At 34.6% G+C, this 60948-nt stretch overlaps 2 protein-coding genes across 2 annotated transcripts; both read right to left on the bottom strand.

Moving 5' to 3' along the window:
* Window positions 1–1009: 1009 nt before the first annotated feature.
* On the bottom strand, window positions 1010–20975 carry LOC128558974 (isocitrate dehydrogenase [NAD] subunit alpha, mitochondrial-like). Its single transcript, XM_053549528.1, has 2 exons — window positions 20694–20975; window positions 1010–3892 (listed from the first exon to the last, which is right to left on the bottom strand). The coding sequence occupies exons 1-2, from the start codon at window positions 20958–20960 to the stop codon at window positions 3809–3811; spliced, it is 351 nt and encodes a 116-aa protein (XP_053405503.1). The 5' UTR covers window positions 20961–20975; the 3' UTR covers window positions 1010–3808.
* A 13309-nt stretch (window positions 20976–34284) lies between these two features.
* LOC128558973 (uncharacterized) lies at window positions 34285–45348 on the bottom strand. The gene is made up of 2 exons (XM_053549527.1): window positions 45215–45348; window positions 34285–34896 (listed from the first exon to the last, which is right to left on the bottom strand). Exon 2 carries the CDS (start codon window positions 34875–34877, stop codon window positions 34308–34310), a length of 570 nt encoding a protein of 189 aa, XP_053405502.1. The 5' UTR covers window positions 34878–34896; window positions 45215–45348; the 3' UTR covers window positions 34285–34307.
* Between the last annotated feature and the right edge of the window lie 15600 nt (window positions 45349–60948).

The raw sequence follows: 60948 nt of genomic DNA, 5'->3' as shown, positions 1-60948 counted from the left end.
GCTGGGATCACAGACACAAAATATGATAGTAAATCTAAAATTTACTTTATTCCTTGAAGTTTTAAAGTTATAAATAAATGTTTACAGTCACGACCTATTCATTCAAAATCTACAATATGCCTTTTTAATAACTCTGGTGGTTTTATCAAGGTGCCTGTCCATAATGAAAAAGGGTCTTCCTCCACCATCAAACCTGGAAAGTCACCACATGACCTATATTTGTGTTGGTGCAACGCAACCCAACAAACAACATAATATAATTTAAAGGGATAGTGTGGTATTTCCAATGGCATTTTCCTCTCTTCAAAGAACATTATTTTAAATGTTTTGAAACACAATTGTCATACTGTTTGACAGAAACAGCCAAATATTTTTGTCACATAATTAAGAAAATACAACTTACTGACATTTTCTTTCGTTATTTGATTCTTATAAAACAAAAATTCTGACAGGAAATGTCGACTTTTGTTTACAGTCCTTTATACCAGTAAAATGTTTGCAGTAAAAATAGACAGACACAAGAACTGACACCGGAACTTGTCATCTGTTATGGTTTATGTTGCGTATGCAAATCACACGAGCTGTAATGTATGCTATTACCTTTACTCCAGTCCTTGAAAATTGTATTACAGTTTGTTATTCTAATACTTGGAAAATTCTTCAATAAAAATACACTGTAGTTGAATAAATCAACATCAGATAGGATAATCAGAAATTTAAAATACTTCCCGATGGTATGTAACATATCTCAAGTGTTTAAGGAAAGCTAGCGATTGTAAATGTTTACAAATCTTTACATGTCCAAAATCTAACTGACCACCTACATAGCTTCCTTAGATGCTTCAACAAGCAAGTCTTAAAACTACCATACGGGATAGGCAAATTTTCTGATGACAGAGACCTCAACTACTGTGCCCCTTTCAAACACGGGTACGCCCGATGCTCTTAAATGTTTCTTAAGATATATAGTACAAGTGCCTTAACATCTATAAAGAAGAAGAAAATATGATTATTTTTTCATCTTTTTATTTCTTAACAGTTTCATATCCTGTGATAAATGATATAATACTCACATTTCTGATAAAAAATCAACTTATACTGTAACATAAAATAAAACACAGTAACGAGAACAGGTGGCTGTATAAACTGCAACACTCAAAAAGAGATGTCACTAGTATACAAAGAATTTACTGCCCCAATCCCTTCCCCTAAAGTAAGAGAAAATAAGTGTTACATATCGGTAAAAAGCAAGAGGAATGTTGATTTCTCTATTATTTCAAGTGTTTTGATGGTCTACTCATTTCTGCACAAAATTTTTGGTCATTTATCAAGATGTCAGTAAGTGTGAATCACTGGTCACTTTCAAGGCACCCACATTTAATCGACCTATGAAAAAATTTTTTTTTGCCAAAATTGTGTGAAGTAGTCACTAACAAAATTATATATATGGAATTCCTTTGATGGTTTAAAAGTTGAAGTGGCTTGAAGTGTTCTAGACAAACAAACTAACGATCAGTGAAATTACTATTGCGATTTAATTTCGCAGGCACGAAACATTGTAGTTACAGACAAAACAGCTATTTCTTGAGGATATAAATGTGTGAATTTAGTCGTAAGAGTATAAAATGAATGGAAATTTTACTTGTTTGTTGCAGCTTCATTTTGTGGACTGCCTTGACCTTGAACTCAACAAGAATTAAGCCCCCACACATAATAACAATGTCACAGTATATGCCTACATTTGAGGGGATTAAAAATACACAATTAAAATCAATATTTTTACAATAAGACAACTGCTTACAACATACAAGAACACTGAAAATTGAACAGATTTGATTGCACAAAGAAAAAAAAAGAACATAGGGACTTTAATACGAAGACAGAATAGCCTAATACTTGTTAGACAAGGCTACTTCTATGTCATGATGGTGCTATGCCACACAAAGTGGCTAATCTCGACTTTCATATTATTTTTAGTTTGGCACCAATCACTTGAAATATGTAGCAACTTGTATATGCTGTATTCATTCCAAAACATTTGATCAGTATGGCTCTATTTCATTTGTTGCTAAACCTTTTCTATAAAACTATTTTTAGCCTTTTGTATGATACATTACGCTTGGGTAAGGGGTCAGCTGAGCAAGATGAAAAAAATCCCTCAATTTTCTGCTAGTGTCAAAAAAAAAGGAATATTTATGAAGGCATAAACTGATGGCTGTCAACAAATCATTTCATCTGGTTTCACTATTCAAAATAATAGTTTAGAGACCTGTCTCAAAATACTAGAATACCATTGGTCCATTGCAACTATGTAGTCTGAAACTGCCATTCAAGGTCTGAGATTATAAAGCAAAGTATGGTGGACCAGTCTCCAAACTTTAGCATCTGATTGGTCAATTATGAGCTCAGTCTAGAAATTGACCAATCACAAGGCAGTATTTCTAAGACTGGTGTTCAAACTCAAGCTTTATAACCTTGAAACCAGATACCTGAATAATGCAACTTGTTTCAAGACTAAAGAGTTATCACATTATATCCTTGCCACGTTCTTTTCCAAATGACAACTGAAACATGGATAACACATTTATCCAGTGCTAAAATAATTAATTTTGTAAGATATGAAATGTCAAAGTAGAAAATGCTTTATTATATACTGTAATTTCATGCTTCGTATAGTAATAAACAACTTTCCTTAAATGAAATATTTAAACTTAAACCAGATTTGTGTCCACCGGACACTGGAGCCCCCATAAACTGTCATTGTGCAGCCATATGTTTAGACTAGCCACTAGACTGATAATAAATATATTTCTACATTTTCCCCCCTTTTTTTGTCGAATTCAATTTCATAGAGACAAAAGCTAGTCTATTTTAGAGATTTTCACAGAGGAATGATGTTAAAATTATCAAGAAATTGGACATAGGATACAGACTGGCTCAGTTCACTATATTCAATCATAAAAATGTAAAAAAAGATATATCATAGTCTAGGAGCTAGTCTACCATATGTTGTGACAATGCAAGACTTAATAAACTTTATTACCTTTGGGTGGGGCTGCCGGTGGGGAAAGGGTGCCGGTGGGGAAAGGGTGCTGGTGGTGTGTGGTGTATTGGAGGGAAGCCCTATATCTTACATAAATCCCCAGGTGAAAAAATTAAAATGCTGAACAACAGTCTTAGATAGTTTCACGACTCTAGCTCAAATGCTTTTTTAAATATGTGTGACACAAACTTTTAGGCCCTTAAAGCATATTTATATTTTTGACTAAGTCAAGGGCCATAACTCTGGTTTTATCGAGTGAAATCCCAAACAAAACCGTAGGTCCTCAACTTCACACCCCAAATATCAATCCTATGGTGTTTGATAAATACAAAATGTAGGTTGAATAGTTTCTGAGATATATGCAACATAAAAGTGAACGGACGGACATCTGGACATACAGACAAAGGCAAATCAAAGTGCATCCTTAAGATTTAGAGCACAACAACAATGAAGTTGTAAGCTACCATACAGAATGGCTGAATGAAAGTGAAGACCTATCATTCTGATGCAAAGTACAAATGAAGCTACACAAGCATATTTACCCACTCTTCATTATGACTGTTGTTATTTCTTTCATTCTGAGATTCTATTACAGCTGTGTACAAAATATCTAACTTCTTAGAAAACAAAGCATTGTACAGCAAATGTCTTTCACTAACACTGTTTCTGAACATTTTAAAATGAATCTTATTCATTAATATCACTGGGGTTTAATCTAAAAATTCTGAACGTTTTAAAATAGATCTAATCAAAATCACTGGGGGTCTAATTTAGAGCTTGCACTCTCCTGCAAATCTCCTCTGTGAATTGTGAACATGTAGACTTTCCTCCAAGATCTCCCGTCAACACCTGCAATAGAAATAATAAGTTACAAGCAATGCATGAAACACCCATGCCCTCTCAAGGATTTCTCAAGGTATCCAGCCATTTTTCTAATATTTTAACCTTTACCAAATGGACTGATCTATCATTCAATTTGGCAGTACCATAAATTATTCCAGGCGGTTCACTGAAAATTTACTGGCTAAATAGCAAACAGATATGCATGCTGATCTTGAGCAGGCTAAAGGTTAAAGATCACTCTAAACCCCCAATAACTTGAGCATTTTGCTACAGCCCTTATTAATATGAGCTATCAGTGTTTTGTTATACATATATCTAAAGTCAAAAGCTGTGAAATAATCAAATAAAAACTTTTCACTGGATGTTAAGGTGGGGAAAGAAATACCCGAGAGTTAGATACTTCACCTCTAAAATACTTCCCATAATACAGCATTACCGTTATGTTCTTAAAGAGCGTATAAAACGAATCAAGGAAAAGGTATGTTTATTTATTAAACTGAAATTACCTCATAATATTTCAAAGGTGCAATAAACATCAGAGAGTTCCAGTTCAGTTTAAGCATAGTAGAGTAATTTTCTGTCATATAATTGCTATTTTCAATTGAGAACTATACTGTAAGGAAGAAAGCAGAGCTATCAAAGGATTTGCTTTTTATCCTGTTTTACATATAAAAAAAAACAATAAGAGCACTGCCTGCGGGTGCCAAGGCTTGTCTGTAAGTGCTTGACATCAGGCAACAAGTTACAGTTCTTGATGTTCTTACTCACTTATTGATGACAAAAAGATGTATAAAGTTTCAAAGCTGTAGTATTAAAGAAATGTAAATCAAAATTAAAACAAGACAAGAGGGCCATGAAGGCCCTGTATCGCTCACCTGACCTATTGACCTAAAGATCATCAAGATTAACATTCTGACCAACTTTAATTAAGATATGGTCATAAATGTGGCCTCTAAAGTGTTAACTAGCTATTCCTTTGATTTGACCCCGTGACCTAGTTTTTGATCCGGCATGATCTAGATTCAAATTTGTCCTAAAGATCATCAACTTTAACATTCTGACTAAGTTTCATGAAGATACAGTCATAAATGTGGCCTCTAGACTGTTAACAGGCTTTTCCTTTGATTTGACCTAGTGACCAAGTTTTTGACCCCACCTGACCCAGATTTGAACTTGACCTATAGATCATCAAGATTAATATTTTGACCAAGTTTCATTAAAGTGGAATTATACGCATTTTTCAAGTAAAAATACAGCACAAATAGATATGTGTGTAAAAAGGGTGGAGGAAATTATAGTTTTTAACCCAGTATACCAAACTCTTCCTGTTACCATTACGAAATAATAACTTTTTAAATATGACTTTTCTTATTTTGACTGGGCAGTCTTTTTAGACAAGTCAAACTGATTGCAGGAGTTGCTTCCCTTCAACCTCAGAAATCTCTACTTATAGGTAAGGGAGATCATTGCGTACAAGACTGAAGAAATGAACTATTTTTTATAAGTCCGATTTCTTCATTTCTAAAACATCACTTTCAAATACTTATGCGGCATTATTGTTAATTAAACACATTTAAATGCACAGCAACCGAAAACTTGCTTTTATAAAACATTCACCAAAAACACACTACGTGCTGTGAGATGCGCATAATGCCACTTTAAGATATGGTCATAAATGTGGCCTCTACAGTGTAAAGTAGCTTTTCCTTTGATTTAACCATGTGACCTAGTTTTTGACTCTACATGACCCAGATTCAAAATGGACCTTAAGATCATCAATATTAACATTCTGACCAAGTTTCATGAAGATACAGTCATAAATGTGGCCTCTACAGTGTTAACAAGCTTTTCCTTTGATTTGACCTGGTGACCTAGTTTTTGACCCCAGATGACCCAATATCAAACTCGTCCAAGATTTTATTGAGGGTAACATTCTGACCAAGTTTCATTAAGATTGGGCCAAAATTGTGACCTCTAGAGTGTTAACAAGCTTTTCCTTTGATTTGACCTGGTGACCTAGTTCTTGACCCCAGATGACCCAATATCGAACTCATCCAAGATTTTATTGAGAGTAACATTCTGACCAAGTTCTATTAAGATTGGCCCAAAAATGTGACCTCTAGAGTGTTAACAGTCAAATTGTTGACGACAGACGGATGGACGACGGACACAGGGTGATCACAAAAGCTCAACTTTGAACAGGTGAGCTAAAAACATTGGTAAAACCAGTGGATGCTCCATATATATAATTATACATATTTCATTATGCATTATAGGGCCTCGCCATCATTAAAGGTGGATAATCAGATTTTGGCCATGTAACGGATTTGTTCGAAACTTTAGCATCTGATCATTTACACTCATTTATGTTCACTTAACACTTAATACAAATTAGATTTTCACTGGAGGTATTTTTAAAATTTCATTTTCCTATCCTGGTTGCCCAACCAAGATAGAGTTATTTTATCATAAGTATAAATTTGATAAACATACTTTGCCTAAGGAAATGTATAAATATTAGACATATTGTAATATATTTGTCAAATATTTGCATTAAAAATTATGTATTTAGATGGAATTCATTGGAAACACAAGTTTGAATCAAAGCACTAAAAGTGCTGAATGCGGCGGGCTTAAATAGAAGACATGAAATATAATGGAAGATTATATTTTAAAATTTCTCTTTCTCAAAACAGTGAGATTTTGAATTTTAATTATAAATTTGCATCTAGAATATACACATATCATTGAATACATATTTTTCTCAGCGAATCACATTTGTACACGTGACTGTCCATATATTACTGTATTGGATCAATTATATATTCCGTATTTGACTAGACAATTTTTTTTCTAATCTGCATGTTAGCAAAACGATAAAAGCCATAAACCGATGAAAGTATCCGCATGAATATCAACTTAATGCAATGTTACATACGTCTAAAAGATGAGTTCATGTCTGTTTGATTGTTTTTTCCTTTTTACCGAGAATAAAAGGCATAGAATAACAAGAAAATAATGGTAACCCAATGGATGCTCACCAAAATAAGATTATTGCATATTAAAAGAAACAAGAGGACCATGATGGCCCTATATCACTCACCACAGTTGATCTGGCCTTCTGACCTAGTTTTTAACCCTCACATGACCCAGATTCATACTTGACCTATAAATCTCAAGACAAACACTTTGACAAAGTTTCATGATGATTGGGTTACAACTGTGGCCTCTAGATGTTTTAAAAAGCTTTTCCTTTGATTTGACCGGGTGACCTAGTTTTTAAACCCACATGACCCAGTTTTCGAACTTGACCAAGACAAACATGCTGACCAATTCTTATGAGTTTCAAACTTAAACTATGGAGGTTAACAGATTTTCCTTTGATCTGGCCTGCTAAACTGTTTTTGATCCTAACTGACACAGTTTCAAACTTTACCTAGAGATCATCTATACAAACATTCTAACCAAGATTCATAAAGGTTGGGTTACAACTGTGGCCTCTAGAGTGTTTAACAAGCTTTTCCTTTGATTTGACCGGATGACCTAGTTTTTGATCCCACCTGACCCAGATTTGAACTTGACCTAGAGGACATCAAGACAAACTTTTAAACAATTCTCATGAATTTCCAACTTAAACTGTGGACTCTTGAGTGTTTACAAGATTTTCCTTTGATCTGGCCTACTGACTTAGTTTTTGACCATACATGACCCAGTTTCGAACCTGACCAAGAGATCTTCAAGACAAACTTTCTGACAAAGTTTCATAAGACTGGGTGACAGATGTGGCCTCTAGAGTGTTAACAAGGTAAATGTTGACGGATGATGAATGTCGCATGACGAACGCAGCCGGACAATGACTGGCCACAACAGCTTACCTTGAGCACTTCGTGCTCTGGTGAGCTAAAAAGTGGAATCCGCTGACTGGGCAGATATAGCTTTAAAAAATACTCATGTTGAATTAATAAAATATTAGAACCTCACTGGAATATTATCCCACCATAAGATGAAGATACATGACGGCCATGAAGGCCCTGTATCGCTCACCTGACCTATTGACCTAAAGATCATCAAGATTAACATTCTGACCAAGTTTTCATTAAGATATGGTCATAAATGTGGTCTCTAAAGTGTTAACTGGTTTTTCCTCTGATTTGACCCGGTGACCTGGTTTTTGAAGTGACATGACACAGATTCGAACTAGACCTAAAGATCATCAAGTTTAAACAATATGACTAATTTTTCATGAAGATACAGTCATAAATGTGGCATCTAGAGTGTTAACAAGCTTTTCCTTTGATATGACCTAGTTTTGACCCCACCTGACCAGATTTGAACTTGACCAATAGATCATCAAGAACAACATTCTGACCAAGTTTCATTAAGATATGGTCATACATGTGGCCTCTACAGTGTTAACAAGCTTTTCCTTTGATTTGACCTGGTGACCTGGTTTTTGACCCCAGATGACCCAATATTGAACTCGTCCAAAATTTATTGAGGGTATCATTTTGACCAAGTTTCATTAAAATTGGAACAAAATTGTGACCTCTGGAGTGTTAACAAGCTTTTCCTTTGATTTGACCTGGTGACCTAGTTTTTGACCCCAGATGACCCAATATCGAACTCGTCCAAGATTATTTTGAGGGTAACATTCTGACTAAGTTTCATTAAGATTGGGCCAAAATTGTGACCTCTAGAGTGTTAAAAAGCTTTTCCTTTGATCTGACCTAGTGACCTAGTTTTGACCCAAGATGACCCAATATTGAAATCTTCCAAGATTTTATTGAGAGTAACATTCTGACTAAATTTCACTAAGATTGGACCAAATTGTGACCTCTAGAGTGTTAACAAGCTTTATCTTAGATTTGACTGATGACCTAGTTTTTGACCCATATGACCAATATCAAACTCATCCAAGATTTTATTGAGGTAACATTCTGACCAAATTTCATTAAGATTGGGCCAAAATTGTGACCTCTAGTGTTAACAGTCAAATTGTTGACAACGAACGACTGACAGACAGACGGACGACGACGGACACAGAGCGATCACAAAAGCTCACATTTGAGCACTTTGTGCTCAGATGAGCTAAAAATGTGCTCCACCTTTTGTTGCCAAGAATATCCTGACTAGAATGGCGCTATAGTTCATTAAAGTTGAAAAATTTCAAAGGGCAGTAACTCAGTGAAAATCATTCGACCAAAACATGAAGATAATATGCAACTTCCGATGAAGTTTCTATGGATTCCAGTCCAGGACAAAAAATGGTACTTAGTGTAACTAAAGTTGAATTTCAAAGGGCAGTAACTCAGTGAATCATCTGACTCGAACGCGCATTTCCTCTTGGCAGTGAAGCTTCCTATAAAGCTACTATAAATTCCAGCCAGTGGTTGCTGAGGAATACTCTGGACAAGAAATGGTACTATAGTAAACTAAGTTGAATTACCAAAGGGCAATAAGTCAGTGAAAAATCATCTGGCTGGAAGTTGGAACATCAAGAAATATGCACATTTCCTCTTCGGAGTAAATCTTCGATAAAAGATTGATGAATTCCAGGAAATGGAACTTTTGTATACTATGTTATGTAATCAAAGGACAATAACTTTGAAAAATCATCCGACCAGAATATGAAGATAATAATTATGTGCATCTGATATAGCAGTAATACCAAACAAGAGATTTAAAGAAACGAAACATTTTAGTTGATGAAAAATGTCTGAAATAAAACACTTGAGACACCAGGTCTGTATGAACAAGTGACCGAGTATAGCCGTGGCAATACATAAGTCCCATACCGGTGAAAATTTTTTTTACTTGACTTTCAATAATGACTTTGACCTATGGCCGACAACAATGGGTCATGTGCACGACATATAGCATAATCATGGGGAACATTTCTGTGTAGTACTAAAAATGTCCTTTGATGCAATTAATGTAGCAGAAACAAATTTTAACTTGATCTTGAACAGTGACCTTGACCTTTAACTGACAAGCATAGATCAAGCATTGACACACTGTCTCATCATGGGGAACATTTTTGTGTAGCACTAGATAATCCATCAGCAGAAACAAATTTTTCTTGACCTTCAATGTGACACTGACCTTTGACCTATAAGCATAAGTCAAGTACATGCATATCTACTTATTGCGCTCTAATAGGCATCATTCCTATAATCCACTCCGGTGTTTTCCCTGTAGGGGACTATAAAAACCTACTGTTCTATTTATCGTCTGATTTAATATAAAATTTCCCAACAACCAGAGTAACTAGCAGCTGGTATCCAGGTATGTGTTACTCTATAAGTAAGCTTAATATAACATGCTTAATATTACCTTTAAACTTCTTTTTTATGATATTTAAGTTTTTGTTTTCATCACGTTATGTCTTATGGATCATAGTACATGTTCATTTAGCAAAACGGAAATGCACAACTTCACACAATAAATACATTAAAGGGCTAGAGGTCCGGGCTAAGGGTGTAATTAACGACATATCGAAATTCACTGTATCACGATACATTATATATATTATATAGTCTGGCGTATCGTATCATAGGTCTGTTTTACGATACAGTGGAAAGTAGAGATCGACATTGAATGAAAACTTCCATACAATCACTGTTGAAGATAGCAACTAAACAAATGTATCATTTATTACAATTTCTTTAACTTTAAAGCAAAATTTCAAGTACTTTCCAAGAGAGGGAACATTATTTTTTTTTTAATTTTGTCACATGATATGTATTGTATTGTGAGACTAAGCATATCGCTACACCCCTAGTTTCCCGGGCATCAATATTACAACATATACATGTACTATTAATTTTTTATGTACTGTATTACTGTGTATAAGGTAATTGCTGGTAAAGTTCTGATTTCTTGTCATAAAGCAGAACGTTTTGGGACAGCGTGATAACATAAATCTGACTGTCGCTGTCCCGTCACGTCCAAACTTAAGAAATCCCCAGTGAAATCCGTTGTGAATGTTTTCTGTTACATGTACAATGTATTTGTATAGATTACATCTCTGATAATGAATTTATGTCGACATTAAAGCATAAAATTGCATCACTGACATTTTTTTAATGTATATGTGTTTTCTTTCTGCAAGTTAGTGTTGTTCGCGTCCGCTGTGTATTGAAACAGGTGTCGGGGTAAATATCTCCTCACACCTGTTTACATTTTATTATATAGATTTATGTCTATATTGATTTATGGGCTGTTATTTAAAATTATTAGTTAATTCAACATGAATATATTAATGTTTAATGTACTGTAGCAGTAAGTCTGACCAGTATATATGACATTTTTTTTATTTTTTAATGTCTTCGTTTTCCTAACATTAAAATGCTGATATGGGTAAGGCTTAGAGGGATAAAAAAATATCATATCATAAATAAGTCATCCCAATAAACCCAAAAGAGTATATTAAGCTAGCCTAAAGTTGCCTTCATTTAATTTTTTTTTTATCTTATAATCATAATTACATGTATGTTGCTCTCACTCGAAGGTCTGAGGCATATTGAACAGAAAATTTTAACAGCAATTAACGACTGTCACCATTATTTAAACCAATTCAACAATTCATGAGCACAATCCATGTCTTTAAATACTAAAGAAAACATTGTTTATTATTTTATTTTTAAGTCATCTGTCCAGAGATAAATGGAACTTGTCTAGATGTCTGGTACTGGAGTCTTGACCCCCAATCATTGCCTAAAAACAAAGCGCTATAGCCTATAAGAATAAAAAAGACCTGCAACTTGAAAGGCACATAGAGCAAATCTCGCAAACATCACGTGTTTACCAATGTATGAAATTTTTTACCATACAACTGAAGGATAAAAATTTGTCATGAAAAACTTTCTATTAGATTGTCATGACTGTTTGTTTATAATGATAATGGTGTTTTTTAATGTTGACTATCAGGGCTTCGGAAATTTGCCGGTTTGTCGGTTTTGGACCGATTTTTTACTTTTCAGATCGATTCATAAAGTGAAAAAACAAAAAAAAATCGGTCCCGTAAAAATGGAGAAAAGTATAAAATTTTTGTCTGATATCTCAATACACCATCTACAGCCAAGCAGGAATTGTTGGTCGCACCCTCAGATAATCAATAAACGTGTCAAACAGTCTGACTGTCACTTTGATAATCGGTCCGTAATTAGCACGTGACGCAATCAGTACTAGCGCGGCACATCCTTTAATGTTTGCAGACAGCCGACTGCAATGTATTAAACATTTTGACTGGTTTCCAAATATGTCTGACTGGATCAAATCATTTCGACTGGGATCCACTTCTTTTATTTAAAATCCCATGGATGGTTTATTTCAAAAGGCTATGTTTCATCATGGTAAAAAACAAATGGTCACTGCATTTAATCAAAGAGCTATAATTGTACATTATAGGTCTTTGATTTAATGAGACATCACACGGAAAACCAATTCAAATATTTTTTATAATTACTTGATTGAAAAAATTACAAGATTCATTTGTTGGGGGCTCCAGTTGAAACAAAGGCAGAAAATCGTCTTTGCAACCGACGGTGCAAAAAAAGAAAAAGAAAAAAAAAAATGGACTGGCAAACACGAATGATAAAGAAATCGGAGTGGTGCTGTTAATCAAATCGGTCTTTTAAAAAACGTTTCAAAATGAAATTTTGTTTACATCAGAAGAGAACATATAACTTTTAAAATGTAGCTGCTTATTGAAGTACAACATAAGTGAAATGAAATATCCGTGGCCAACACGCGTGACCTTTTGGTACTTTACATGCGGGAAATTAGAATCTCAGCGTTCATATAACATACACATTCGGTCCGCGGCAGAGTATTCTTAAAATACTGAGACTGTTTAGCAGAGAATATGTGTCATGTAATTGTATTTTATGGAATTCCGCCAAAGAATGAGGAAACATCACAAAGTATCTGCCGTGTATACGGTACCGGTCACGTGCGTTGGCTTTTAGACTAGTTACGCACACGGTGTCAATGCCTCGGTTTAAATTTTATCCTTACAAGTATTTTCTCGGAAAAAAATCGAAATTTAAACAAAGTAACAATCACAAAATAACAGAATAACTGTCTTCATTGTATGGAAACACGCGGTGACCGGTAACTCAGTTTTAATGCATGACATGATTATATCTTTACTCTATCACGTTTTACAAAATATGTAATATTGGGAATGCAGTGGGTGGGGTAGCGCTGATGTCAGGATTTCGTTTCGGACCGATTGAGTTATCAAAATTTCCGGAGCCCTGTTGTCTATATATATATTATATTGTTGTTAGTATTTTTTACACAGGGAAGGAAGGAATAAATTATGATTGGAAGTCTGGAAATTCCGAAGTGGTCTTTTGAAATTGGACCCGATTCGGTCAGCCGTTACCAGTGTATGAAACAGAAAGCAGAAGGATAAAAAATTTGTATCGTGAAAAACTTTCTATTTAAGATCGTTTGTTTATAAATGTTAATGGTGTTTTTTTTAATGCTGTTAGTATTTTCTACAAGATCACTGGGAAGAAATGAGTTTATGATTGGAAGTCTGAGAGAATCAACAGTGCTCATTGAAAATTGGACCCGATTCGGTTTATTAGGTGACGGCCGTACATGTATCACCAGTTTTAAATTAATAAGCGTCTATCGATTTGATCAGGAGTGATCAAGTCAGCATTAACCCTTCAAGATGATAACAACAGTTATCGCGGGGATACGTGCCTGTGTGGAGATGATCTCCAGTTGCGATTCTGTATATTTATAGTTATACTTCTTGCTAAAAATCAATACACCCTACAAATTATTAACCTTCATAAAATAGCTCTGACAAAAAATCCCAATATCATGAAATAAAAGCAGAAAAATCAATGGCTAACAACCTTCTGTCAATCTGTGTCCTGCTGAACATGAATGACGTAGAAATCTTCTTTTAATTTGATGCCAAACTTGTGAAGTATCCGAAGTTCTGCTAGTTGCAATTTGGAATACCCATTCTTACCAAGCAAACGTAAGGCCCGATTTAAATCTATACACAAGCCATAACGCTGCTTGATAGAAAAATAGATAACCTTTATCCTCAATAACATTCCATTCCAAATGCAATATTCCTTGATTTGAGACTTTTTTAAACTGTTAGTGCAGAAATCTATAATGCTATCGATGAGTCATTTTCCGCTTCTTCGAACGTTTCCGTTGTAAAAACTATTTTGTGGTAATTGCAAATACGGCAGGCATACGCTATATATTAGTGACACCTTGACACGGTCTCACGTTCCTATTAAAAGCTCATTTCATAAAAAAAATCACCGCATAAACAGAGTATGTCCTTTAGAAGTTGTTGTTGTTGTTTCATTCACAAAAACAAGATGGCGTCATAAACAACAATAATTAAAGAAGTCCGGTAATACCTATTAAAACAAAAAATATCATTCGCCTAGATTTTCTTCTTTATTCTTATTAAAATGCACGAAAGTAGGATAATACACAAACTTCATCAAATGCATTTTTACGGTGTAATAACAATGAAAATTTGGACTATTTTGTCTCAGTGTGTTGTTTGGTTTTGTCCAATGACATTCCGCGAAGTCAAATAGTTCTATTATTGAACTAGTTTGACGGGTTTATTACTGTATAAAATAGGTTTACCATACAAGACATAAATAATTTATAAATCATCACGCAGTAACCACTAACCCTTCTTCTCATTAAACTATCCGTTTTACAAGAATTATTACGCTTCAATTTGATGTGTTATTCGGATTGTCTCCAATTTTCGATCTTCCGCGCGATGACACACTTTGAAACTGTGAGTGTTAACTAAGCGGCAGAGGCCGCAAGCGGCCCGCCGCAAAAATTACTATTACCTCCCTTTGCCTATCTTGGTTGCGCAACCAAGATAGATTGGAATAAATGAATTCAGAAGCTACACACAGCTTTAAAACTTGCATTTTGGTTCAGATTGTTCAATAGTTGATATGTCTATCAAATGCAAATGTAAAACTTGACATTGTATCGAAATAAAAAGAAATACCCAGCTTTTTATATACTTTCATATTAAAGGGGAGTAATTACAAAATTTTATAAAAATAATAAAATACACATTGCAAATAGGAATCTAACTCTATGTAATCGGTCTTTTTGTTCCTTAAATAATTCTCTACCAGAACATACAAAAAGTAAAAAATGTCATTAAATGTTGATTAAATGTGATTGACCACCTTTAAGCATGCATAAATGCATGTAAACAGCCTGATTGTAATCTCTTTGTAAATATATGTTTACTCTCCTTATAAATGACAAGAACTGCGGTTTTATGCTACTAAAGAAGTATAACAATGTGTTATAAACCCATGAAATGCACTCTATTTCCTATAACTTCAATGAAAAAAAACAAAGACTTGACATATCCCTTTCAGCATATTTTCTATCAAATTCTGAGATATTACAGGTACTTAAAACATTATATGAGCCGTGCCATGAGAAAACCAACATAGTGGCTTTGCGACCAGCATGGATCCAGACCAGCCTGCGCATCTGCGCAGTCTGGTCAGGATCCATGCTGTTTGCTAATAGTTTCTCCAATTCCAATAGGCTTTAAAAGCAAACAGCATGGATCCTGACCAGACTGCGCGGATGCGCAGGCTGGTCTGGATCCATGCTGGTCGCAAACCCACTATGTTGGTTTTCTCATGGCACAGCTCATATTGTCTTCAACTATTTTTTTATGAAAGTTTTTAAAATAACATCAGTGCATCAAAACATCAATTAACATTCAGAAAAATACCTTTTTATTGCAAAAATAAGTGACGCAGATGTAAAATATCATTTGATTCATGCTTCTCATTAGAAATTAAATATTAAAATACATTTCTTTTATGTCTTATTAAATTTGATAAGGGAGGAATACCAATGCACTTGTATTTTTTTTTGAAAACATATTTAAAATGTAAAACAGATTGCTTCTCCTGTGATGTCATGCCCATGACTAATGTTTACTATCATTATAAATTTTTATTATGAGTGTGTGCTTATGCAGACAAATTTTGCGAAGAAAAAGATTTTAGCTGCAGGTTATGATATTATCTTTATATAACTTTAAAGGTTCTTATTTATCTAACTGACAAGACTTCCACTTTCATTGTAAAGAAGTATCAAACTTTCTTCTTAAAGGGGCATAATATTTGCATCAAATTTTTCCCAGGGCAAAAAAAAAAAAAAAAATCATTTTATAGGGGCACCAAACTCATTGAATAGAGGTTACCAATTTGCGTCAAATTTTCATTTAAAAGGGCATTAAACATTTATTTTAACCCTTAGCCTGCTGGCGGCAAGTGTTTCTGCCACTGCGACCAGTACAGACCAAGATCAGCCTGCACATCCGTGCAGTCTGATCATGGTCTGCACTGTTCGCTGTTCAGTCAGTAAATTTTCAGTGAACATCCCTTCGAATAATAAATGGTTTTGCCCAAATTGAATGAAGGACCAGTCCATTTTAGAAATTTAGCATGGTAAGGGTTAAAGTGGCATCAAACTTTCTTTGTATTATATTTGACACCACTCACATGCCATAAAATGAAGCTTCCCTATTACATCTACCAGTTCAAATAAAAGAATTTCAGTAAAATAAAGTACACAAGAACATGTTTTAATATAGCTATACCCTCCGATTTGGTTATATGCCATGTGCAATAATTCTTTATAATTTTCCTCAGGCATATAACCTCTTCATATTGTTTTGATTTATATTAAAACGCTTCTGCTACTTATCCCTTCTGAAACAAGAGGGCCATGATAGCTCTGTATCACTCACCTGGGTAAATAATGTTGGCAGAGGGTCACACAAGGAAAATAAACATGATGTTATTTTGAAACTGGGCTTGTGTTTTCTGACAAGAAGACTTATCAAAGTATCCGTTATGCATATATGAAATACTGCATACATATATGAACAAGAGCGCTTGAATATTCAAAGAATTGATTGAAGAATGGGGTCAAAATATTACCACAGATTTTCAGACAAAAGAAAAAAATAAATTAGGCAAACCATTTTAATAAGTCTTGCATTAAATGGCAATGTGTGACCATGATGATAATGAAGTGTTCAAAGTTTCAAAGTCAAACAGTTTAAACAAAATATGAAACATTTAACTGATTTCCAAGTCCAAAAAGGGCCATAATTCAGCCAAAATAGTTGTCAGAATTATGTACTCTTGCCTACAGATGGAAATCATGGTGATAAACAAGTGTTCAAAGTTTAAAAGCCATATGTCAAATATTTTGACAAAATGTGGACTTGTACAAAAACAGAACCAATTTCCAAGTCCAAAAAGGGCCATAATTCAGTCAAAATAGATGAAAGAGTTATGTACTCTTGCCTACAGATAGAGACTATAATACTGAACAAGTGATAAAAGTTTCAAAGCCATATGTCAAACACTTTACACAAAATATGAACTGGTACAAAAAACTTAACCAAGATTTCTAAGTCAGAAGGGGCCATAATTCAGCCAAAATCCTTGATGGAGTTATGTACTCATGCCTATAACTGGACATGGTGATGGAAAACAAGAGATGAAAGTTTCAAAGCTTTATCTCAAAAGACTTTGTCAAAATGTGGACTGGTACGAAAAACTTAACCAAGATTTCTAAGTCAAAAGGGGCCATAATTCAGTCAAAATACTTGATGGAGTTATGTACTCTTGCCTATAACTGGAGATGGTGATGGTAAACAAGTGTTGAAAGTATCAAAGCTTTATCTCAAAAGACTTTGTCAAAATGTGCACCAGTACGAAAAACTTAACCAAGGTGTGACTCCAACGCAGACACCGGGGTGAGTAGGACAGCTCTACTTAATCTTCGAATAGTAGAGCTAAAAAGTGACAGTCTCAGAGCCTCTGGTGGCCATGTTTTCTACAAACTGGAATAATTTGAACAAATTTGGCATACCATGTTTTTTTACTTATCAGACCTATTTTAGATTTTAGAGGTCATATTTCCAGAATATTTGAAGCATCTCCATGAACTGATTTGAACAACATTCTTCTCACTCAGAATGTGCTTGTACAACAGTTAGAAAACACTTACAACTGATTGGTTGCTTTTTAGCAAAGATTTAATATAAACCAATGAAAAGTCTGTTAATATTTTTAAAAATCAAAAATGGGAAAATAAATTGCATAATTGTTTTTAATTAAATTTAAAGAAATTCTCATAAAATTTTTCAAAACATCAAGGAATTTTTGTTGTTTTGCAAAAACCACTGCCAATAAAACAACAATTATTACAACATGAAAGATTACATAACATGTGCCATAAAAATATATGATACTGCCATCCATTATCGAAATACCTTAAATCACGCATTTAATTCTTTGATACGAATGACAAGTAACATATGAAATAACTTAATGACAGATTGTGTGGTTCGAACATTCAATATTTAAATTTATACGTAATTTTATTTTTGTATAGGCCATTAATCTTTTTTATTTTATGCTTTTCAGTGAAATACTGGAATACGTCAGTGAAATACTGGAATACGTCAGTGAAATGTACGTCAGTGAAATACTGGAATACGTCAGTGAAATACTAGAATATGTCAGTGAATTAAAAATGTTATGTTCACTTACAATGTTATCTATCATAATTATGTAAGAACTGAAAATGGTCCTTAAATCCGACATTTTGTTTGCTTTTTTAAATTAATGCTTTCATGTTTCAAGTTTTCTATACAAGAGCCCAAATGATAACCTGTGAGCCCCAAAAATAACTTGTGTGTCCAAATAATAATACATTGTATGCGAGTCCAAATGGTCACCTGTTAGCTCAAATAATTACATGTGGGCCCTAATTTTAAGAAATGTGACATTTTTGCAAGTTTTAAAGTAATACTTTGATAGTTTAGGAGAAAAGCTGACCTAAACACAAAACTTAACAAACAAATCTGATTTCCAAACTCCAAAGGGGCTATAATTCTTTTAAAATGAAATGTAGAATTATGGTACTTGCTTTGAAGAGTCAACTCTTTATGGTGAATGACTGCTCCAAGTTTTAAAGCAATAGCTTTGACCAAGGGATAAAAGTTGACCTAAACGCAAAACTTAACCAAGATATCTGATATTTTCCAACTCCAAAAGAGGCCATAATTCTTGCAAAAAGCAGGAAGGAGTTATGTTTCTTGCTGTACAGAGTCAGCCATTGATGGTGAACAAGATTGCAAGATTTAAAGCAATAGCAGGCAATGCTGACGCTGACGCCGATCAAGAGATGACAATAACTCTTTCAATCTTTTTTTTACCCCACAACATCAGATGAGCTAAAAATGTTATAAAGGGCCTAAATTCTGATAAAATGCAAGTGAATGTAATTGCTCTTGGCCTACTTACCCAAGTAATGATGATAAACATTTCAAAGTTTTAAAGGCTTCCAAGAAAACATGGATGTAAACAAAAAACCTTAACCTACATCAAGGCCCACAATCAAGGGATGACAATACATGCACATTTCTTTTTTCCTTTTTTAAAAAAGATGCATGAAAAATACCGCTCGTGCCATTGTGTATAATCTAAAGACTTTTGACAATAACAACTAGCCTGTACATTCAAATACCATAACATGACCTCAACTTAGCAATTCTGGATGCATCTGGACCATAATTATATACAAAACGAAAGCTTTAACTTGCAAAAGGATCATTTTGTCTTGACAAATTTCAAGTTTTGCATATCAAAATACATGTACAAAACGTCAGATGGATAGCTTAATTCATGTCTAATGATTCCCCTACTCAAGTTCAACAAAGATATTTCTGTTAAGATATTCAAATTTGAATATTTAAAAATAACACTTTTAAATTTTGATTTTTCAAGTATTTCAAACACAATTTTTATAGGTAAGTAATGAAGATCAAAGGTGAACACTGAGTGAAAATTATTAGAATTTTATGCTAATAACATATACGCTGATGTATTTACTTCCTTTTAAGTAAAACAACTGCATGATTTTTTCATTTAATTCTCTTTAAATGTCAATCTATAAAAAACCAGGAAGAATACATTAAAATCATTTCTAAATATGTGAGGGGGAGATCTGCCCAAAACATTTGATAGTCTCAAGCCGTAAAAAAAAATGTTTTAGCAAATGTCTAGTATCTTACATTGCACTTAAAGATCAGTAAAAGTCTCATAATGCCCTAGTGCATAATGTGGTCATCACACTTTTATTTTGGTATGTACATAAAACATATTGATTTCTTGGTTAATCCCATTTTTGATAATTGATTTCTCCAAATTTTGTCAGATCTTAAATATTGATTTTTACTTTTTACTATTTCCCTATATGGCCCTTACTTTACAAGATCATAATAATATTATGCTGTTATGAAAGCAGAGTTTTTTATCAAACATGTATTTGGACAGCTGTTTCATCTGTTTTGAGCATACAATTTAAGGCTTATGGAACTTAATGACAACAATGTTACATCTGAGGAGTCCCTCTAAGGACTACTTATCGCAAGGGGAGATAACTAGGTAAGAATCACTTAGAATATCAGAGTGCTGAGAAAATGCAAACCCATAGACATCTTGAGTAAGTGATTCAAAATCAGTTGTCTTCACCTTTTTCCGAAAAAGTATAGATGCTATCATCTGGTGTATGAACAGACTCAATGCTGCAAGAACAATTTTGCCTAATTGTAGCAGTTACACATAAAAGATTTTTGGGCCTTACAGATGGATAAGTTGAAATTCATGTGCCCCTTTCCCACATTTTATAACAGGGAACCAAACTTCAAATGAGAAATATCAGTTACCTGTCCATCTCTGATCACACCCAGTGCAGCCGTTTCAATACGTCTTGCATAGTCACCAAGATTCATGTAGCGCAACATCATCACCGCACTCAGTAACAGGGCTGTCGGATTAGCTAGATCCTTACCAGCAATATCAGGGGCTGTACCATGTACCTGTAAATAACACCAAAATGATAAACATCTTGCATAGCCAAAAGAAAACAAAATCACTGCACTCAGGTTTTTTGTTTGTTTGTTATCTGGATAAGTTAATAGGAGAGTAAACATGTGTTAATACAGAGATTCTTATACTCACACATTGTTTACACACCTTTTTACATAATGCCTGTTTCATGGCAAAACATAAACATATTAAGGCCCTATAATGGATAATTCAAAATGAAATGACCAGGATTATCAAATGCACATTTTGATGAGATTGCACATTCCTGTTAGTAATAACATAAAAGTTTCGCACTTTTTCCTTTCAAACTATACATTTAAGTATAAAGACTTTTTGCTTTAAGTGCATAGAATTTCAGCCGAAAAGAATCTTTTATGGAGTAGAACTGAATTCCAAATAATACAAAAATTGTAACAATTTTAGTTCATAAATTTATTAAAATTTTCTTTTTAAGAAGGTTACAACCTTAAATGTTTACATGTATTTGTATTCTGTTGAAAGGTCTTTATATATTTCAAGATGAATATGTAATGTTACAAAACAATTTGGACTTTGTAACCCTGCTAAATTTCTAAAATGGATTGGTCCATCATTTAGTTTTGGCAATACCTTTTATTATTCGAAGGTGCATTAACTGAAAAGTTACTGGCTGAATAGCTAACAGTGCAGACCATGATCAGCCTGTACACTGGTCGCAAAGGCGGAATCACTAGCCGCCAGCAGGCTAAAGGTTAATTACAAGAATTTAATTTACATGATAATAAATCACTTGTAAAGGTTAAAAGTTAAAGGTAAATTTTATTTACAACCGTTTTGAGAAAAAAATGAATATAAGCTCTGTAAAGTTATTTTGAGGGATCCTTTTTCTAGTAAGAACTTTTAAAACGAATTATACCTTACCCACAGCAATTGACTGGTACCTTAATGTACCCCAGAGTTGATTGAGGCTATCCCAATACTTGCACAAGGACATTCTGAGGTGGAAATGCCCTAGATTCAAGCCTAGAGCATTTCAACTCCATACGAAAGTGACTTAACCCTATCAATCAATGTTTTTTTTAGAAGTCGCTAATTACTTGATCAAGTTTATTTCAAAACAATTGTGAGCTTATAAATTTACGCTCAAGTTCACTTAATCAGACCTCAACTTCTCTTCCGGTGACACTTTCACATTCTTATCATGCTTTTAAAAATGATTTAATCAAATATTATGGAGCACTGTGTTTGGATCATAGTGATATATGCCCTATTACTATCAATTACAATTGGATCTATGTGCGAAAAAAGACATAATTAAAATATTTTGACTAATTTGATGTATTGCACTAAGCAATTATGCAATATATGTAATTCATCAATCTATTTGTTATGTGCAAAATTGTGAACGATATTGTCAGATATTTTGATAAAGCGACTATGCATGCATCCTGTATGCCTCAAAGAAATGTATCATACCACGATTTTTTTATATGCTTCAAATTAATTTAATGATATTAAACATGCGGGTTCATACTCAGGTCTCGGGGCAATATGTATATTCTCTGCTCCATTACAGCGCCATAGTGAAAATTAACATATGTTTATTAACAATTTTATTACATCAAAACATGATTACTTTAAAATGTTTACTATCGAAAGTAATAAGGTTTTGCTGGAAAAACAGATATTTCAGAGGAGCTATAGAGATTGCACAGTGTGAGACTGTAATATAATAGGGTTATTATAAGAGTAGCCTGATCTGAATTGCTGTATTCGGCTTGAGAGGATTTTGCCAGATTGGTTCTCACTTGGTGCTTGCGCACCTCGTGATCCGACCTTGCACGAGAGCCGAATACAGATCTATCTACTGTTATAATGACTCTTTTATTATATACCTCCACCTTTTTGCTTGCTGTTTTGTTATCGAACGAAATCTTCAATGTTTATCGATGTTAAAACAGAACTCAGTGAAGTTTTTATGTGCGCTATTTATAGAACTGTATCAGATCATGCATATTAAATGAAAGTAGTCCGGCAACATACAATACAAAAGGTACAATAAGGAATTTTTTTCTGCCTGTTCATATTTACCTGACTCTGAAATACACGCCAATTTTTTGACAGAATTTATAAAATAAATGACAGTACTGGACCAGATATTACAAGAAAAAAATCCCATTACAGTCCTGTCAAATAAATTAATACATATTAATTATGCATGCTGATACAGTTTTGCACTGGTTGGAATGACCAAAAGAGGGCACACTTATACTAATCTCATAATAATTTTAGTTATACTAGCTGTCAATATAGTACTTTTGCAGCTGCTTCTTAACAGATGTGTTTTTTGAAATAAAATAATATTGTCAGCAATGACAAAAAACGTGTTGGGGTGAGATGAGAGCACTATTAAAAAATCTCAGGGGAAAATGAGAATCTTTTTAAAAAATCATAGTTTTTTATGGCATTTGAAAACTGGTCATTACACTGCAAAAATGCCTGAATTGTCCCAGAACATGCAAAACTTCTTGAATGGTACCACTAGTGAAATCTGTACTCGAGACTGCTCGAGGTTTATACTATCATTTATCACAGTCATGCCTTGATAAATTTATACAACAAAGAAATATACAATGTAATTAAAACAACAGAATTGTAAACATGTCACTTTTAGGTACATGTCCATTTGAAGGCTAAATTAACAATACAATGAAACAAGTACTTCAACATTTTTTTAAGTGTTGAAACGATAGCTTTTAAACTCCACAAGTGCCAAGAAATTAATATGTGACTTAATAACTTAACTTCAAAATGCTCCCATAAAAAAAAAATAATGTGAGTCACAATAATTGTTTGTGAAAAAATTGAAACAATTAAGCCCTTTTTTGTGGTGGGCCACTTAGACAAAAGTCTACAATGAAAAATGAAGTGCTATTCTCACAAATTTAAAGAGAAATAAATTACAAGCATGACAAAAGTGTACAATACAGCATAAAATATTTTAAACAAAGAAATACACTTCTTATTTTTTCTTTGTTTGGCTTTTATGTCATACTTCCTCACAATCTTAAGTCTGTCGCAATAACACAATCTTTTAAGTCATATACCTGTGATTTTTCCGCTTTCAAGATGGAGCAAGACCCAAAACACACCTCCTAGTATTATTTTAGGCACCCTCCATATAACATTGCAGGCACCTTGGTAGAACCAACAATTTCTTGTAAGCAAGCTGGACAGCTTCCTCACATGAAGATTTATATGCCCTAAGCTGAATATTTTTACCACCTATTACTTTGCAAGATAAAATATGAAGGGAAATCAGATTTCTTTTTAAAACTAATATGAGCCACGCCATGAGAAAACCAACATAGTGGCTTTGTGACCAGCATGGATCCAGACCAGCCTGCGCATCCGCACAGTCTGGTCAGGATCCATGCTGTTCACTAACGGTTTCTCTAATTGCAGTAGGCTTTAAAAGCGAACAGAATGGATCCTGACCAGACTGCGCGGATGCGCAGGCTGGTCTGGATCCATGCTGGTCGCAAACCCACTATGTTGGTTTTCCCATGGCACGGCTCATATGCTTTTATAGAAACTATTACAAGTGCAAGCATGACTTTTTCATGACCTTTAAGGGGTTTCAATATCCGTGTACATTGAAAATTTCTAAACAATTTGTTCTGTTATGGCTTAATTAAAAGTGTTCTAACCACCCTCCAGGTACCAGGAAGGTATTGAGGTCCTACATAAATATGTGTTATTCTCTCAATAAAGCTGCCAAGCAGATTCTGCAAGAATAAAAAACTTTCTAAACTTATTATTTCAAACCTCAAAGGCTGATAAACAAGAAACAGTGGCTTAGGAATGGGCAAGAACGACCAGTTATCACACAAAGTTGCAAACCGTTCTTTACACAATTTCCATCAATTTCAAAGGCCCTGTAGTGCAAATACCCAGTGCACATTAGTTGCAAAAGTTTAACAAGGACATTAAAAGGTTCTAAAATCAGTTAGAAAACATTATGTGAAACGTCGCCATAAACCAGTTTAATTATGGGGCACCAACATTATTCATGGCAATATATCTGCATACAAGAGAAATATGCTTAAATTCAAGTTTTCATATATTTTATAGGAACAGTCTCAAAATATTCAGAGTTCCCCTTGAATAATGTAGAAATGCACAAACATTAAAGACCTGTCATATCATCTTCACATTTCCTACAAACAAACTCTCATGTTTCCACCCTAAATATCTCATTAAAGGTGACCCATCTTCCCCTTTATCGATTAATTATGCATACTGCATATTCATAATACTGCAAGTTGTCAATGAATCGAAAACCTGAGGCTCAGTTACGAGACTGTATAATTATGTAAATAAGGTGTACCAAAGTGCACTATATATAAAATTTTTACAGTGTCATATACTTAACTTATGTAAATAGTAATGAACCAAAAGATATATATTTCCCTTATAGCAATCTAAAGTGCATTATGCTAATTAGGCGTGTCGAAGTGCACCATTTATCGTCATGTCTAATGTTCAATGATGATATTTTTCTGTCATGACTTGTTTATTGTACGCACTGTTCCAGGAAGCTGTAGATAGCCTGATGTATCACGATGAAGCTACAAATACATTATTTCATCAGTAACGTATTTGTTATACGTTACCAAGTAGGACTTGAGTTACTGTAAAGAGTTGTCCCACCCCCTCCAGCTCCCATCAACAGATTTTCATTCATTTTTAAATTTATATGCCAAAATTTAATATAATTATTACCATTAGCTTATGAAGTATAATTAAATGTGTACTTTAAGATCAAAAGAAAGGGCTGTCACAGATAGAAAGATATTGATATTTCATTGAACCTGATAAGCTGACTGCTTATTGAATCTGCAATACCCTATATATTTTGAGAGATAAAAATTTTGTGGAATTTTAAAACAATTTAAAAACCCTGGGTTATTCTTCATGAACTGTAAACTATCTATGCAAATTAATCAAATTCAATGTTTTCATGTATATTCATTTTCATGAAATATCAAAACGTTTAAAATTAGCATAATTTATTTATCCGTAGGTATCCCTAGTTCTGCAGATTTGTATGTTTCAAACTATAAAATTAACCTAACAATGTCAAGCAGGTACAACACGATTTTTAATTTTACTGTAGGTCACATAAAGGAACAAGTGACACAACACTAGAAATATCTCTACAGGACACAGATGTACCCAAAACAACATGAGTCACTTAATGCCAATCTGACAATAGAGCATTGTACTTCATTTCATTTTGATAGTTAATTGTATGCCAAATTTAACTAAATTTCAAAATACATTAAATTACATCTAAACCTACTTTAGCAACCATCTGTATTAAACAGCTGTTTGACTTAAGCAACCATTCATAAAAACTTCTCAAATTACCTGTATGTTCTAATTTCAATTTGTCTTAAGCAGTCACCTGCCTTATGCAACTGGTGCTCTCTATGGCTGGCTGCTTAATACAGGTATGACTGTAAACCAAAAGTTATCCTACCTCTTTATTTCAGTACATTTGAGTGCTCGGAAGCCATGAATTGGTTACTGAGAAAGGGCATCATATGAAATTACATGCAAAACTTTCATCCCCTACTGCAAACAGTCAAGCTAAAAAATCTATCAGAATATTAATACAGGACTGGTATGACTGTAAACCAAAAGTTATCTAACTTGCTTATTTCAATAGATATGATGGCTTGGAAGCCATACAATGGTTACTAAGAAATGACACAAATGTCGTAATTATGACATTACATGCAAAACTTTCATCTCCTCCAGGACCTGCAAACAGTTGAGCTAAAAAAAAGTATCAACTTATGAATATTAATTTAAGTAATGGATTGCAGCTCTTTCAAAAGTGTTTTCTATAGCTTTTACTCTTTAGATTAATTAATCATTAAGCAGACTATTTTCACACTGATTTATTAACTAGTCCCACTGTGACAGGAACCAAGGCCAGGTGTAGACAATGTTTACATCTGTAATTAAATACTGTACATCTGAGTAATATTCACAACATTTTAGACATTTTATTTGTTACTAATATTACAGAAAAATGTCACTCACAAATTCAAAATATTTTATGTCATGCCCTAAAACACCTGACAATTCATGAATTCTTAAAACAGTGAACAAGCCTCCTAACCTAGAAATTGTTAAATAAAGTCCTCACAAAAATCACCTTCTCTACAGTGACATTGTTTAAATATCACTAAGTTCAAGTGAATGTCTAGCAAGAGTTTATTCATGATTTTTTGTTTTTTTGTTAATGTATGGTTTTTAAGTAAGCGGGTTATAATTTGAAATTTTTTTAGCTTTACAGTGGATTTGCTTTTGTTTTGATTGGGTATAGAGCCACACTGACACAATTTAATGTAATGGCAACTCTTCAAGCTTTTAATGATGGAGGAAGAAACCCCAGGTGCCCCTCTAGACATTATTTCATCACTGGCCAGCACTTGGGTAGAACCACCGACCTTATGTAAGCCTGCAGGACGACTTCCTCACATGAAGAATTCTACACGCCAAGCAAGGTTTCAAACACACATCGGTAAGGGGTAATTGATTCTAAGTCAGCAATCCTTGCCAACTTGCCCACAAAGGCCCCTAGCTTTACAATGGAAGAACAATATATGAGCCGTGCCATGGGAAAACCAACATAGTGGTTTTGCAACTAGCATGGATCCAGACCAGCCTGCGCATCTGCGCAGTCTGGTCAGGATCCATGCTGTTCGCTAACAGTTTCTCCAATTCCAATAGGCTTTAAAAGCAAACAGCATGGATCCTGACCAGACTGCGCGGATGCGCAGGCTGGTCTGGATCCATGCTGGTCGCAAACCCACTATATTGGTTTTCTCATATACAGTGAAATTATCATTTATATTCATGAGGAGGTGAATTTTTTTATTGAAAAAATATTATAAATTATTTCCTTAAAATAATTTCATTTATTCCTCGAGACTTAAAATGTTTGTTAGTTGCTAAGGATTCGGGATTAATCGGCCTTTATTATTCAGTTGAACTGGTTCTCGTTTTATTAATACAGTACTGATGTGCATGTTCAGCGAGCCGAGAACACAGCCAGTTGTTCGATATAAAAGCAAAAAGCCCGTGCAGATTTCTCACATTGCGTCTGAAAGGGCGAATAGACCGTTATTATACACTGACAGAATCTACAGTTCTTCTACATGTCGTTCAGTAAAGATAAACTTAAAGTAATCTTAAATTGAGATGCCGCATGAACGTGTTAGACCTAAACGACAAGGCCGGGAAAGGAAGGACGAAGGTCACAGGCAAAATGTAAGAGCAAAATCGTCAACAACAGGAATATCACCATAGGACGAGAGGAGAGAAACAAAAGGCCGGCCAGGAACGAGGTGCGAATCAGATACCTCCACATGACCTTGGAACACGAGGGACCGGTAATTGTGCAAACGATATCGAGAAGGAAGAAACAGACAGTTACAAGATAATGCTGGTGGGTGTATTAATAATATTATTGATTTTTAAGTATTTTATATGGTTCGGGTATTTCACAAGACTATGTCATGGTTAGAGGTAAAATTTCAAGGAGGGTGTGGCGGTGGTAAGTGTATAGGTCATCTATACTAGGCTCGTCTGTATGGTCAGCATGTCTAATATTGAACAAAAAGTTACAGTCTGTAGGAAGATGCGCAAATTAAATCATACCTTCTGTTAGTCTTACCAGTGTCTTATTGGCGGCACATCTGCTTTCCTCCCTTGAACAGATTTTCAGAGACGAATATATCAATTTGGCATTATTGCCGGTCAAAGGGGGCATTTAGTTATCAAAACGTTTTTTGTAAGAAAGACATTTTAGACTGTCTACCGACGGTCAGGCTGAAAACACTCGGGCAGAATTATTCTATATGCAGTGGTCGTAAGCGTTCATTATTTATGCGGCGACATATCTAACCAATCAGTGATAAAGTTCAGAAAATGCTTTGTTACATGTACAAGTTTTAGCATGGCGTGTGCTCAGTGGGCAGTTTCAGTTGCGTCGGGTGATATCGCCCGCATCCTGGTCTTAAAACATAACAGACTTGTGGTGGCGATGTGTGCAGGTTAATGACGCAGCGGAAAAGGTTCGGGCGAGTACACGTCACTGCATGTGCAATTACTTCATTAATATTCAAATTTTCCATAAAAAAGCACATACTTCGCTCCACATTCGGGAGTGTCCTGCAGTCAGTATAACTTTTCAGTGAAGTATCAAAACCCACATCCCGGGATAATTTGCAAGTAGAACATTTCAGAGACATTTTAGGGGTCAAGATTGGGGTCGCGCCCGGAGATGAAGTTCAAATGAAATTTCGTCTCAGAGCTCAAAAAAAAAAAAAAGAAATATCGATATAGTTAACTTAGCAAATTCACCGGTCAAAGTAGACTATATCGACCCAAAATAACAGCTGTTAAATTTCTAAAATAGGTCAAGATCTAGGTCAAGGGACTTGTCATCAAAAAACGCAAAACGCATACCGTCTAGTACGTTTAATAGTCTTCTCTGCTAACACAAACACTGGACTGACACAGAAAGTTTTTATTTTGATACAACACTTCCTTTTGAGGAATGGATAACATTGCAAAATTTGCTAGGATTTAAAGATACGCCACAAAATACCTGTATTCTTTTGTATTTCCACGACGGTAGTTTTACATGATTTGCATGAAAAGATTGAAATATACAAGTATTGAGTAACAAGTTGACGGTGACATAGATTAGGCCAAAACAAGGCGTTTAATGACTTAATACTATATTTAATCAATGTAACAATATGTACAGAAATTAGTGTATTAAGTTAAATTTCGAACACATTTGGTTTCTTCAATGTAAAGTAGTCATTCTATGCTATGCTCTTAAAACTATGATGATAAGAGATTGATTGAATAAGTTTTTGCATACGAAGCTGTAAAACTCATTTATTTAAGGAAGGGCCTTGATTATCCATCATGGCTGTATATTACTTGTAATTTAAGAATGATTTTCATGAAGTTTCCGTGGTTAAAAAGAAAAGGTTACTAGGTCGTGGTGGGCATTTAAGAATTTTGTGTTGAAATCAAACATGAAATCAGGCAAACAGCAGAACTATCTAGACGATTTTACTGGAGGTGGTTTTGCGGCTTTAAATGTATTTAAGGATTTGATAGCAGTTGGCAAACGAAAAAACAAAGCAATAATGATTGAAATTTTGGGGTTCAGAGCCTGATTTGTAGACCTACAGATGGTGATCCGAATTCTGACCACTACACTTCAGAAAGTAAATTAAAAAAAAAAAAACAAACAAAAAAACGATTGTTTCACAGAATAATTTTTATTCAGGACTGCAGATGTATGTGGATTGTTTCGTCTCTGCTTCATCCGGCTCATTCTGTTGATTTAGCAAGCCTATCACCACATAAGGGCTGAGATTTATTTAGATTTAACAATACTAGGATTCTTGCGATATTACAGTCGGTATACCCGTTTTTTTTTTTTAGGACTATTTTTGGATTACCAATCAGGGTAAACAGTTGTTTTTTCTGCAAATGCTTGGGGTGAAGGTTTGGATTAAAGGTCATTGGTGTCACGCAAACTGTTGCCTGACACGTGGCATAAATGTGGCATAACTTCCGATAGAATTGTTCTAGAACTATTATATTATTCCCCATTTATCTGGGGTACCGACTTGTCGAATAAAGAAATCAAATTCAGTGGCGATTATGTTTGGGTGCCTTCATATAAATATTTTATTCAAAACCAATCACGTGCCTGGTCGTTTTAATGGCATTTGAAATGGCCTGCTTCGCCTTCAAATTGAAAAGTTCAAGACATTCTTTATTTAGAACAAAGAAGTATAAAATACACATTTTATTTCATTGGTCGGAAATCTCTACCGATTCTCTGATAATGTGTAGCACTGCTTTTAAAAGCATTTGAAATATTTCGACAATTATAACCGGTAAAAGTATAGCCTATACTTAGTGAATACGTCATCATGTTTATTCATGACGTATGGTTTAGTGTAAGGGTTCTCATCAAAGTTTATCATACCTTACGAGCATTATTTTCATTAGTTTTTATATGAGAGTGTTTTAAAGTAATCTATTACAGGGTTGTCATACGGAATCAAATTCATTTTTGCGGCGGTAGACATAAACCTGTTTTATTGCAGATTTATTATAACTACGAATAAAGGATGTTTACAGTTGTTTTCATATTAGCCTATTTTGGCAGGCCACCTATTCAGATTAATTAAGTGTACTGGTAGATTGAAGCGTCGGTGGGATCCGGTATTTAGAGAAGAGGCTGACCTGTCTTTTACGGACAGTATTTGGTTATACGTTTAATAAATTCTAAGACAAATCAGAAAGGGGATTTTATTTTGTTGAAAATACAAAACGAAACCAGTGTAGCTTGCCCATAATTCCATTAATTTAACGCGATTCTATGAAATATTAAGATACTATTTTCTTATGGGCAATATCCCCCGAGTCAAACATTCAAAAGACCAAATAGTTCAAGCAGTTTCTGAGAAAATGTTCATCGCTACCGACGCTTTACATGCTAGAGGTTTAAATTTATGACAATTATTTCACAATTTGGACACAAATTCAAATAAAACTTGTGTGTGCCAAAAGTTGATACAATTCTTCATTGATTTAGGTAAACTATTAACAATATCCGAAATTACGAATTTTTGGTGATTTGAAACTATGTATGTACTTTTACCATGTATACACGCAAATAAAACAAATAATTTTTCATGACTACTTACTGTGATTCAGAAGTTCTGACGTCACAAATAACCTAACATCGAATTATTTTGTTAAGATCTAGTTTGCCCAAGATTTTTACGGTTAACCAAATCACACTATAATGTGTTATGCCACAGCAACTTTTTTCCCGGTAAAATGTTGTTCAGATTTATGCTATTTGGGATAAGTGCATCAATACGCTTAATTAGTTTTTCCTGTACGTACTGATCATTCGTATTAGAAAATTACAGTATCTTTCGGTAACACCGCGTGATATTTTCGACTCCAGCGTTGGCTTGCCGTGTGGATTGAATGTTTACCTATATTTTATGCGTTCGCTATAATTTCTTTCGCGCGGATTCATTGCATTTTACTTGAGATTTGCCGCGTCACAGAGATGCTTTAATAAAAATTGTAAATGTTAATATTTCTTGTGTTGATTTTTTGGGGATAAATTTTGCAAAATTTATTGTGGCGGAAAAAATCAATAAAATCGAGAGGAGACGGACGCATGGTTTTGTTAAACAGCTTTCTAGCACTGAGTGTTGGTAGCAAGCTCTTGACGTTGCTTCGTGGCATCGTTTTGGTGCGGAGCCGTGGTGAGCTGAGGTCTGCTGTCATACATTCGGGTGTGGTCCGTGTGCTGGGTGCCGTCTGCGGTTTTTAGGGGTCATCGCATCGCGTGTTGTCTCATGCTTGCGCCTGGTCTCCTCTCGCTTGAAGATAGAGCGACCAAAAACATGCCAACTTAACTTTTCAATGTTTTTCTCAGATCTATTGATGCATTTACCTTAGCAGATGTAGAATATATTAATTTAGAAATCAAGTATTTTAAGTCATTTGTTCGTCATAATGTGTTATATGATCTTAAAACATTTAACAGTATAACAATGAGATAAATAAAAGACAAAGAATGGTACATGTTCTTATTTTATGTCGAGTAATATGGAATAATATAAATTATTTCCTTAAAATAATTTCATTTATTCCTCGAGACTTAAAATGTTTGTTAGTTGCTAAGGATTCGGGATTAATCGGCCTTTATTATTCAGTTGAACTGGTTCTCGTTTTATTAATACAGTACTGATGTGCATGTTCAGCGAGCCGAGAACACAGCCAGTTGTTCGATATAAAAGCAAAAAGCCCGTGCAGATTTCTCACATTGCGTCTGAAAGGGCGAATAGACCGTTATTATACACTGACAGAATCTACAGTTCTTCTACATGTCGTTCAGTAAAGATAAACTTACCCTCCCGCCACACCCTAAGGTTGCTAATGCAGTAGTTTTTTATGGTTAACTTAGTTTTTTTGGTGAAAGACCTGACATTCTGGAGAAATTTGTGTCAGATTTGCTGCGTTTTGTATTATACTTTCAGGGTACAGATTTCTTATATGGCGTTTATTGAAGATGTCAGTGAGCTGTTAGTGCAACGTACACTGTGAAGTCTCCGATATCCCAATTATAATCATACTCAAAGAAGTTACGAATGAATGTTCTGTGATAGAAGCCAAGTCGAAGGAACTTCAAAGTACCGTAGATAGATAATTCCTGAAATTAACTTTTGGATAGTTCCCGATTTATGGAATTCAGGTGTATTGTGTTGATAAATAACAGCATTCGTTAGAATGTTTTTAACTGGAGCTGTCTGCTTTTTTAGGATATCGGAAATTAAATAATGTTTAAGACATTTTCTGTAAAAGAATATATAGGAAAGAAATTACATGAACTTGTGTATTACTTTAGCTTAGGTATTTTCATTTATATCTTAGCTTCTAGATAAAAGATAAGGCTCACTGGCAGTTATTTATGTGTTTTGTATTTTTATGAATCGGTAATTATACCTTAAATGTTAGGACTGTCGCTCAAATAATGTTGAATTGAGGGATCAGGCGAGATATCGAGTTAATTAGATTGCTAAACAATAACCGGTTGGGTGTTTGTTTTGTGGCGATTTATACGGTAGAACGCCGAACTAGAGATATATCTATGCGTTTGGTGTGATGAATTTTATTCGGAAACAGTTCAGTGTAATTTGCGTTGTCGTCTGTCAGTTATGGACACGGTCCGCTCAGTTTGGTGAAGCTATGTTTGCCTTTATCGGGCCTATCACAAGGCATTATTGTCTTAAACAGTGCACCAAAGGTTTTTCATTGCAAAAGATGCACCTTGCTATTTAAGGTTGGTTGACCTGAAGTTGCTTCGGGTCACTAGGATTTCGTCCTTATAGTACTGGCGCAAAGAATCACTTTTACCGAATCATCATGAATGATAGTGGATTACAGTATTTTCAGTAACAAGAATCGCCTAAAGTCTAGAAAAATATCATTATCTAAAACAGATGAAAACATCTTTACATAAATAGGAAATTTTAATACATATATTAATGCACTCATTGACACAAATAGTTTATTGAGATAGTGGTCCAAAACTTGTACAGAACTCCGAATGACTTATTTTTTCCTTAAAATTTGTTACTAGAGACAATGAACTTTTATATAAGGAAACACATTTATTTAATACAAGGCATGTATGAACTAGTTTTAGTATCTACCGGTACACCATTTATATTTTCATATTTGCAAGGAAACCAGCTCAGAATGCATTTGCCAGTCTTTTGTAACAAAGTTAACGAATATTACATTTGAATAAGCAGAAGTGTACTCATGTACTATTTTACCTTTGAAAATACATTAGCTCCAGCTAAATTACACTGAATGTGATTATGAAAATACTTGTTGTTTATAATCACATGCAGTAGTCCAGTACAGTCAATGTCGGCTGCTGATGTCTTCTGATCATATCCAGGGGCGTTGATGAAACATTTAGCTATACTCCAAGGATCTCCAGTCCACTGCTGAGTTTGGGTGTTTTTCCAATAAGGAGCTGGTGGTGTGGACGCATGGTTAGTTATTATATTGTCATAGATTGCACCACATACGTTGTTTGGGCAAGCATTTTTACCATTCGTATAGCAGCAGTTACAGTTAACTTGGTCCAAAGGACATTGATTCTTTCCTATTTTCACATGGTCTGGTTTGAGAGTCCTCAGAGCACACAGACCACATGTCACTGTGTGAAGATGTTTTGTCTGTTTAATGTTATCTAAGATGTCTTTATGCTGTTGTTTGGCGACGTCGTCACAAAATGGCGCTAGTCCTTCTTTTAAGTATCCTAAGCCAAGTCCGGCCTTCACCCATTGTCTGTACTTCTCATTTTCTAAGTGGTGTTGATGTGCCATCCCGATATTGAAAAGGAACCTGAAGAAAACAGGTAATAGTATTAACTAGTACACCATAAATAAAACAGTATACTGTACAATCTATGATTATATAATATGTATTTTGCCGGCCGCGGTTGATCTATACGCATATACCAGTGCTGAAACTATTTTCAATTATCGATTTGCAACTCAAGGTCACTGTAGCCTCGACCTTTAAGCAGCCGAGCTCAAATCGATAGGGGTCGTCTGTCAGTCACGAACAACCGGCCTAGGATTTTTGAGATTCCTAACATACAACGTTTTTGAGCTACTAATCGGTAACCATTTTCCAAAGATGTGTTTGCTAAATCAATATGGTCAATGGCCGGGAAGTTTGATATTTCTGTGTAGAGGCATTCTACAGTTATCAATCGAAACCCAATTTTCAAATTAAGTTCATCACAACCTTGACCTCAGAGTATAACCATTCACGGCATATCTTTGTACCAAGTTTGAGGTTTCTGAGCCAAAGTGTACAGAAACTGATGAGACGGACCGACTGACAGACAAACTGTCCAGATGCATATGCTGCCCTTCGTAGACATGTATACATGTAAAGCTGAAATACAAATCATCCATAAAATGCTTGGCAGTATGCATATGCCCAGTTCATGTTGATGGTGCGTATCAAGTTGTATTTGAATTAGATGAAAATTGTAGATGTGGAGGTCACAAACTAGTGTAACATAGAATAATTAAACAAAGCAAACAAGGAAGACATAACACAAAAAAAAAATGGGACAGGTCTTCTTCTTTGTTACTGGTAAAAATACGTGCCATGATTAGTGAGGTAGTACCACGTTTGACATTTTTGGTGAATGACAAAAATATTCATTTGATTCCAAAATCTAGTTACGTTATGATTAAGACTTTTTTCATTTAAAATGTAAGTAGTACTTGAAAAAGAAGTTGTTTAAAAGTTTTTTCTTCTTCTGTATTTAGCTCTAGCGGTCCCTAAAACGGCCAGGCATTCCATTTGAACACAGCTGGAAAATGACCTTATGATGTAGCTATGACCAAATTTGATGATGAAATTCCAACAAGTGGTTAATGAGAAGAAGTCATTTAAACGTTTTACTATTTTTACATCTACAAGGTTCCTTCAAGGGGCCATTTCAAAGAACTTTAGAGAGGACCTTGCCTAGATGCTACAGACCAAGGTTGGTGCAAATGTAACCATTAGTTTCAGAGCATAAGATCATGCAGACAACGGACCATCCGCCTACACTAATAGCTCACCTTCTGTCCAGCTTGGCTAATAAGGTAGAAATGAGAATGTAACAGAGCGCATTGAATGCTTTGTTGATTTCTAAACTAAACTTCAAGCCATATTAAAAACGTAAAACTAGAATGTAAACATAAGAAAGACATGGTCAGACTGGATACAGACTGGAGTAGCGTGATCTAGGGTGCTGTATTCAACTTGAGTGGGTTTTGCAAGATCGGATCACACATGGTGCGCAAGCAACCGTCTGGCAAAATCCGTGAGGACCGAATACAACAGCACAGAATCTGCAATACAATACGGATTATGTGCTATACCTGTTCGCATTTATATGTGAAAAGCAATCCGTGTTTTATATAATTTGTACAAATATTCAGTCTGAAGTGATGTAATTTAATGATAGTGTCTCCGAAGTTTCAGGCGTAAAAATCAGTTTTCAGTCTGATAGTCAGCCTTGGCTGGCGTAACGGTAGAAATATGCATATCTTATTTTTATTTATACAATAAAATGGTCATTAAAATGGCACTTGATCTGTAATGGTACACTTGGTTCGACGCTAGGATCGCCGTGAAATCCAAAAGCAGAACATGGCAGATCATGTCATCTAAAGAGATCCCGTTGTTATTGTATGTTTACAGGCAAAAATCATATATTCAATGTATTAATTAATCCAACAACGATTTTTGACAGTGGCGTCATTTTGTTAACAAAGTATAAATAATCATGGTAAAGGCATCGCACAATACAGTTCGTTTAAAGACGCTCGCTACAGTTTGGTATTTTTTTCCCAATAATAGATTTTGATGAAATGTTCTGTATTACAAGATCATGTCATGATCTATAATTGATAAGTGAAATAAAAATACTAGGCCACCAGCATTGTTTCAATTTTATTAACCCCTAGATATGGTGCTATTTTTAACATTTTTCAATATTTCTATACTCCTAAAATATATTTCAGTTAAGTACAATAACCGGCATAAAATTGATATCTAAGCATTTTTATAACAAAAACAATATATCTGTTAGAAACATGCTAAGAAAATGATTTTGTAAAAATAAATATACTTGTTCAGCAGACCCAAGGGCTACTTTTGCATAGTTTTGTCATTCTTAAGTTGGTACTTCTGCTATTTTATCAAGTTTCACACAATAGAATTAAATTAAACTCTGCACATACATTTGGTTATGTCTACCTAATCCAAAACAAAAAGAAAATTGATAGGTCACTGTATTAGATTTGGCTTAAATCAAATTACATCGAGGTGGGGTGTGGCGGGCATTTATACAATGCAGGTTGGTACGAAATACGTATTCAGTTTTTATTTCAAACAAGGGCATATATTCAGCCAAATTCTTGACAGTATTCGGTATTTGTCCGTAGCTTAAGGCAAAGATATTTAAGAAGAAGATCTGATGGCCCATGGCCGCTCACCTGAGGACCATTTAGAATAAACTCGCTAAAAGTGTGATTATAGAAACTTTTTTCTTTATTTCTATAGGAAAAAAATCATTTTGGCCACCACACCCTTTAACTTTAACATATTGATCTTAAAAGCAAATGGTGATATTTACTCCACTTAGCCAATCACCCCACTAAGTATGAAGAGTGCAGGTTAAAGGCTTCTCGACAAATGCTACGAAAACTCTTTCAATGTTTCAGGAAATGACTTAGAGATATATCAAATCATCAAACGGCAGATTTCCTAATAAGTGGATTTTAACGTGTTGCTGAAGTATTTTGATGTCAAAGAACGATGTAAGTTTCCGCCTTGGATACGGTACGGGATTAGAAACAACCAAATTGCCACGGTCTTGTCGGAAAAACGACCGCAAGGTCATAGCTACGGTCATTAAATTCTGCTATCAAAATATTTCTGTAAAATGCTTTTCCCCTTCCGTTTGGATCCGTTTATGTTTACAAAGACGTTTGTTTATTTTACAGTCTGTAATAAAGCGCTTTGAAATGTAAACACACTAAACAATAGCATAAATTTAATTAAGTCAATACACTACGTTTACGATGCAAAAAGTAACTCTTCGACGGCCGAGCGGTAACGATATGCGTGTTACACCTTTTGGTCGGGAGTTCGATTCCCATACCCGTAAAAAAAGTTTGAAAATGTATTTAATTTCTTTCTTTTTTCTATACGATTCAACGAAAACAACACAAGCTGGTTAATCTAGTATACTAACTTGTTCACTTACTTAAATGCGTTACTTTGAACACGTAATTATGTTTAAATACGCATCATTTGTATTATATGATCTAATGTTTTTAAACCTTTCGTACATGAATTAGAAACCAGGGAAAAACAAACTTAATCATAGTAAAAACTATTAAATTAAACATAATGTTAAATGCAAAATAACAAAATGAGTGATGCAAGGTTCGAACCATCAAAACCCGCTCTACCTACTGCCCATTAAGCCAACTATTGAACTTACTTCCAATATATTTTGTTTTAAAAGAGAATGCTATGTACTGATTGTTTATTTACATGTTGCTAAAAATAGAAACGCCATAATACTGTGTGATACTTTTTTAAAGTAGGTGATAAACATCTTTATTGATATAACTATGTGCAATACACCGACAATACAGGCAGTTATGGAACTCCATTGATGTATTCTGGTGTTGATATCATATATGGTATATATGCGGTGCGTATACGTAAAGTAATAAATATACATAAAAACAGTGATTATACATGAATATTAAGCGTTCACAGTGCATGTGACGCTTTCAACTGTATGTACGATGATTTTAATCGTGCACGGTCGTTTCAGTTGTATATATGGTGCTTTTAACGATATATGATGTACTTTCATCAGCTTTTGCTACCTTTTAACTTTATATGCAGTTACTTTAGCTGCATATGTAGTGTATTCAGCTTTTTAATATATATGCTGTTATTTTAATATTGTATCGAAAATTGTGTGTATATTTTTTGTATAAGCGGTGGCCACAACATTATACGCAGAGTTTTTAACTTCATATGCGGTGTTTTACTTGTATCTAAGGTGTACAAACTTTTTGTATAAGTCCGTCCATGCACCTATGTACCTCAGCAACTGTATTTAAGTTTCTTTTTAATTTACACTCGATGATTTCAACTGCACAGCCATTGTATGGCACATTGTGTAAACAATTGTACAAACACAATTAATAAATCGGAATATTAATTTTAAACTTCCCATGATTACACGTGTTATTTCTCTTAGCCCTAAATATTCGAAAGCATAAAATGACTTTTCACAAACACTAATTGTGCAAATTGTTTCGCTTTTAAAGTTTGAAGAATCACTACTTATTGTAAACAATTCTTTTCTAGATTACTACTGATGTCCATTTCTTATTTTTTTATCAGTGTAAGCAAAGAAAATAGCTTCTGCAATGCTCGTTTTTTTTGTAATAAAGTTGCCCTCACAATGTTGGTAAACCATAATGAAGTATGAAAAACAACTAATGATGTTGAAAAAAAAAATCACATACAGGGGCGTACCTGGATGATTTTGAACTGTACGCAAGATTTGAGCAGCAGTAGCTACAAATCAATCAGAAATGCTGCGAATGTGGAGTAGGTGAGGGAAGGGGTCTCCATCTCCCGGCGGATTGGGCTTTTGGGGCCTTCCCTTGAAAATGTTGAAAAATGGTCCGCAAGAGATGCGTTCTCTTGCTATATTCCAGCGTTAATATATTTTGTTTGTCACATTTGTACTACATATTACAAAGATAATCATTTAAATTCATAGTTTATCACACCGCGCATGCTTACTGGCAGGGATCTAAAATTGCAACTGGAGCAGCCCCGGATACACCACTGTTCGTATAGAGTCCTATGTAACTTTACCATGGAAAGTGTGTGCTTCACTAGCTCGATCGCTATGGCACGATACTTGGCCCGTACTAGTATTCATCAATAATTTTATCTAAGATTTTAAAATGTTTAATATCTATTTCGCAGATTTTTCCTAACTAAATGAATTATGCCAGACTTAATATGTTGAAAAGTCAGAGTTCCGTGAATTGCTCGTACCATACACTCCAGGACAAAACAACTTTAAATCAACAGTAACAGTAGATATATAGTTATGTTTCAAAATATTTGCGACCTGAAACACCCAGGTCATTATATGATATGTTTTATTGTGCAACTGTCAAGACCCATGCAGGCATATTGTTTATCGCCAAATGGACCTAACAATGTGTCTGTTAGTGTAACTGCATCTAAACTCTTACCTAATACTAACTGCTACACGTGTGAACAAATCGTATATTCGAACCGTGCGCAAAGCTGTTATTATCATTATTTATTATTTGATACCCTCTACAATGTAAATATCGCATATACTTATTAGGCAATGAATGGAACGTTAACGCACACATTAAGGATGTACAAGTTTTTTGTTGTTATCGTTTTTGAAATCTTCGTCAATGTGTAATTTAATGCATAACTTCCTCATCTGCATTTTAACAGGTTTTTGATAAATGTATCTACCCACATATTGCAAATATTTCAAGTTTTCTCACGCAAAACGTAACTTATTTCTAGTTGCTGTAAACAACATCTAATATTTGCAAACGCAAATTCCAACTGCGTAAATTGCTAAATGGTATTTCGGTATCTAGATTTGGATATAGATTGATAGATTTAATTGCAAACATGAAAACAATCTCAAATATCACACCAAGAGTATAGTATTTAGCGTAACTTTTTTATTTCTCAACATCGGTTGATAATTTTTGTTCTGCTGCTGCTCTCTTGGTTTACCAGTAAAACACATGCCATTTGAAATTTTGAGTAAGACGGTGTCCTGTGCTAACACATTTTCCGATATGCCCAAATTGAGTACATTGAGGTTTAATGGACATACATAGTATTATGTTTGTATGTTTGTAGAAACGAGCGCTCGGTCGTTGCCGTAGAAAAGATTTGTTGTGTATAATGACGCACCGACACAAATTTAGGTCATGTGAACTTTCTAGCTTTGGTGGTGGAGGAAGACCCCATGTGCCCCTCCGCGCATTATTACATCACGGTCGGTCATCTAGGTAGAACTACCGACCTTCCGTAAGCCAGCTGGGTGGCTTCTTTGCATGAAATGTACAATAGAATCTCTTTGCAAAATAATGCCCCTGAAGTGATGCTCTAAATCTAAAACTTCCAATTAGTATACATGTATATTAAATGTAAATCATTGGCTAGACTTTTCGTACTAGTTTATAGATATTCCTACTTTGTTTAGCTAAAACATGCATTTTGTCTTATTTTAAATCTGTTGCATAGTACTGTTAATTGCAGGTTTACGTAAACTAAATGTAAACATAGTAATTGTTCATATTTTCAAATGAAAAAATCAAATCCAAAGCGCGCCTGTAGCTTGTATCCGCTCGTATCTTTGTAAGTTCGAAACCCCGCGCGAGGTGTCTATTTTTCAATACGATCAAGCTGGCTTTGTGAACAATTCATGGCTTTACCCAAGTACCAGTTCATGGCTAAAGTTATGTCCAAAGGAGGCACCCGGGTTCTTCCTCCCAACATTAAACACTGTTTAAAGCTGGATAGTTCTTTTAAGACACAAACACGAACTTGTAAAATATTGCAAGTTTACTTTTATTGGTCATCTTATATTAAACTTTCTAAACATTTCAGGGTTTACCTGCATATTTTCCATGACATTAATACACTTGCTTCGTTTGCATTGTTCGAATGTTTCTTTTGCCACCTGGGCATTTTGGTTCTTGTGAGACATTTCTATGCGTAATTTCTTCTATAGAAAACTTTAACCAATGGATGACCAATATATAAATATCCGTTCGATTTGTCCTCGCTGTCAGTTTATGTATTCGTGCATGCGTGTGTTCGAGAGTGTTTCTATTTGTGACAGGCGTATTTGGTGGTCAGTGTCTCTGGCTGTATTTGCTGTGCTCCATCATTCCATGAAATTTACACTTACATTTTACGTTATTTCTATATTCACGATTATTAATTAACACAAATCAATCTAATATTTAAAAAAAAACGTGTTTGATAATCTCATTAGTCATGAAGATGATATTTTTCAAATAAAGAACTTTAAATAGCCACTTAACCTCCTTAGGCTTTACATTTTATTGCATTTTTTGCATTTAAGCCTTTTCATTTTCATGGTGCCGAATTTGAATTGTACGCACAGGCGTATAGGCGTATGCCCAGGTACGCCCCTGACATAAACCGTTAAAATGCACCTCATATACAATTATAGAAAGAACCATATATACAGCTGAAATCACTACATATGCAACTTAAACCCATCACATGGAACCAAGTCCATATGCTGGTATAGATGTTTTTACACAAATTATTGGTTGCTATGCAAATACGGGGATGTTTTGATTTTAACGCGCATGCGCTCTTTACGTGTGGCAAAAGAACTCTCAACGATAAGAAAACCTACATAAAATTATCATTATATTACGAATTGTTTTGCCATTATAAAGATAATTTCAGTCAAGTAATTTATTATACAGTATACTTTGATTAAAGACATGTATGTTAATTAATCATATCTTACCTGAAAAGCCTGCTTTATTCTTATTTTCGTCAGAAAAGAACAAGCATTTCCAGTCTTCCACACATCATACAAATATAAAACTTGTTCCTTACATTTAAAAATTTCATATTTTTCATTAGATCTATTTTTCCCACAAATTCAATAGTTGTTATATATATTTTTCTTCGCCTTAAATGACATTTGCATACTTTGGGGTCGTGGCTCCATGCCACTGCATGTTTTAAGTGATATACCGGAAATCATTGCGTAACTATTATGCAATTGACATGATAAAACATAGGTCACCTGGGTAATCAAGACCGTAAGTTAATTTCGAGAGTGTCCCCTAATTAGAGTGGACCATAATAGTTACTGAAGCAAATAAGATGGCTTTGATGTGATATACATTAATGCTTTCGGTCATCAATGCCATTAAAAGAACGCACTCAGATAAATATATCACATGGCGGAGCTGTTTTGTGAATCAAAAAATAAACATTTCACGTGAGTATTTCAAAATCTATAAGAATATACTTTGGAACTTTAGTGGACATTTTCTTTTAAAACGATGAAAGTGTAGTTACAAAAAATCTAAATTCGTAAGATTTTAATCAAATCAAGGACTATAACTACACACTGAAGGAAAATACCTGATATAAATCTCTATTTTTTTATTTCTTATGTTTACATGCTGGATCATTTTCATAGCAAAAAATGTATCGCACAAGTAGTCATTATCCGCGATTTAATAGAATAATTATGATAAACTTGAATTCCGCAAAGAATAGAACAGATAAAGAATGTAAATATAGAACACCCCTCCCCGCTACCCGCCCCCTCTCTTTTAAATCTGACCGCTGCATTCACCATTCGATCCACTTTCAAATTCAAAGAAACAAATAAAATGAAAATAACAATTTTAAGATGATGAATGTTTTTGAATACTGAATGAATTGATCCCCGTATGAGTATAATTGGATACAAAACCAAAGGCTGAACTTTATTAATCAAACATTTCATTTTCAACTTCCGCTGTTTATTATATTTCAAGTATCATGTAAGCTAATTGCGACACGTGGTAAGTTATGGGAGATCACGTTAGGAAATAAAACAAAATCTTTGTTATTACTTTATAAATTCATCGAAAATATCATTTTTTTTTTCATTTTTCTTAACCTAAATTTGTCGAGATCAAAATTGCCGAATGAATAGTCCATTAATCCAAATGCAAATTAGTTAAAGCTTTGGGTTTGCAAAGAACTACATATATTTTCCTTTGTCTTTTGGTGGATATTTACTATAAAACAAACTCATTATTGATCGAATAGATCAAAATACAATATATCTCTAACGTAATTTATATTGTGCAGTCATGTCTTTTTGCCCTACGTAGATTGTTTCCCGTTGCTAAGCAAATAGCTCTGTGTAAAAAGGTCTATACAACATAAATCATATATGTCACCGTATATACAAATAAGAGTACCCAGAGTACGCTTAAATTCGCATACAATATTAAGAGTACAGTATACAAAATTTAAAACACAGCATATTATACAGTTAAGTCAAAGTTTAAAGTTTAACATAAATTGGACAATCAGATGAAAGCATCGCATAAAAGGACGCTAAAACATCGTACATATCAATGAAAGCACTACATATACTGGTATAAACATTGCTCATATATAAGAAGAGCCACTATACAGATACTGATATAAGTGCAACTTGAATTGCTACATAACGTTAGAAGACAGCTAATGCATTCCATAACGTAAATATGTCACGAAACATTTTTCTTCGCGAGACTGAATATAATGTTAATGAAATTAAAATCGCTTTTACAAAGTATGAAATGTTTTGTCATTGTTGTCGGATCATAACTACACTCAGTATGCCTTAAATTTTGAAACTGTGTTTAATTCTGTAACATCAATAGTATTTCAGTACAAAATACTTCCTAACTCCGACAAATACCGCCCGTAACAGCGCTCCCCTTTCACAAAGCTAATAAAACTTACTTTACTATTGGAAAAAAATATGGCAGTTTGAAATTTAATAAAGTGGTTGATCATGGAGCAAGCCATTTTAGTCTGTTATGACATCATTTACACGCTGCTGATTTTTTTAATTAGCAAATAACCTTTCAATTATATTAATTTCTATTTCTAATGCATTTTAAGTTCAATATGTCAAACACAGTAAATTTTATCATTAACATTATAGTTTTATATTAGGAAAAATAAGGTTATACAATTCAAATCAATATCTAAGAATTTAGTAAAAATGCGCTGTCTTTTTCCATTTTGTTTGAAACATAATGGCTGTCATTTAATGTTCATAGTTTTCTCATTTTTGACCGAGTTTGAAAATTCTTTCACTGCCCTAAATAGTACAAGATAAAAAGTAAACGACCTTGTTTCGATTTCAGGAGATACCGAAACCATAACTGAGCAGGTGTTTATGTGTCAAATATTCTACATTCTATAATAACTTGTATAGCTATTCATATCACATTAAGATTTGTATTTTTACATAGTAGAGATAAGAAGTATTCACCTAAATATGCAGTCTTATTTTCTTATTCCGGGGCTCATTTCAGCCATGATTGTCCGGGGAAAATACAAAACTGTTTACGCATGCGTTAATGTTTCACTGCGCATGTCAATATTAACATACCATGTGGTTTAATCATATCAATTACAGGCAGCGTAAACATGTTAACAAAGCAAAGAAGTATAAGATATATATCTTTATAGCTCTTTGAACAAAGTATATCATTGGTGCATAACATATGTGACAACTGAAGATTTGTAACAATATATAAATACAAGGGAGCATAATCAGGGATAAAACCAATTTAGGAAAATCTAGTTATTTACCATTGCCATTTTAAACCAGATCCATAGCGAAGGTGTATGTTCACCATACTAGGAAAGTCAGGGGCTTTCCATGAGCTCACTGAGACAGAGCTTGATTCTATTTATATTTCATTGCTGGATTAAACAATATTGAGACCAACATTACACTCTTTAAGGGTGTAGGAACGCTAAATGATACAACTTCGCTTAATGATACAACTAGCGTTAAATGATACAAAATTGATGCTAAACTAACGCTAAATGAAACGAAATCGAAGCTCAAACTAACGCTAAATGATGCAACATTTTTAGGCTCGCTAAAAGATACAAACCGTTGACGCTAAAAGATACAAATTTTCTATAGGGATATATGGAGAATTTCTACATTTGTTGACGACTTCACGAAAATATTATCTTAGTTTATGCAAGACATATCAAACTGAAATTTTAACATAGTTTTGTATGTTTCCCATTAAATAAACATATACATGATCCCAAATGTATTTTCCGGGAGTGCTTGCCAGCGTATATAAATGAAGAACAAAATGGCAATTTATCCGGTCTTTATGTAATATCTGCGCTGTTATTAATACATGTTAATGATATAAATTGGAATCGGTGGTACATTTTTGATGTTGTAAGTCCTTCAAACGGAGTTTAAAACGTATATTTGCCGTAGTAACATATGCAGAATGGATACAAATTTTTGAAAATCTGTTATATTTGTGTTATTGACACTGTTATTATAACAATTCAAACTTATTTTAGTTTTGCAAATTACCCGCTACAATTGTATATTATTGTGCATGGTTTCAATAATTCAGCTGCAGCATTGTACTGCCTACAGTTACTGTACTTTCAAAGTTTGTTGTATATCGTTTCATGACAACCAGTTTTTAAAATGTGATTCATATGCAAGTTCAAAGGAGCGAACCCGCAAATACTATTAGATCAGGTGCATCAACTATATAATGATTTCTAAGGACTAATACACTTTCAATGAAAATTGTTTCATAAATAATATTTTTATGAGTCAATGATTTAAAAACACCCAAACTCTGGAAATTTTATACATACCATTTTGGTATGTGGAGAGTCCTTTAGGAAAATCAAAGTACTGAAAGTACAGAAAGGCTGGCTATCACAAAACACTTGATGAAAACTGTGCGGGAAAGATGTTTGCAAAACTTATATATTATAGTTTTTCCATTATCAAACTAAGGCGAAAATAGCGTATTGTTGTGATGAACCATCTTGATTAACTTGAGAAGATAGTGTAAGGACATTACAGACTATAGATGGTGAAGAAAAGTACATTGTGTTTGCTTCATTGGGGATAATATAATTAGTGAGACAAACGACACATACTTCTCACTTGGGAATCTGAAAGATTAATATCTTACAAAAAAGTCAGGTTCCGAGAACGTAATCCAGTCAAACCACAACCCAGTAACAGGGTATGTATTGATTTGTATACATAAACATATCTTCAAAATATAAATGAAATAGTCATTGGCCCCCATCATGGTTTCAAACTTAACACTAAAAAGCCAAGTTGATTCATCGACTTTAATATAGCATGGGCTTGCATATAAGAAAATAGAATCTCGTATCAATATACCGTGTTTAGGAGACTATCCTAGGAACAATGAAATTGCTTACATTGTGTAAGTTTTAAGGGGTACAAACAAGAGCAATACAAGACTTTCTTCTGGTTAGGAACATTAGAAAATAATTGAGGTATTATAAAGAAATATTGCAAGAAACGGAGGAACTAAAATGGAAGAAGTAAAGAATGTGAAAAATACCCTACGTTGCCAAATTAAACGTTTATAATTAAACTATCGACTTTTACACATGAACTTTTGATAAAGATTTTGCATATTTCGACAGTCAACGTTTATGGGACGCCAATTGTCTAATAATTACGTGAACCCAGGTTCACGGTCGAAATACTAGGATTAACGATCGATAAACCAGGTTTTGTTTCGAACCTAAAACCGAATTTTCCGAATACTTACCTATATTTTCGAGCGAAAACATAGGATAACGCCGTAAACCATAGTTGACGCTCGTAAATATAGGTTCACGCTTGTAAACCAAAGTTCACGGTCGTAAACATAGTTTCACGTTCGTAAACTATGGTTTATTAGCGTGAATCTGGGTTCACGAGCGTAAACTTAGGATAACGACCGTAAACATAGGAAAACGACCGAAATTCGTAGTTTATTCGAGAAACCTTGTTTATCAAACGTAAACCATGGTTTACGGTCGATATATTAGGATTAAAACATCAACTATGAATTTAGGACTTAAACATGGGTTTACGGCTGTGAACCTACATTTACGAACGTGAACCCCTGTTTACGACCGTGATCCTAGGTTTATGATAACATGCACCATAGTTTACGGACGTGACATGTATGGCAATTGTCCAGTTATTGCATGAACCCAGGTTCACGGTCGAAAAACTAGGATTAACGATGGATAAACTAGGTTTCGAACGTAAAAGTATGTTAACCTATTCTTTCAAGCGAAAACATAGGATAAAGTCGTAAACTATAGATCACACTCGTAAAAGTAGGTTCACGTTCGTAAACAAAAGTTAAAGTTCAATCGAGAAACCTAGTTTATCGAACGTAAGCATGGGTTCAAGAGCGTAAACTATGGTTTGTGCCTGTTATCCTATGTTTCCGCTCAAAAATATATGTTAGTATTCGATAATCCTAGTTTTTCGACCAAGAACGTAAATATTGGATAATTGGATTGTCCAGAACCATTGTTTATGGCCGTGATCCTATGTTTACGACCGTGAACTTGGGTTTACGAGCGTGAACCATAGTTTTCACTGTTTGCATTGTTCTCGGTGCTTCCGAGGGATCTACTTCCAGATTTTATTTACTTCACAACAGCGGGTGTTAAGTGCTGTGTGGCGGCCTTAAAAAGTCGCCCCGACTTCATCTCAGTGTTGTTATATTTTCTTGTCCTTCGGGATCATTGATTTCAATTCATTTAGATTTGAAGATTGAATACTGCTTAAGCCGGTGCTAGGGGGCGTGGGCAGTGTTGCATTTTCCATTACTGCTCATGAACAGACTCAATCAAACCGAGTCTGTAATTTTCACTGTTTGCATTGTTCTCGGTGCTTCCGAGGGATCTACTTCCAGATTTTATTACGTTCGATAAACTTGGTTTCTTCTATGATTTTCGGTCGTTGTCCTGTGTTCACGAGCGTGAACCAGTGTCGTTAACATATGTTCATGTTCGTAAACTATGGTTTACGCTCGTGAACTTAGAATTACGACCGAAATTTGTAGTTCAATCGAACGTTAACCTGAATTCACGAGCGTAACATATGGTTTACGCCCGTTATTTTACGTTATTGCTCGAAAATATAGGTTAGTATTCCGAAAACCTGTTTTTGCGTTCGAGAAACCTAGTTTATCGATTGTTAATCATAGTTTTTCGACCGTGAACCTAGTTTCTCGTTTTTATTTGACAACTGGCGTGCCATAAATGTTTATATATGTTTATAAAGAAGCCATAATAAATATTGAGGGACATAATATCAGATAAAATATAAAGGTTACAAACACAATATCTATACTTTGATATACAAATCCCCACAACCCCCATCATGTATGAACATTAATCAGGTTGAAAAGACTTGCATTTTTTAATAATTTTCTAGTAAATTACGGTGAATTTAATGCGGAAGGAATAAATTCCTATAAATATAGATTCATATACTTAGCACAGCAAGATAGAAGACACGTATGTGCGGTGTGGCTTTTATCATGAGTCGCAAATAGCCTAACATAGAACATATAAAAACCTAAATAATCTAAGGAAATCTTAACGTAGATGCCTGAAGAAAACTTTATTACTTCAATTTAGGTATATAAAATGACAACGTTTTAAATTTTAATGTATCTTCAAGACCAAAGCACTGACTTACTGATCAGAATGGGGCGATTTTCTTGATTTTCTTGTCGGTATGAGGGAAATTTTGGGCTCGAACTCCGCTACAAACCGGACTGTTAATGTTTAAGGTCTAGTCCCTTCCTTCCCTAATGCGATGGTTAGGAAAATTGGCGGACCCGTAATAGCTAGTGTACCTCCTTGTTTGAGGAGTATTCAGTTCCTACCATAAGACTACTTTAACTAATTTTTCAGGAAGGTGTAGGTTCAAGTCCCATTAGGACCAAATTTTTATTTTGCATTTAATCTTTGGTTTACAAAGTTTAGAAGAAATGTATTTAGGTTTTACTTCTGCTCTATGGTTCTTTGTAAATGCAGAGAGCAATGCCATAATTTTTCAGTGTTTGAGCTTAAATTCTGTCAGATTAAATCCTTTTACTTGAGGCTCCACAGAAAATAATGTTTTCGACAGTTTTATTTTGTGTTTTATAATTGTTACGCAATACTTTGAGGTTTCTTTTAGCAAAATATTTGGTAAAATGAATTCTCTGCGATCATTTTGTGCAATGGTTATCACTTTGAAATTTGTCTCTGTTTGAGCTGGGGAAAAAACATGATTTATACAAAAAAAAAACAAAAACAAAAAAAAAAACACGTTAAAAGTTTTTTTTTTTTGTTTTTTTTTTTAAATGCAACATAGTGTGAAACAATGTTAACTTCAAGACAGTATTAAGTTAATGTAATTGCTAAACATTACCGTTACGGGTCCGGGTCTGTATAACCTGAAATACTGTTGAAAAGGAATGTTTAAACAAAAATCGCTTAATCTACGCCCCCACCCCTTAAGCCTACTGGAGGCAAAGCACCTTTTACAAAATATCTTTCAGCATGCATCAGAATGTTTCTAAACGATTTTAGTAAAAATAGCCAAGAAATGAACAAACAAACAAACTGTCGTTAAATCAAATAATATAATAGTTTCTATTGTAAATTAAAACATTATTTCTATAGCAAAATACAACAAGTGCTCTGTTTCGGTATACAGTTCGTAGAATGTGGTCATTTGTTTCTTCTCGCGTTACTGTGGCAACTCCACGCAGCGATTACGTCCTGTAGAACCTATAGCAACTGATCTAGAAGAATTGATTCTTAAAATCATAGTCCTAAATATAAGACCTGGCATAACTCATATCACCTTGTAAGTTCATTTTGAGTGATATTTTATATTTTTTATTCTCCATCTTATGTCAGGTCGTCGAATAATGCGTAATATAACTCATATTGATATTTGTTCCTTGGAGCCAGCGTTTGTTTAATAAGCTATTTATAGACCGAGGTCATAATCTGTAACGAAGCGGTCAACAGTGTTGAGCTTTACATTACCAAGGACGAAAAGTTCCATTCGTACGGACATTTCATAGAAGGCGAATTAATTTACCATCATTATGTAATATTTTCTAATGTTATCCCTTTTTTCCGTTAGAAAAATAAAACTTTATTATAACATGTTTTAGCACATAGATTTATTGAAACGGGTAAGTCTAACAATATTAATACAACTCTATAGCAAAACTGATAGATGTGGCGAACTATTTGAATTGCGCATGAAATGAATTTTCTGTTGTCAGTCTCAGCACATATTGATCTTTGTGGCATCTCGATTTATGGTTATAAGAGTCTGGCGAATAAATCGCCAGACTAATTAAAAGATTAGATTATCTCGTGCACACGTCATCTTGTGCTCTCGACATCTTATTTCGTGGCACGACAACTTCTCTCGAGCGCACGACATCTTATCTTTGTTTACGACGTCTTATCCCTTGCGCACGATATCTTATCTCGAGCGCACAACATCTTATCTCGTGCGCACGATAACATTATCCTGAATGACGACATCTCATCTTTGCTCACGACATCTTATCTGGAGCCCATGCACCTTATCCCGAGCGCATGACATCTTATCTCGAACGCACGATATCTTATCTCGTGCGCACGACATCTTATCTCGAGCGCACGACATCTCAACTCCTGTGCACGACATTATGACATTTTAGCATTTGAAAATTGGCATGGCACACCGGCTTTCTAAGCCTAGTTGTGTATATAGTTTAAATGTTATGGTTAAATGATTTTCCCTGGAGTCATGGCCCTTAATTTGTGGCAGCTCGTCTGACAAAATCCTAGATGATATATTTCCAGAGACAACGATAGCCTGCAACAGGGTTGTCACTTACCCTGAAAAGTCAGAGGAAAATGTTAGGGTTTTTTCGATCTCAGTGAATTTTCAGGGATATCTTGATAATGCTAAGTGAAAAATAAAATTTTAGAGAAGTCAGGTAAAAATCAGGGGAAAATGAATTTCTGGGTCGATGTTTAAAATGCACATAAAATTATATTTCAAATTATACGTGCACGTATAAAAACATGCATAAACGTGTAAATATATACGTCCGCGTGTATATTTTATACATGCACGCGTAAACACCCGAACATTTACGCGTATGCGTTTAAAAATATACACGTGGACTTTTATATTTAAGCGTCACGCACATTCTAGCTGCACTTGAATATACGCCTGTATTTACACATTTACAAGTGCACGCGCAAATAAATACTTACAAATGCATGCGTAATTCTGGGTTCTATTATATATACGCGTGCACCTATATATTTACCATTGCGTATAACCTTATGCGTGCTCGCTTGATTCTAGATGCTTGTATATATAGACATTTACATGCAAGCATAATTTAAACGTACATGTACACGTATATATACGCATGCACGCATAAACTGACGTACACGAGTAAATTTAAACACACTTGCACGTCCATATAAGCATGCACCTACATATTTACTTTTCTTATCACATGTTTGATGTTGTGGGAATGAAATAAAGCCATGACATAAATTTGATAATACGCTTATGCAATAAATGCGTCATTTAAAGTATATGAAACGTTGGTCGACTAAGTTTTCTTGGTCTATAATAGGTAAAGACAGAAGATATTTTGATGATGTTTCAGCAGAAAAAAACTTACATGTAATAAAAAGATTTTTACGTCTGTGTCTTCCCGCACTGAATTTATTAAACTGCTTGAATAAAATTGATAAAATGCTCGACAGAGCATCGCACTTTATTATTTTATTCAACTCGTTTAATGAATTTAATATGACAAGACACTCATGTAATATCCTCTATACAAGTGCACGTATATTCACGCAAAGCTGAGAGAAAATATAATATTTATATGACCTGTATTGCCGGTGTAACATTAAATTTTGACCCCGATTACTGATCAATTTTCAATGTTGAAAATTTACCCGTCCCGTTATTTAATGACCCACCCACGCGTAAAAATTTGACCCACGTTGAAAAGTGATCAACTATAGTCATGTCATATTTAAACGTTGAAAACTGATCCTTATTCTTACGTAATATGCCTATTACCAAACAGATGAAAAATCAATATTTCTGTATTTTATTCTTTTTTATATCTTATTATATTAGGTAATGAACGTTTAGTTATACATCCGAGCGCGCCACGAGCTAATAATACATAGTTATTCATCGGCAATAACCCTGACTGTGCAGATACTGGTCAGAAATAGAAGTTTTAACCCTGTTACACATCTTTGGATGCTTAGTAACGAACTAATCATCTACAGTTTGGTCATTTTCAATGTTAAATTCAAAAGCTCTCATCGACTTGTGGCCGTTGGTTCGAGTGACAGTACTGACCTAGTTGTTTATTACTCATAATTGTATCACTTGTGTGTCAGACAAAAAGAAAGTATTCGTTTTCGTATTTAACAAGAGAAATTGCCTAGTGTAAGGTAAGACACTGTATCAGTTTTTGTTGAGCAATTTGGCAAAATATTTGGAAAAACATTTCTCTAATTAGGTCAACAAAACATAAAATCCCTTCTCAGAACTTTCCAGATTTTGAAGAAATTATCCGATCGGGCACCTTTAATTCCATGCTTTCAGCGGAAAGTATGACACTTTATAACTTTAGCCGTTTTGTGACGTGGGCAATCTCGGTAGAAAAAGGTGTAGTTAATGGTAACCGGATAAGGGGGATAATATTACCGATAACCTAATTGTTGATCATGATGCTGACAGTTTGGCCGTATAATTTCCGCATAAAGTTTCGGAATGTGCGCAATACTATCTCAATTCACAGAGTGGTTTGACATGATCCACCCATAATATATAAGGCATTCGTATCAGTTGGATCAGTTGGTGTTTTGCTTTCGGTCATGTAAAGGTGTTTTAAGTTATATTTAGACCTCGTCTGTAAATTGCATCGGGTCATTTTTAAACGTTGAAAATTGACCTCCTGGGTCATTTCAAATTTTCAACGTTACACCGCCATTACATTATAGACTTATGAAAATCTACATGTATTGAAAAAAGAATGTCATATCCAATATTGGGCTTTGCTACAATCCTGATATATTAATTAGAGGGACCTCCGTGGCCGAGTGGTTAAGACCGCTGACTTCTAATCACTTGCCCCTCATCGATGTTGATTCGAGTCTGATTCGGGACGTTGAATTCGTCTAGCTGGCTTACGGAAGGTCGGTGGTTCTACCCAGGTGCCCGCTGTTATTGTGAGAAGCAGACAAGAATTCGACCTTTATGAGAACATACTCTATAAATGCCTGGCTGACACGGAACCCCAAGCTGAAAGGGGATGGGTCATGGGATCCGGACTACCAACACATTCTTGATTTTACAGATATATGCTAAAATTCTTCAATCACATTGAAAATGACACATCACAAGACACCTTCACGATAATGGACCCTATCCAGGCGCGAAGGAAAGCTTCACCAAAGAGGCAAGGGGTATGAAGACGTAAGCGTCTAGGGCAGAGCCCTGGTGGAGGGGAGGGGGGAGACAGGCGGGTAAAGCTGCCCCCCCCCCCCCGTGGAAATAAAATTGGTTTGCAGAAAATTATTTAATATTTAAAGCCCTTATTGTTGATATTTTCGATTAAAATTTTACAATTTACGGTAATGGAAGAAACCTTACAAACATATACAAATTTAAAGCCATATCCTTTCCGCAGCCTTAACGTATTAAACGTAATAGCGTCTGGTGGCCCTTTTACGCTTCCGTAGAATCATTTATTACACGAAATTTATTTTGAAAATATTTCTGAAATGTCTAGGTCTGCAGCTCTCAGATACGATTATATCGTACATCCGAGGCATATACTGACACTCTCAGACAACATCAAAAACGACCTTTCGAGCGCTTTGATAAAGTTCCAAAATTATCAATGTACCCTTGGTCCGTTACGAACCCCTGTGGGATTTGTATTTTATTCCATGCTCAAATATCTTTTTGTAGATGAAAAGCTGACATGCAACACTAATGCCCAGGTAATTTCAGTTCGTTAGAAAATGCTGAAAATTGACTCCACAATAGCAAAAAAAATAAAAGAAGTTCACGCGCATACATTTAGACGAGGTGACTCCTGCGCGTGACCCCTGACTATCTACGAATCAAAATACGGCTTTCGTTTTCAAGTTTAGCATTTCTACTTTCATTTTCTTTACTTCCGGAAATAGCTGAAGGTCGAGTGACGTCATTTTATGTGTTGTCAAAAATTGATAAAATATATAAATGCCTGGCAGGATCACATAAATAGATCTATATGCTGGCCGTCCTAAGGATATACTTATACAGGCCCATTTTAGACCATGATTTTAAAAACTTGTAGACAAATCCTTACACCCATGTTTTAAAGATATTTTTACATAAATAAGTCAGAAATCTAAGTCAATGTGTTTTCGTTTCTAGCAAAGTCAGAACGACTTTATCAAATGTTACAAATTTTATCAAACTTTATTCAATTTCAACAAATTTGAGCACTTTAAACTTTAATCTAGATAAAACTAATAGAAATGGCCTCAGAAATAACCTTATAAATACGGTGTTCCGTTTGGACAATCGTGACTTTTTATTTAATACTTAACTGCGATGTACGATGGTACGATGACGAAAACGCGATGGCACAATGATGAAACAACGATGGTACGATGGTAAAAACGCGATGGCACGATGATGAAATCGCGATGGTGCGATGGTACGATGGTGAAATGTCGATGTAATATCGCGTTTTCATCACCGTACCATCGCGTTTTCACCATCGTGCTACCGCGTTTTCATCATCGTACCATCGTGGCATCGCGTTTTCACCATCGAGCCATCGCGTTATCATCATCGTACCATCGCATTTTCACCATCGTACCTTCGCGTTTTCATCATCGTACCATCGCGTTTTCACCATCGTACCATCGCGTTTTCATCATCGTACCATCGTGGTTTCACCATCATACCATCGCCTTCCGGTTAGAAATGCGTAGTCCTGTGCACTTGTATATTTATCAACAATAGATGAATGTATCTCAATGTATTTTGTGAGAAGAAATTTACCATTTAGATTTTGCTCTTGCAAAATGTTTTACATAATGTTCAGTGCTCAGTTCATTAAAACTGTAAAATCTTCAAGGCCACGTCCTTTGTATTTTATGTATTCATGAAAGTAAATAAAAAGCTGGATATAATAGACACTTGATATTATTCAAACTCAGCTTATTCTTGTTAGGATGTAGAAGGTACATAGTGCAATGTGAAAATGAGATTGTATCAAGCCTGTATCTTACTGACACATATACTGTACCAGTGCGCATGACCACCGGAAGGCGATGGTACGATGGTGAAAATGCGATGGTACGATGGTGATAACGCGATGGTACGATGGTGAAAATGCGAAGGTACGATGATGAAAACGCAATGGCACGATGGTGAAAATGCGATGGTACGATGATGAATGGCGTGTCACAAGGTGAAAATGTGCATATTTGACTATTTCAGGGGCCATAACTCTAAAAATAGGGAGCGGAGCCAGACGAAAAATAGGAGGTACGCAAGTTCATATCATGATAAAGATTCCTGCAAGGTTTCATGAATCTATATCAAATTCTTTTTGAGCTAGGCATGTCACAAGGTGAATATGTGCATTTTTGACTATTTCAGGGGCCATAACTCTGACTATAGGGGGCGAAGTCAGATAAAAAATAGGAGGTGCGCAAGTTCATATCACGATTAAGACTCATGCAAGGTTTCATGAATCTATATCAAATACTTTTTGAGCTAGGCGTGTCACAAGGTGAAAATGTGCATATTTGACTATTTCAGGGGCCATAACTCTAAAAATAGGGAGCGGAGCCAGACGAAAAATAGGAGGTGCGCAAGTTCATATTATGATAAAGATTCATGCAAGGTTTCATGAATCTATATCAAATTCTTTTTGAGCTAGGCGTGGCACAAGGTGAAAATGTGCATTTTTGACTATTTCAGGGCCATAAGTCGAAAAAGATAGGGGGCGTAGCCAGACGTAAAATAGAAGGTGCGCAAGTTCATATCATGATAAAGCTTCATGCAAGGTTTCATGAATCTATATTAAATACTTTTTGAGCTAGGCGTGTCACAAGGTGAAAATGTGCATTTTTGACTATTTCAGGGACCATAGCTCTAAAAATAGAGGGCGGAGCAAGACGAAAAATAGGAGGTGTGCAACTTCATATCATGATAAAGACTCATGCAAGATTTCATCAATTTATATCAAATACTTTTTGAGCTAGGCGCGTCACGAACTTCGGACGGACGGACGGACGCAGGGACAAGACCAAATCTATATGCCCGCACCACTCATGGGGGCCACAATAAACATTTAAAGTTAGGCCAGCATTCTTTTATATATATGTCAGGGACCTATGGTGGCATACAGCGCACTGTCCAGAACAACAGGTATATGAAAGAGGCCACCATAAGAAAATCCAGAAGTGATAATGCACAGTACAAAACCAGACGACGTCAAAAAGAAGGTAAATAAGGTACAACGAAATAGGTAATCAAAACACCGCGAAACTTACGCGCACGTACGCACACACGCACACACACACACACACATAAAAGAGAGAGAGAGAGAGAGAGAGAGGGGAGGGAGAGAGAGAGAGAGAGAGAGAGAGAGAGAGAGAGAGAGGTGGGGGTGGGAACTGCACGTAGTGCATTTATCATTTGATAGTACAAACTTGAACACCGTTAGAAAATAAACATAGCTCGAATTCTATAGCAATTTTGATATGATAAAAGCAGATTGTTAAACAAAAATATATAGAAACAACTTTTTTTGTTATAAAGTTGCCTGTAATATTTCATACAGCGCGATCGTAAATAGCTATTTCGTTTTCATCGTTAATAAATGTGAAATACTACGGGCATAAAATTCAGACTTTCAGAAGAAATTAAACACAGAACAGACAAAGACTTTAACAACTAAAAAACGGCAGCATTTTAAAAACATAAAGAAAACGCTGTTGTCAAACAAAATTAATTTCTGTTAAATTACATATAGTTACATTGCATTTATCGAATGAAGCGTTATATAAAACATTTTTGTAACATCTATCTTACATTTTAATAACGTGTTCAAAATTTGGAGCTCAAATAGACAAGTTTGATCGGAAAGTCACATTTATAACATTACAAAACAAATCAATTATACCACCACCAATACGCAGACTTGTTCTAAAACTAACACCCGGGCTTTGAATTAAGAGCCAACATCCAGTCTAGATCTAGGATAAAAATGTAAAAGCTTGCTAACATTAATAATTCAACGCTCTGAGTGAGGCTCGAACCTACATCGGTGTATGGCAAGTGATTCGAAGTCAGGCATGTCATTTTGCACAGTCTTGAAAAGATGACGTACGTTAGTGGTCTTGCTGGAAGCTTTCAGGGACATAAATAGATACACTTTTCCGGAAGATATACAGCAGAGATGTTGAGAATAAAAACAACCTTGGAAATATCTGTTAAATAAATAAAATATAAATATAAATTTTACAACACTCCGTTAAAAATGTGGGGTGGCGCATTCTACCATAAACGGGAAAACGTATTACACATATATTTGTTTTCGATTTTATGTTATTTGTTAAGACAGTGACCAGGCATCAGTGGCCAAGCATCAATGACTGATTCTTGCAACTTAGTGTCACATACGTAGAGGTTTTATGAGGACTGTGAATACTATAAGTAATTTTCGTGTGAACGAGATGACCCTCTGTTTACATCGTTGGCAAGGCGGGAGAAATTCGTCTGATAAAACATTTTTTCGTGACAAATAAAATGTGAAATTGATGACTATAAATGCATGTGGTCATTCTGAACAGAATTATAAGAGACTATATCTAAAAGCCATATCTGTAAATTCTATAAATGAATTGAAACCGTAGATTAAACATAATTGTAAAGTTAAACATCCTAATCATGAGATAAAATATTTCGAACCTGGCATTAGGACGCATAAAGACAAATTTTTCAACGTAAAATAGTAAATATCTATGTGTTACAGAAATATCATTTACAAATATCTTGTTATGATAGAAAAGGTGCTCCCTGTGTGACAGTCTCGATGTGCCTACACCCACCCATTTCTCGAAAATCATTGTGTTAAACTTTCGTTTGTCAAACATATAGATGATCTCGCCTACCTCGGCAAAATTGTCAGTTTGAGTCCGGGCTCGACCTTGTGAAATTATTTTAAAAGAAGCTATCCAGCAAGCCTGCGATAATTTTTTGTTCTTTCCAGTGTGTTTCTCTATTACAAACAGATTATCTCCTCCGTTTTACTTGAATTTAGCTAACCGTTAAAAATGACCCCATTACTGATTAAAGTCAACGGCTGATCAGGCCTCAACGACTTTATGATCAATATTTAATGTTGAAATGTTGGCAGGGTCAATTCTCAACGTTGAAAAATGACCCATGGGGTCAATTTTCAACGGGGTCAAAATTTAATGTTACACCTAATTAATGTTATATCCTTTCATTTTTTACTAGTTTATGTAGTTTTAAGAAAAAAAATGAATGCACGTATGTTACTGGTGAGCACTCCAGGAAAATACTGTTGCAATATTTAGAGTTCAATTTCAGTTAATAGGGTATTTTATGTATGAAAACGTTGTAACACATGTCTCTATAATAAACAATTACTTACTTTTGCATGATACAGTTCTTTAAATAGTGCACATAAAAACTTCACTCAGTTCTATTTTAACATAAGCAAACATCGAAGATTTTATTCAATAACAAAAAAGGTGGAAGGTATATAACAAAATGGTCATTATAACAGTAGCTGGATCTGGGATTTTGTATTTGCAAGGTTGGATCAGTCCAATCTGGCAAAATCCACTCAATGCAGCATTCAAGATCGAGCTACTGTTATGATAACCCTATTTTTCTAGAAGTTCCTTATTACTTTGTTTAATAGCGGAAGGGAAAATGCCATTGTGTAATTTAGATGTATAGTCATATTTTGAGTCCATGTACATGTGGACTCATTCATTTCTATAGAATATTAGTCAGTTAGGTGTTTATCTTTAGACGATTTCGAGAAAAATAGGTTTTGATTCATTTCTCGTGTAAACTGAGTTCGGTTATTATCAACTTAAAGTTAGATTTTTATCCCATTCCTCGCTGTCAGCACATTTGAACGTGCATTGTGTCAATATGCAGTGGGCTAACAACATAATGGGTCTATAAAGCAGTACATTTTTGCTTCCAAACAACAAAAAAGTAGGGGTAACAAAAGCATGTAATTATTCTTAAAGATCTTTTCTATAAAAAGTTTTCTTTGAATATTTTGCCTTGTTCGTCAGTATTACACCTGAAAACACACAAGGTTTAATATATTTAACATGATACATTTTCAAATAAATATACACTTGATCAATTGAAACAGATATAACAACCAAAACATACCTTTATGCATCGAAATCATATAGAAAACAAAGTTGTATCAGCTTTACACCCGCCATGTTGGCGCTGAGTCAGGGTCGATGAACAGAGTCAAAATTATCCGGGTACATGGTGTGTTCGGGGATCATTGTAACAATTAAGTCCCAGTTTTAGAGGAACTGCTAATACTTAGCAATCGTCTAAAGATATTGGATTAAATTTGTCTGAAATCATCATATCACGGAAGAACACCTTTTAAGTGCTTCTGTATATGTGAAAAATATAACATTCTGTAATTTAAATGTATCTACACAGCTTGAGTGATATTTTCCAAAGCACAAGTTATTTCAGATTCATAGAGATATTTGATACTATAATAGTTACAGTTAGACTGAAAGAGTTACTAAAGATACAATATGTGCTCAGGGGGAGAAGGGGGTGGAGTGAAATTTTCCACATTTCATATAGGCAGACTTATTTATTTCCAAATTTAGATATATGCATAACACAAGAACTAGTTTCTATGCTGAAATTTGGCTGTAAACTATGCTTTTTGGTATGATTTTTATGTTACTTGCCCTAAATATATCTTCTTCTTCAGACGTATCCAAAATTATGACATTGTCATATTTTATTTGTAGCATACTTCACGTGTTAGAGTTTTTGCAAAAACTGTACTGTTATCCGTT

Source organism: Mercenaria mercenaria, chromosome 8 (genome assembly GCF_021730395.1).
Source record: "Mercenaria mercenaria strain notata chromosome 8, MADL_Memer_1, whole genome shotgun sequence".
NCBI classification, from domain to species: Eukaryota; Metazoa; Mollusca; class Bivalvia; order Venerida; family Veneridae; genus Mercenaria; species Mercenaria mercenaria.
This window is presented reverse-complemented; position numbering and strand designations above follow the sequence as displayed.

Excerpts from the sequence above, each read along its gene's own strand:
- LOC128558974 (XM_053549528.1), bottom strand. The coding sequence starts at position 20,960 with ATGTTTACTCTCCTATTAACTTATCCAGATAACAAACAAACAAAAAAC. Across the intron at positions 3,893-20,693 it reads GTGTGATCAGAGATGGACAG|GTGTTGACGGGAGATCTTGG; the intron begins GTAACTGATATT and ends TTTCTATTGCAG.
- LOC128558973 (XM_053549527.1), bottom strand. The coding sequence starts at position 34,877 with ATGGCACATCAACACCACTTAGAAAATGAGAAGTACAGACAATGGGTG.